The sequence below is a fragment of the Mauremys reevesii genome, linkage group 23, assembly GCF_016161935.1.
Source record: "Mauremys reevesii isolate NIE-2019 linkage group 23, ASM1616193v1, whole genome shotgun sequence".
NCBI lineage: Eukaryota > Metazoa > Chordata > Testudines > Geoemydidae > Mauremys > Mauremys reevesii.
Window position 1 is genome coordinate 2,825,119 of NC_052645.1, and position 70,062 is coordinate 2,895,180.

The 70,062-nt window shown below is 51.7% G+C and overlaps 12 non-coding genes and 1 pseudogene across 12 annotated transcripts; 4 read left to right on the forward strand and 9 right to left on the reverse strand.

Annotated features, from left to right (window-relative positions):
- Positions 1–683: 683 nt before the first annotated feature.
- TRNAM-CAU lies at positions 684–756 on the reverse strand. The gene has a single exon. It is a non-coding gene; the product is annotated as a tRNA-Met (tRNA).
- Positions 757–3,178: 2,422 nt separating this feature from the next.
- TRNAA-UGC lies at positions 3,179–3,250 on the reverse strand. The gene has a single exon. It is a non-coding gene; the product is annotated as a tRNA-Ala (tRNA).
- A 1,241-nt stretch (positions 3,251–4,491) lies between these two features.
- TRNAE-CUC lies at positions 4,492–4,563 on the reverse strand. Its single transcript has one exon. It is a non-coding gene; the product is annotated as a tRNA-Glu (tRNA).
- Positions 4,564–10,876: 6,313 nt separating this feature from the next.
- On the forward strand, positions 10,877–10,949 carry TRNAK-UUU. Its single transcript has one exon. It is a non-coding gene; the product is annotated as a tRNA-Lys (tRNA).
- A 4,227-nt stretch (positions 10,950–15,176) lies between these two features.
- On the reverse strand, positions 15,177–15,249 carry TRNAR-UCG. Its single transcript has one exon. It is a non-coding gene; the product is annotated as a tRNA-Arg (tRNA).
- A 5,704-nt stretch (positions 15,250–20,953) lies between these two features.
- LOC120389498 lies at positions 20,954–21,160 on the reverse strand (annotated as a pseudogene).
- Positions 21,161–29,089: 7,929 nt separating this feature from the next.
- Positions 29,090–29,161, reverse strand: TRNAG-UCC. The gene has a single exon. It is a non-coding gene; the product is annotated as a tRNA-Gly (tRNA).
- Positions 29,162–33,543: 4,382 nt separating this feature from the next.
- Positions 33,544–33,617, reverse strand: TRNAT-UGU. Its single transcript has one exon. It is a non-coding gene; the product is annotated as a tRNA-Thr (tRNA).
- A 1,815-nt stretch (positions 33,618–35,432) lies between these two features.
- TRNAS-GCU lies at positions 35,433–35,514 on the reverse strand. The gene has a single exon. It is a non-coding gene; the product is annotated as a tRNA-Ser (tRNA).
- Positions 35,515–38,988: 3,474 nt separating this feature from the next.
- On the forward strand, positions 38,989–39,070 carry TRNAS-CGA. Its single transcript has one exon. It is a non-coding gene; the product is annotated as a tRNA-Ser (tRNA).
- Positions 39,071–40,554: 1,484 nt separating this feature from the next.
- TRNAF-GAA lies at positions 40,555–40,627 on the forward strand. Its single transcript has one exon. It is a non-coding gene; the product is annotated as a tRNA-Phe (tRNA).
- A 15,060-nt stretch (positions 40,628–55,687) lies between these two features.
- On the forward strand, positions 55,688–55,761 carry TRNAT-UGU. The gene has a single exon. It is a non-coding gene; the product is annotated as a tRNA-Thr (tRNA).
- Positions 55,762–56,822: 1,061 nt separating this feature from the next.
- TRNAK-UUU lies at positions 56,823–56,895 on the reverse strand. Its single transcript has one exon. It is a non-coding gene; the product is annotated as a tRNA-Lys (tRNA).
- Positions 56,896–70,062: the final 13,167 nt, after the last annotated feature.

Genomic DNA, 70,062 nt, shown 5'->3' on the forward strand with positions numbered 1-70,062 from the left:
TCATTCCTGTATCTGAAACTAGAAATATGAACTATAACTCTGAGGTCCTGTTGTAATGATGCAAAGTGTGGGCCATTAATAGTGGTTTGGACTCTTGATGGCTCCGATCAACCAGGACAATTGACTGGAGATGGCTCTGTCCTGCACCATCTGTGAGTCAGGCCAGGAAGAATGAAGGCTTGGGGGTCTCACAGGACATGTGACCATGTCACCTGGTACAGGAATCCATCTTAAACCTGGGGCTCTTCCCCAAGAGAGAGACAAGAATTCCTGCCTTGTACCAAAGCTGTATAAGGGGGTGGAACTGAACAAACATGGCTGCAGTCATGAGACATCCCCTAGCTACCACCTGAGCTGGAACACGGACTATACGAGGTGAAAAGATTGGGCCCAGACATAAAATAAGTCTAGTCTGCAAAAGAAGCTTATTGGAAGATCTCTGAGGGTGAGATTTGATCTGTATTGAGTTTCATACTGTATTAGGCTTGGGCTTGCATGTTTTTGTTTTATTTTGCTCTGTGAAAAATACAAGGTCCATAGAGAAGGAAAAGAAAATGCCCTAGAAAAGTCTGTGTGTGTGTGTGTGTGTGTGAGATGGGTGGGAGGGTGTCTAGAAACCACTTTCCTCTAGTTTCTTTTCTCTGATTTCCTGTAGAAAATCTGAAGCAGGGAGCAAAAGCCATTGCCTTCTCTGAGGCTTGAACTCAGGACCTTCAGATTATGAGACTGACACGCTGCCAACTGCGCTAAGAAGGCTTGGAAAAGTTTTAGGCTCAGTGTTTATAGGACCCTCCTACAGCAGTGACTGGGGCAGGGAAGGAGCCAGAGATGTGCTGGAAGAAGCAGGGAGCTCTGGTGACCAGAGACTTTTCATGGCAGCTTTCACAGCAGCAAAGAAATCAATTCAGGCTGCCAGTGAACAATCTACTGGAACTAATGGCAGCACAGGGGGGATGTTTCCAAGCTATGCACCTACTTCCACATTTTAGAACTTACTCTCCTTTTCCTAGTAGGGCACTTTCCATGCAAATTAAGCAAAGCAAGTTGGGGAAACTACACAGGTAATAAAAACCAGTGCTCTAAATAAGGCTTGAATTCATAATCCCAGCAGTAGCCCCCTCTGCGCTAACCAGTTGCACCACTGCAGGTGCCTCTTAGGCAAAGCTGGGAAGCAGGCAGTTATCAGTCTCTGTGATTCAGACCTTTGCCTGGTAATTGAAAGGTTGATGCATCAAACCTAACTCAAGATGCGGCTTTTCAGCCATGAGACTCCAGGACATTTTGACAGAAAGAAAATCTCCTCTGTTTTGGTTTAGCCCCATTTGACTCCTTCTGCTCGTCTTCTCCCCCTCCCTCCAGTCTCTTTCCTTCCCCATTGGGGCCATGCAGAGAGGAGCCCCAGTCAGTCTCTGTCACAGAGTCTGTATCCCATAAAGGGAGGGAGGGAGGGGTTGCTCCAAAACACTGATAATGGGGTGGGGAGGGGTGGGCATGGTTAGGGGGAGAAAGGATGGAGAATTAACAGTGGGGCCCAGAGAGATTCCCCCAGATTGGGGAGATCCCCTGCTGCCCCCCATCAGCCAGCTGTGGGAAGAACAACTTGGGATTGCTTGGGGAAGCCACCTTTAAAAACACAAGTGTAACATTCTAGTTACATTTTAATAACACCAAAGCCTCCTCAATCCCAGGGTCACGATCACTGGAATGATTTTGCCTTGATATTTTACCAGCCGCAGACACAAAGCGAGTCAAATTACAGTTTCCGGTCGGAGTCAGTGCACACACAAGAATCCGGAGGCTTTTAATTCCTTAGGTTCTGCTGCCATTTCATTTCTGTCCTGTTCCAAGATTTATCATTGTGCAAAGCAACGTTAGGCCCTTGGGAGTGTCCCCCTCAGTGCTGCCTGCCACCCCTGGGCAATTTAAAAGGGCCCAGGGACCCCCGCCACCACCGCCAGCAGCACAAGGGGACTAAGGCGGTTTCTTGCCCGCCCTCACTCCATGTGGCTCACCACTCCCGGGAGTGGCTGGCACGTCCCTGGTGTGGGGGAGGTCTCCGTACGCTGCCCCGCCCTGAGTGCCAACTCTGCCAGCTGTGGCAATGGGAGCTGCAAGGGTGAAGTCTGCGGGCAGCCATGCACAGAGACACCCCTGGCCCTCCCGCTTAGGGGCTGCTGCCAGAGGAGGGTGCAGGTTGCTTTTGGGAGATGCCCGAGGTAAATGCTGCACCCCTCACCCTCTCCTGCACCCCCAACCCAGACCCCACACCTGCACCCAAACTCCCTCCAAGAGCTTGCCCCCTGCACACCCTCCTGCAGCACAACCCCCTGACTGAGCCCAGACCCTGCACCCAAACTCTCCCAGAGCCCAGCCCCTCTCCCTCCCTCACCCAAACTCCCTCCCAGAGCCTTAGGCACGTGTGTGTGGGGGGTGGGGCAGGACTTGGTCCCATTCTGGGCACCACCAAAAATTGTACAAACCTGCCGCCCCTGTCCAGCCCAACCTTCTGCTGATGCACCTCAGCCCACACCCCTGCAGGGTTTGAAGCTTCCATTGCTTAAATTCCAGGACACTGAGGGATTTCAGCTCCCCTTTGCCCAGAGGGAACTTCACCCCACTCCCAGCCAGGTTCTTGTCCATGGGATCACTGTAGGGGGGCTGGGTCCCGCTGGGTCTTTTCTCTCTCTGTGACAGGCCAGGGTGCAATAACTGGGGCATCTGAGCACCCAGGACCTTCTGTGGGGCTGCCATTCCCCTTCCCCTTCTGTGGTCTCATCAGTCATTGACTCCAGCCTTTTTTCTATCCATCATCAGCATCATCCCAAGCAAACTGCACTCGCCTCAAAAAGACAGTGTCCCCTGGTGGGTGTAAATCACTGACCTCTCTCCTCTCTGAGCACTGACTGCCCCTGTGTTTCCTTGCCTCTCAGTCTGTGCAGATGGGACCTTTCCCTCCAGTGCTGGAGGATTCGCCCTTCTCATCTACCCTTGTCCCAAGCAGCACAGCAGGTGGGAATCTTAAATGTACCAAGGTGACTTAGGAGCAGAAACCACCCCCCAGACCTTCCATGCAATTGGCACTTGCCCCTCACTGAGCAGGATTGAAACTGGTGCAGGGAGACTGCTGGGCCACATCCCCTCTGGGCATGAGCAAAGCACCAGGGTGAAAAAATGAACTTGGAGATGCTGGGGATTGAACCCAGGGCCTCATACATGCAAAGCATGTGCTCTACCACTGAGCTACATCCCCAGATGGTTTAGGTGGGCTATGGGTTACACTCAGAGCCCTCCTGTTTCCACTGCATCCAGTGACCTATAAGCCTCATGAGAAGCCCATTCCCCTCTCTGAGGGCCAATCCTGCTCTCCTGGAGGTTAATTGTTCATAGGGGTCACTTTGCAGCAGGGCCAGATTCTATGTGTGGGGCAGAGAGAGTTTGTGCCCTGGACTCAGGGTGCAGAGATACGCTCAGCCCTCTCCCCTGCATTGGGTGGGGGGTGCTGCCACCCCGTGCTGCAAGGTCATGGTGGGGGACGCTGTGAGCAGCTCAACACCTACCCTGGCGGCAGAAGCGGGGTGGGGAGCTCCAGATGTTTCCACCTGCCTGTGAAGTCCAGCTTTCCCCAGCACATTCACTGCGGTGCAATTGGGTCACTGTTTCCATGGCTGAACAGCAAAGAATCATTCCCAGTTTCCCTTCTATCGACAGCAGGATTAGCCTGTGTCAGTGGTTAATGAGGTGGATCTTGTGGTAGATTGTTATTCATTCCCACCTTGACAATTCACACAGTCCCTTTCCTACTCAAATCCCCAGCACCTCGGTGATCCTGGTAGCAGGGGTTGGGTCCTGAGATTTTCAGGGTCCTTTTTCCCCTCCACCTGGAGTGAACTCAGCTTTTCCCCCATCCCAGACAATCCATGAAATAACAACAGGGGCATAAAGAAAGAGGGGAGGGAACATCTCACAGCCAGGGCTGGATGTGCCCAGGGCCCCCTGCTTGTCCATTGTTTCCATGGAATTTGGCCCCCTGCTTTGCACAAGGGACAGAGAAAGATCTTGCTGTTCCTGTGTCTGTGCAAGGAAAATTGTGCTTCCCTAGGAAAGAGAGGCGGGAAATGGCCCCATGGTGGGACAATATCCTCAGGATTAAGACCTAAGGACTCAGGCTGAGACCTGATAGAACTGCACGCATCTGGGATTTAACAAATTGTCTTCCCTGGAGCAGGGCCAGATCCAGCGTTTTGCCGCCCCAAGCAGAGGGGAAAAAAAAAAAGCTGCAATCAGCAGCAAGTCCTTCCCTCCAAGAGGGCCAAACTGCTGCTGAAGCCTCCCCTTTCCTTTGGTCGCCCCAGGCACCTGCTTGCTGCTGTGGTGCCTGAAGTCAGCCCTGCCATGGAGACAGTGGGAAGATGGGGGCATCAGGAAAATACCATGGATTCGTTTACATTGCAAGTGAAGAATAACTGAAGCATTTCTGGTTTAAAGTCACTTTTCCCTGACTGGGAATTGAACCCAGGCCTTGGCAGTGAGAGTGCCAAATCCTAACCACTAGACCACCAGGGAGCTGATGTTATTTTTTTTCTCTCTTATGCTACACTTTCTTAGGCTACTTTCTATCCACTTTCTGAAACTGCTCCATTGTCCATTCCCTGAGGGGCTGGGAGCAGAAAGTGCAGGAATCCCTGTACTCAGGGTCACAACCTGAGCCCAACCCAAGCCACTGAAACAAACTCAAATCATGCTTCCTCCAGCAGGATCACAGAGCCACACAAAAACCCCATGAGGAACAATCCTCCTCTGTCTTCATTTACCCCATCACAACCCTCTCAGCAGCCCGCTCTTGCAGGAAGGACACTGATTTGATAGGAGCTCTGGCATAGAGACCAAGGGAGGGGTGTTGCTCCCCCTGGGTGTGAGCTGATCACATTCTGATTCCATGTAACGGGCCTCTGAGCTTTGCCATCTTGTGAGTTCTGAGTGCTGAGACCCCTGGACCCTTCTGCTGGGAGCATGGTGATTGCACAACAGCTGCAAGCCCTTTTCCCGTCTCCTTGTCCTCCTCGGCTTCCCCAGATCTTCCCCACAAATGGTTCTATCAGGCGCTGGAGGGAGCTAAGGACCTGCAGGTTTCCCTCACCTACCTCTTAAGGCAAACAGTGATTCCCTTCTCTGACACTCCTGGGTCAGGCTTCTTTTGAGTTTTTCCTCAGGGGACCTGATTCCCTGTGAAAATGTGTGTGTGGGGAACTGGCTTGTCTACCCCCTCTCTGGGAGCTGAGAAGCTTTTTCAGACTCTCCCCCACTAGATGAGTCCAACAGCACCTCCCACTGGTGGGAGAATCCTAAATGCCACCCTCCCCGCTGGTTACTCTGACCAGCTGATGGTGACAGCATGTTAAATCAACCCCAGCTCTCTGGGCTAGAGAGCAGCATCTAACCAGCCTTGTGACAGCTCCGGTTTGCTCGCTGGAGCCATAATGAACCAGGAAAGAAGGCAAATGTCAGACAGGGAACCTCAGCTCCGCAAATAAATGCCCTCAGGGCTCCTTCTACACTGCGACTGGGCACTTGACTGACTTCAAATCCAGCCAGCCCAGTTGGTAGAGCATGAGACTCTTAATCCTGCCAGCATGAGTTTAAGCCCCATATTGGGCAGCAGCAACAGCTCTTAGGTGTCACTCTTATGCTTATAGTCACAGCCCAAAATGAAATAAATTCTCTGTCCGCTCTACAATCTAAGGCAGATCAGGTTCCTTCCTCTCTGAGCTTCAGTAAAACATGAAGAGAGAACAAATAGAATTTCCTCCTCTTCCATTCTACCCCAGGCAAGAAGAGGGATAATAACCATTTAACAGATGACTGCAGAGAGAAAAGTTTGGTCTTTATAAATAGGATGATGATCAATTGGTCTCCATGTCCACTGACGGTAGGACAAGAAGTAATGGGCTTAATCTGCAGCCAGGGAGATTTACGTTAGATGCTGGGAACAGCTTTCTAACTCTGAGGGTACGTCTACACTACGGGACTATTCCGAATTTGCATAAACCGGTTTTGTAAAACAGATTTTATAAAATCGAGTGCGCCACACTAAACACATTAAATCGGTGTTGTGCGTCCATGGTCCGAGGCTAGCGTCGATTTCTGGAGCGTTGCACTGTGGGTAGCTATCCCGTAGCTATCCCATAGTTCCCGCAGCCTCCCCCGCCCCTTGGCATTTCCGGGTTGAGATCCCAGTGCCTGATGGGGCAAAAATCATTTTCGCGGGTGGTTCTGGGTACAGCCTCACCCCTCCCTCCCTCCCTCCCTCCCTGAAAGCGGCAGACAACCGTTTCGCGCCTTTTTTGCTTGGTGAACCGTGCAGACGCCATAGCACAGCAAGCATGGACCCTGCTCAGCTCCATACCGCAATCGTGAATGTTTTAAACACCTCGCGCACTCTCGTGCAGTATATGCTGAACCAGGACCTTCGAACCGAGGCGAGTAAGAGGCGGATACGGCAGCGCGGCGATGACAGTGATGAGGACGTAGACACAGAATTCTCTCAAACCGCGGGCCCCGGCGCTTTGGAGATCCTGATGGTAATGGGGCAGATTCTATCCATTGAACGCCGATTTTGGGCCCGGGAAACAAGCACTGACTGGTGGGACCGCATTGTGTTGCAGGTGTGGGACGATTCCCAGTGGCTGCGAAACTTTCGCATGCGTAAGGGCACTTTCATGGAACTTTGTGACTTGCTTGCCCCTGCCCTGAAACGCCATAATACCAAGATGAGAGCAGCCCTCACAGTAGAGAAGCGAGTGGCGATAGCCCTGTGGAAGCTTGCAACGCCAGACAGCTACCGGTCAGTCGGGAATCAATTTGGAGTTGGAAAATCTACTGTGGGGGCTGCTGTGATGCAAGTAGCCAAAGCAATCACTAAGCTGCTGCTACGAAAGGTTGTGACTCTGGGAAACGTGCAGGCCATAGTGGATGGCTTTGCTGCAATGGGATTCCCTAACTGTGGGGGGGCGATAGATGGAACCCATATCCCTATCTTGGCACCGCAGCACCAGGGTACCCAGTACGTAAACCGGAAGGGGTACTTTTCAATGGTGCTGCAAGCACTGGTGGATCACAAGGGACGTTTCACAAACATCCACGTGGGATGGCCAGGGAGGGTTCATGACGCTCGCGTATTCAGAAGCACTACTCTGTTTAAACGGCTGCAGCAAGGGAATTACTTCCCAGACCAGAAAATAACAGTTGGGGATGTTGAAATGCCTGTCGTTATCCTGGGGGACCCAGCCTACCCCTTGATGCCATGGCTCATGAAGCCATACACAGGCAGCCTGGACAGTGGTCAGGATCTGTTCAATTACAGGCTGAGCAAGTGCAGAATGGTGGTGGAATGTGCATTTGGCCGTTTAAAGGCTCGCTGGCGCACATTACTGACTCGCTCAGACCTCAGCCAAACCAATGTCCCCTATGTTATTGCTGCTTGCTGTATTCTCCACAATCTCTGTGAGTGTAAGGGGGGAGACCTTTATGGCGGGGTGGGAGGCTGAGGCAAATCACCTGGCCGCTGATTACGCGCAGCCAGACACCAGGGAGATTAGAAGAGCACACCAGGAAGCGGTGCGCATCAGAGAAGCTTTGAAAATGAGCTTCATCAATGGCCAGGGTACAGTGTGACTGCTGTGTTTGTTGATGAACACCCAACCCCCTTGATTGACTCAGTCCCTGTAAGCAACTCCCCCTCCCCTTCGAGTACAGCTTACTTATGCAAATAAAGTCACTCTCATTTAAAAAGCATGAATTCTTTATTAATTCATTATAAAAAGAGGGAGAGAAGTAAGGGTGTGCTTTGGGAGGAGGAAAGGAGGGATGGAGAAGGCCATTAAAAAAAAATTCAGAGTAACGACATCCTTCTGGTTGGGCTGTCCACGGGGGTGGAGTGGGCGGGTGCACGGAGCCTCCCCCCACGCGTTCTTACACGTCTGGGTGAGGAGGCTAAGGAACATGGTGAGGGGGGAGGGTGGTTATACAGGGGCTGCAGCGGCACTCTGTGATCCTGCAGCCGTTCCTGAAGCTCCACAAGACGCCGGAGCATGTCAGTTTGATCACGCAGCAGCCCCAGAGTTGCATCCCGCCACCGCGGATCTTCCTGCCGCAACCGCTGATTTTCCTGCCGGTCTTCCTGCCGCCACCTCTCATCTCGGTTGTCCCTCCTGTCCTCACGTTCACTGGCCTCTTTCCTGTAATTTGAAACCACGTCCTTCCACTCATTCAGATGAGCTCTTTCATTGCGTGTAACTTCCATAATATCCGAGAACATCTCATCTCGCGTCTTCTTTTTCCTCCGCCTTATCTGTGCTAGCCTTTGGGATGGAGGAGGGATGGTTGAAAAATTTGCAGCTGCATGAGGGAGATAAATATTTAGAAAGATACATTTTACAGAACAATGGTTATACTGTTTCACAGTGAACATCACTATTCACCTAGCACATGTGATTTCCCTACAAGGTCGCATTTTTCATCTTAATAGTGACTGCTTGCAGCTCTGGGGTTACAGATCTCACAGACACATCAGGTCCAGGCATCAGAATTCAGCTTGCATGCGGCCATGGTAAGCCACTGTCTCAGTGATTTACCCCTCCCCCCCAACGCATGGCTAATACCACGCTAGCTCCCTGCTAATCAACAACCTTCCCCCTCCCCCCCACCCACTGCTTGTCCGGTAGCTTGGGGAAGATCGCCTCGCTGGTGACCAAACAGAAAAGATCATTGGCATTTCACTCCTCCCCTCCCCCCGCTTCGCTACGTGCAGGAAAGTGTTTTTTTTAAGCTGCTGCATTCCACGAACCCAGTAGAGAAATGGCCACCCCCCTTACTTAAATTCCTGATTTTTAACCAGGTTATCCTGAACGATATCACTTTGCTGAGGATAACAGAACAAGATAAAGAGCGGATGCTTCTTGAATGCCAGCAGTCCCCGGGACCATACACTGCGATGCTTTGCCACGCAATGATCCCTGATTACTTGCTACATGCATGGCATGGTAAAGTGTCCTACCATGGTGGGCGGAACAAGGATGCCTTGCCCAGAAACCTTCTGCAAAGGCTTCTGGAGTACCTACAGGAGCGCTTCATCGAGATGTCCCTGGAGGATTTCCTCTCAATCCCCGGACATGTTAACAAACTTTTCTAAGTAACTATACTGTCTGCGAATGCATCCCAAGTCCTCAGGGCAAATCAATCATTAAAAAAGGCTTGCTTAAAAAACACTGTTTGCTATTTGCAAAGGTACACTCACCAGAGCTCCCTTCCATGGCGTCATTCTCTGGAATAGTTGCTTGTGAGGGCTGGGAGCAGGGTAATTCCGTCAGGGTGATAAAAAGCTCCTGGCTGCTGGGGGTCACGGAGTGCTGTGTGCTCTCTGCTAGGTCTTCCTCTTCTTCTTCCTCTTCATCTCCCCGTCTGCATAATCCTCAGACATGGCAGAGATTACAACCCCCACCTCGGAATCCACGGTCAGGGGTGGGGTACTTGTGGCGCAGCCCCCTAAAATTGCATGCAGCTCAGCATAGAAGCGGCATGTTTATCGACCTGCCCCGGACCTTCCGTTTGCTTCTTTGGTTTTCTGGTAGGCTTGTCTGAGCTCCTTAACTTTCACTCTGCACTGCACTGAGTCCCTGCTGTGGCCTTTATCCGTCATAGCCTTAGAAATTCTTTCAAATACTTTTTCATTTCGTCTTTTGGAACGCAGTTCTGTTAGCACTGAATCCTCTCCCCATATAGCGATCAGATCCAGTACCTCCCGAGCGGTCCATGCTGGGGCTCTTTTTCGATTCTCAGGAGACTGCATTGTTAACTGTGCTGATGAGCTCTCCACGCTGGGGAAGCAGGAAATGAATTTCAAAAGTTCGCGGGGCTTTTCCTGTCTACCTGGCCAGTGCATCCGAGTTGAGAATGCTGTCCAGAGCGGTCAGTGGTGCACTGTGGGATACCGCCCGGAGGCCAATACCGTCGATTGCGGCCACACTAACCCTATTCCGATATGTTAATACCGATATTAGCGCTACTCCTCTCGTCGGGCAGGAGTACAGAAACCGATTTAAAGAGCCATTAAAATCGATATAAGGTGCCTCCTAGTGTGGACGGTTGTGGCGTTAAATTGGTTTTACGCTCCTAAAACCGATTTAAACGCCTAGTGTAGACCAGGCCTCAGCCTCCTACTTCACCAATGTCAGACTCTGAGTGCAGTTAAGCTCTGGAATAGGCTCCCAAAGGCGTCTGTGGTGTCTCTCTCCTCAGAGGTTTTTAAGAACAGGTTGAACAAACCTCTGTCGAGGAGACTCTGCATATACTTGGTCCCATAGACAACCTGCTCTGGCTCTATCTGCTACCTTCATCGTGTTTGGATGTAAAGGTGGGAAATGATGGGGAAATTGGCCCCTCTTTCCAGTTTAAATGTTGTAACTTCTACATCTAGACCGGGGTGGCCAACCTGAGCCAACGTAACTGCCAAACGTGCACCTTTGTATGCAACTGCTGAGTCAGTTGTGAACCTTGCTACCATTATCATTATCCCTTTGAAATGATGATGGTGATGGACACTTGGCTGTATATCCCAGCGTGCCCTGGACGTCTACAGGCTGCATTAGCCAATCCAACCATTCGGCACTTGCAGATGGGCACCTCTGTATTGTGCCTGAGTCTTGTACAGCTATGAATGGCTGGTAGATACCGACACTTTCCCGTCTTTTTAACCAGCACTAATACCCAGCCAGGCCAGGGCTGGGAAGAGAGAGAGAGCAGCAGGTTTCCCCTATTGTTTCCCACTCATTTTTTCTTGACTAGCTTCACTTCTGCACCAACTTGAAGTTTTTTTATGTGAGCCTGGCTAGCTCAGTTGGCAGAGCATCAGACTTTTAATCTGAGGGTCCAGGGTTCAAGTCCCTGGTCAGGTAATAAACTTCTCACTATTTTTGTAAAAATCTGATTTTCTGGAATCTTCTTCGGGTGTTACTCTTTCTCTTCAGGATTTTGCAAATCCTAAGAAGGGCCTTTGTGTGGGGGGGATTGAAGGGGCAACTTCCTGACAGCCCCTCTGACCTTGCAGCCTGGAGGAATAAAGGCCTCTGGGCATAGAGCATGTTCCTTCCCTGCACACGCAAACACACAGAATATCCCTAAGGAATTAGAATCACCTGCTGCCTTCCCCTGTCCTGCTGGATCCCCAAATGAGGACGCTCTTCAGCCCGAACCCATGTCCCCTCTATTCCCAGTGCCCCTCAATCCCAACCCACAGGCCCCCCTCCTCACGCTGCTCCTCAATCCCAACCCACAGCTCCTCCTTCCTCCAGCAGCAGGTGCTTCAGACCCCTCAGGAAGATTTTCTTGCAAGGTTTCGTGTATGAGTCTGCATGTGGATTTCACAGTATGTTGGAAATAGGTTGGGTTGCTTGCCGAAATGATCACTGGTGGCTGGTGTTGGATTCCCAGTCTCCATGTTACAGGGGCAGGAGAAACAAAGGGTTGTTATCCTTGTTGTGTGAATCAAGGACTCAACCCTCGGTGCAAACTAAATGAGCTGCCCACAGATTCTGGCAGCCACAATGAGCATTTGGTGCAAGAGCCCAGACCTGCCCCTGTCCCAGAGGGAGGATCATCCACGAGGGGCTTGGACCACTGACCTATCAGCTCTTAACTCCCAAACTTTGAGTAACTCTATTATCAGTGCCAGTGAGTGTAATTTAAACCATAAGAAAAACCACACTGGGCTGGACCAAAGGTCCACCTAGCTCTGTATTTTGTCTTCTGACAGTAGCCAATACCAGGTGCTCTAAAAGCATCTCAACAAGGCACCACTAGGAGTTGAACCCAGCATCTCCTGTTTACAAAACAGGTACTTTAACCAGCTAAGCCATGGTGCCTGCCTGTGACTAAAGTAAAGTGTCTGCTCACACCTGACTCCCTGCCATCCCCCCCTGGGCCCCACGAAGCAGAGCCGCAGGGTGTGTGTGTGTGTGTGTGTGTGTGTGTGTGTGTGTGTGTGTGTGTGTGTGTGTGTGTGTGTGTGTGTGTGTGTGTGTGTGTGTGTGTGTGTGTGTGTGTGTGTGTGTGTGTGAGAGAGAGAGAGAGAGAGAGAGAGAGAGAGAGAGAGAGAATCTCTGGCCAGGTCTGCACTACACAGTTATTTGAGCCCAATTATATTGCTCAGGTGTTTGAAAACACACAACGACACAACGCTCCCTCCGGCAGCTTGTGGCTGGTGCACACACTGCAATGCCACGTCTGGTGACAAAACTGCCCTGTTTTGCTGACAAAATAAAACCACTTCGATGAGAGGTCTAGAGCTTTTTCCAGCAAACTTGAAGTGACAGAGTGTCAGTGTAGATGCTGCTGTTCATTATATCACCATAACTGGCCTGTGCCAGTATCCCACAATGCCCTCTGTGAACTCGCCTGCCCTGCATTCCTGCTACAGAGCCATGGGGCCCTCCCCTTTCATCGCTCCAGGAAGTTCTGACAGCTGAGCCTGCTGCTCTGCTCCGGCAGCCAGGAGCAAATCACTGCCGTGGATGCTGCTCTCTCCCGCCCTGCGAACACAGAGCAGGTGGTGGGAACTTCCTTACATGGGGGGGGCACCGGCATCCGAACTGTGACACCCCCAGGACACCCCTTCCCTCGAGGAGGCTCTTACCTTCTAAACAGGGACGGCGGGTCTCTAGTAAAATCATTAAAGGGAAGGAGAAAACTCGAAAGAGGTTCCTCCTGGCGCTCACGTCCGTGAACCCGAATACTCTCTCAGTCCTCAAAGAGAGACCTGGAGAAGGAGACTTGCTGAAGCAAAGCCACAGGGTCTCTGAGGTTTCCCTGGCCCCTCGCCCCTGTCCTGCCTGGCTGATGTCAGCATCTCTCTGTGAGGTCACCACCTCCCCACCACCTTTGACCAATAGTCTGAGGTCCTGCAAAAGGCCTTTGTGATGTCACTGCCTGTCACGGACTCACAGATCGTGCCCACTCTTGGCCCCGTGCGGTCCGTGGGGGGTGCCCCTTTCAGTGCGACAGCCCTTCACGGGGGTCCACTCTCTCTCGGGGTCAGGCCCCCCACCTCCTGGAGCCGCACCTCTCTGAGCCTTAGCACGTCTGTCTCTCGCCGTGGGCCCCCTCAGGGAGTCCACGCGCTCTGGACCCCCTGGGCCTCCTCACCCCCGAAGGGGATGATGCCCCCTGTTCGCTAAACCGGAGTGACTCTCAGCCAGCATAAAACAGGAGGGTTTATTGAGAGTTGAACACAGCACAGGAAACTCTCAGGGCCTCAGGCCTGGCCTCTCACAATAACAGCACATCCCAGTCCCCTTGCAGCCAGGTGGGCTCTGCCGGCTTCCCCTCGCCAGCCCCGAGCCCCGCTGCTTCCCAGCTGGGCCTCTGATATCCCCAGCCCCAGGGCCGGCTCCAGACCCCAGCACGCCAAGCACGCGCGTGGGGCGGCCCTATCCCGGGGGGGCGGCAGGCTGGGCCGGCGGATCTGCCGCAGTCATGCCTGCGGGAGGTCCACCGGAGCCCCGGGACGACCGGACCTGCTGCAGGCATGACTGCGGAGGGGGCGCTCGTCCTGCGGCTCCAGTGGACCTCCCGCAGCTACGGACATTCGCTGGTCCCGTGGCTCGGCTGGACCTCCCGCAGGCATGCCTGCGGAAACTCAAGCGGAGCCGCCGGACCTGCGAACCGTCTGCAGCTGCGGGAGGTCCAGCCGAGCCGCGCGACCAGCGGACCCTCCGCAGTCATGCCTGCGGGAGGTCCGCTGCTCCCGGGTCTCCGGGGCACCTCCCGCGCATGACTGCTTGGGGTGGCCAAATAGGTAGAGCCGCCCCTGCCCGGCCCCAAGCTCCACCTATGTGCATTGTCTTTTCTCCAGGTAAACAGGGTTGCCTGGGCCTCCTCTCCTCTCCGGGGTCCTCTCTCTGCAGCCCATTTTATTCCCACTGGCCAGAACCGGCTGTGACTCCTGAGCTGGGTCTCCGGATGACCAGGTCACCAGTCGCTGGGGTCTCCATCCTCCAGGCCATCAGCCGGGGTCCCAAGTCCCTCTCCGATCCTCTGTAACAACAAACTCCCTCTCCCTTCACCTCGTTAAACCAGTAACACCTGGGGACACTGAGTCCCACTCCCTGTGCATGTGAACTACTGGAAAACACAGAAAACCCCAAGAAAATCCTCCACTTCGTCACAGAGCCCAGCACCTCTCCTCCTCTGGGCACCTAGAGCAGAGGCAGCTGGTGCTGACGGCTCCAAGGGAAGGCTTAAAAGCCACAGAGCAGCCGAGGGCAGGGCAAGAGGAGGGCAGGCCCATGCCTATGTGTGGCCTTCAGACAGGCACAAAAACACCCAGCCAGGCTGCTCCCTGCCGTGCCAAATACCAGGGGCGGCTCTAGCAATTTCGCCGCCCCAAGCACGGCAGCACGCCGCAGGGTGCGCTCTGGCGGTCGCCGGTCCCGGTGGACCTCCTGCAGACATGCCTGCGGAGGTTCCGTTGGTCCCATGCCTCCGGAGGAGCATCCGCAGGGACGCCTGTGGGAGGTCCACCGGTGCCACCTGCCACCCTCCCAGCGACAGGCAGAGTGCCCCCCGCGGCATGCCGCCCCAAGCACGTGCTTGGCGTGCTGGGGTCTGGAGCCGGCCCTGCCAAACCCCCACTGAAGGCCACCCACAGACCAGCATGCAGGGCAGCTGCTGATGCTCTGTGGCCATTATCGAAGACGGTAGGAAAGCAGGGCCAGCCCCCTTGGTGGCGCCTCTTACCGTTCCCACTCCAGGTGCTCACTTTGGCAGTGGGGCAGGAGATTTTACCCAAGAGGCTTTTCCCCAGCTGGCGAGAAGCAGAGAAACACCCAGGCTCCCAAGGTGCTATGTAGCAACCCCCGTCCAGCACAGGGACAGGCACACACTTGGAAGAGGGAAACTGCTCCACACGCTAGCCCGGGCAGCCGCCCATTTTCTTTGGCAAGTCAGGAAGGGCAAAGGCGAGACTGGAAGCACCTGGGGCTCATGCCCCAGCCTTTGTGACACCCAACCCCCAACTCCTTCCCGGGGCTCTAGCTGAAGCCAGAGCATTGGCCTGAGCGGCCAAGAAGAGGTTCCAGCCCTGAAGGGAGCAGGACTTTCAGCCCAAAGGTAAAACTGCACAAGCACAACCACGAAGGGACTCGAACCCTCAATCGCCTGATCCGAAGTCAGGCGCCTTATCCATTAGGCCACGTGGTCACACAGAAAAAAAGCCCTCCAGGCACTTCTTTGGAAAAGGCAGACACTGATGCATCCAATGAAGTGGGGATTCACCCACGAAAGCTCATGCTCCAATACGTCTGTTAGTCTATAAGGTGCCACACGACTCTTTGCTGCTTTTGCAGACACTGTGTTTCTCAGGTCAGCTACTGAGGGGGACCAAGACTCTCTGGGCACAAAAAGTCAAGTTCCCAGTGAGATGTGAGACTTAATTCTCTGGAGCCAGGTGCAGGGCTTTGGCAGGGAGGCTCAGGCATGGGGGATTGAGGTGCAGCGGACGGACCGGCTGTCTAGGTGCAGAGATTTAGTCTCCCTGAGGAGGAGGAGGGGGAATCCTGCTGACAGGCAGTGGCCAGGGCCGGTGCAACCACTAGGCGAACTAGTCGGCCGCCCAGGGTGCCAAGTGGTTGGGGGCACCAAAAAGCACACTCAGGGGGGGCAGTGGAGTGGAGATGAGCTGGGGCAGGGGCTGGGAGGTGCGGGGAGGGCTGCCCGCAGCAAGTAACGGGGAGGGGCGTGCAGGGGAACCGCTCCCTGTCCCAGCTCACTTCTGCCCCGTCTTCTCCCCTGAGCACGCCGCCCCACTCTAATTCTCCTCCTCCCAGGCTTGCCGCTCTAAACAGCTGATTGGCTCGGCTAGCCTGGGAGGGGGAGAAGTGGAGCGGTGGTGAGCTGGGTGGGGAGCTGCTGCAGGGGGCTGCCCGGCTCGGCCCCATGGCCCCTGCCCCTGCACTCACTGCATGGTAAGTGGAGTGACCCAGCCCCAGCCTGGTCCACTCCCCTGGCTCCCAGCCACGCCGCCGGCGAGTGCTGTGGGGCAGTTCCCCCTCCCCCAAGCTTGGGAGCCAGGGGAGCAGAGCAGGCTGGGGCCCCAGGCCTCCATGGGGAAGCAGAAGGGGCTGGCCCCAGGCCATCGTGGGACATGGGGCTGGCTAATTCCTGCGGGAAGTGGAGTGACCCAGCCCCAGCCTGCTCTGCTCCCATGGCTCCCAGGCTTGTGTTGGTGTTGGCTGGATTTGTGCGGGTGTTTGTGTGTGTGTGGCTGGATTCATGCATGTGTTCATGTATGTTTGCAATTGTGTGTGTGTGTGTGTGCTCTGCTGCCTTCTGCCGGCACGACAACCGTTTCTCCGTTTGTCACAGCCCCCATACCGTCGACCCCAATGGTGATTTCCCCATCTTACAATGGCTGGCTGGCCTGACCTTTCTCCCCTCTGTGGAGTGTGGCAGGGGCTGCAGCTCACCCCCTATGGGGCAGGAGTGCCAAGGTGCGGGGTGCTGGGCTCCAATGCACCTGGAGAGCAGCTCAGGTGAGGAAGGGCAGGGCCTGTGGTGTTCGTTGTGCGTTGCCTGGTGCTGGGCCATTGCACAATCCCCAGCCACGCCGCACAGTGCACCCCGAGAGGGAGTGGGGGGCCAAGCAGATGATCCAACACGAGGGGATCATTCTCATGGGTAGCTGTCCAGTGGCAGTGAGTTCCACAGGCCTCGGCACATGCTGTGTGGGGCAGGAGGTCCTTGTATTTGGAGCAGTGGGAGTGAACTGTGTGCAGTTGTGTCTCTGAGCACGATTGTGAATATTGTGGTGTGGGGGGAGTGATTGTGAGTGTGGCTGGGGGTGTGATTGTTTCTCTCTTTGGGGTTGGGCTAGCATGTCCCTGTGGGTGTGTTGTGTGTGAGTGTTCTTGGGATTGTGTGAGTCCCTTTGTGTGTGTGTGTGTGTGTGTGTGTGTGTGTGTGTGTGTGTGTGTGTGTGTGTGTGTCACTTGCTGCAGGATACAAAATCCTGCAAAGCCACCACACACACAGAGTGGGGCTCAGCCCCACCAGCAGGAGGCAGCAGGGACACACACGTCTCTCCTGGGCCAGCGTGGACAATTTCCCATCACGACCCGGCACAGTGCTGGTGCCCCCACACGGCGGTGGGCAGTGACCGAGGGGGGGGGGGGGGGGGGGGCTGGGGGTATGGGGGGCGGGGTAAGGCTTTGGGGAAGGGGCGGAGCAGGGCTTTAGGGGCAGGCACAACGGCGGGGGGGGGGGGGGGGGGGGCACAGCGGGGGCTGGGGAAGGAGCAGGCGGGGCGGGTCTGTCCGGGGGTGTCGCTGTCCCTGCAGCGGGGGTTTAGAGCCGGGCTCCCCCGGGGCAGGGGGCGGGGGCCGCGGGGGGTGCAGGGGGCGGGGCTTTGGGGGCGGGCACAGCGGGGGGCGGGGCTTTGGGGCGGGCACAGCGGGGGTCCAGGGCAGGGCTTTGGGGGCGGGCACAGCGGGGTGCAGGGGCGGGGCTTTGGGGGCGGGCACAGCGAGGGGCGGGGCTTTGGGGCGGGCACAGCGGGGGCTGGGGAAGGACTCATTCCGGCCGGGGCGGGTCTGTCCGGGGTGTCGCTGTCCCTGCAGCGGGTGTTTAGAGCCAGGCCCCGGGGCAGGGGCGGGGGCAGCGGGGGCAGGGGCGGGGCTTTGGGGCGGGCACAGCGGGGGCGGGGCTTTGGGGCGGGCGGGGGGGCAGGGGCGGGGCTTTGGGGCGGGCACAGCGCAGGGGCGGGGCTTTGGGGCGGGCACAGCGAGGGGGCGGGGCTGTGGGGCGGGCACAGGCGGGGGGCGGGGCGGGGGGGGCGGGCCCAGCGGGGGCAGGGGCGGGGCTTTGGGGCGGGCAGGGGCGGGGCTTTGGGGCGGGCACAGCGGGGGCGGGGCTTTGGGGCGGGCACAGCGGGGCAGGGGCGGGGCTTTGGGGCGGGCACAGCGGGGCGGGGCTTTGGGGGCGGGCACAGCGGGGCGGGGCTTGGGGCGGGCACAGCGAGGGGCGGGGCTTTGGGGCGGGCACAGCGGGGCGGGGCTTTGGGGCACAGCGGGGCAGGGGCGGGGCTTTGGGGCGGGCACAGCGAGGGGCGGGGCTTTGGGGCGGGCACAGCGGGGTGCAGGGGCGGGGCTTTGGGGCGGGCACAGCGGGGGGCAGGGGGCGGGGCTTTGGGGGCGGGCACAGCGGGGCTGGGGGGGGCTGGGGGAAGGACTCATTCCGGCCGGGGGCGGGTCTGTCCGGGGGTGTCGCTGTCCCTGCAGCGGGTGTTTAGAGCCGGGCTCCCCCGGGGCAGGGGGCGGGGCGGGGGCAGCGGGAGTCGGGGGGTGACTCGCGGCCGGTGCCTGGGCCCGGCGGACCCACCCGGGCGCGCGCACACCCCGCCGGGGTTACAAGGGGCGCCGGGAACATCCCGCGGGGCGGACACGGGGATCCAGCCCCCGGGCAGAGCCAGACCCGGCCCCGCCCCCACCAGCCGCTTTGTGCGGGGGGGGGAAGGGGCGAAGCGGCGCAGCACGTTCCTGCGCGGGGCAGCGTCACACCCTGCACCGGGGGGCGGGGCTCTCTGGGGGCGGGGCGGGGATGAGGAGTTGCGCTGGGGGGAGGTGTCAGGTTGACCCAGGGACCCGCCCTCACCTGGGCTGGAGAGGACGGAGGCGCCCCGGGGCAGGCTGGGAGTTGAAGTTCCTGGCTCGTCTCAGAGCGGAGGTGACGGCAGGTTGCTCAGGCAACGCGCCCCCTCCCGGTGCACTCTGGGAAGCGTAGTTCTCTCTCTCTCTCTTACACGCGACCTTCTATTGGAGGAGGGGCCGTAACTCGTCACTTCGCCGCGCCCCTCCCCGCTCCCTGATTGGCGGAGAGAGCGCGGGACAGAGACTCGGCGCGTGGTGGGAGGCGCCGGTTCCTCGGCCCCAGGCTTCGCTGCCCCCGCTCCCGGGCGCGCTGCGATCGTTGGGATTCGAATCCCGCTCGCGGCCAGGGGCGGTCCCGGAGCGGGGGAGGGGGCTGGGCTGCTGCGCTCTGTCCTCTCCTTATGCCGCCCAGGTGGTGGGGAAGGTGACCTGGAGGCAGGGAGCCCCGATGTCGCTCCTTGCTCCCCCCTCACAGCCCCCTAGGGGGGCACAGCCCAACATTGGGGGGAGCAGTAGCTACATATGCGAGTTGCACTTTAATGATACAGAGATTGCCCTAAAGCACTTTATATTTCACAGTGTAAATATTTGTAATAAAACTATATATAGTGAGCACTGCACACGTCGTATTCTGTGTTGTAACTGAAATCAATATATTGAAAATGTAGAAAAACAAAATATAATCCCGTAATTTTAAATTGGTATTCTATTGTTTAACGGTGCGATTAAAACAGATTAATCATGATTTTTTTTAAGTTAATAGCGTAAGTTAACGGCAATTAATTGCCAGCCCTAGATTTGAATGTTTCTGTCACATGCAGGACAAGCTGGAATATCCGTGTGCAGGGAAAGAGCCTGGGGGGAATTGTGCTGTGAAATTATTTCCTGTTCTGACATGTCCCCAGTTGCCTTTTTTGCCCTAACAGGCTGCAGTGCAACATCCATGTTTTGCTCCAGCTCATTCCGTCCTCCCAGGGGCCGGGGAAGGGAAATGGCTGCAGTGGAGCCAGTTGAGGGAGGGATGATCAGGGAGTTGCTGGCGGGTTCCCTTGGCGGGGAGAAAGGGCAGTAAATACATAGGGGGTGGGAACTTCCAGGAAGGTTGGTCTGGGTGGGAGAGGGCAGGAAATTCCCAGGGTGGGGGACAGGGAGTGACTAACCTGCTGGGATTTGTTTACTGTGAGGCTCCAGCATTTCTCAAGTGTGGCCACCAGGGGCTTTTATTGTGGCCACAGGCTCCTGGGCTGTAATTGAGGGGGAGTCAGGGGCAGCAAAGCAGCGGCTCTTTCCCCCGGGCTGCCTGCAGGGGCTGGTCCCTACCCCCTTCCGGAGTCATAAACACTGCAGGAGCAGGCAACCAGTGGGAGTTCCCCACCTCCCCACGTGCGGTGGGGCTCAGGCTTCAGGCTTCTGCTCTGGGATGGTGGGCGACAGGCCCAGTCAAGATACATGGAACATAGGCTGGGTGGGGAGAAGTCTGTGTAACTCATCCAGTTATTGATATACATGTGACCTCGAATATTGCCAATCTGTGTGTGTCCCCCCCACACACACAGAACCCCCCCCCGCCCCCAACCAACCATCTCCCAAACAGACCCTCAGTCTGGAAAGCATTCATCCCTCATATTGTTGAAAAGACTCACAGCAAACAGAAGAATCTCAGCTTTTAAAACAATCCTCCAGCAAGCAGGGCCGGCTCCAGACCCCAGCGCGCCAAGCAGGCGCGTGGGGCGGCGTTGTTGGGGCAGGGCGGTATTTGGCTCCGGCGGACCTTCCGCAGTCATGCCTGCGGGAGGTCCACCGGAGCCCGGGACAACAGACCTGCCGCAGGCAAGACTGCGGCGGGTCCCCTCTTCCCGCGGCTCCACTTGAGCTCCCACAGGCATGCCTGCGGCGGGTGCGCTGGTCCCGCGGCTCGGACGGAGCTCCCGCAGGCATGCCTGCGGATGCTCCACCAGAGCCGGGATCAGCGCACCCGCCGCAGACACTTCTGCCCCGGCCACGGGACGGGGAAGGGCGGCGCGGCGCACCGCCCTGCTTGGGGCGGTGTAATTTCTAGAGCCGCCCCTGCCAGCAAGACAAAGAAACTCACATCTGTAGACTCAGAAAACACTCCCAAGAAATTTTAACAATATGTTGTTATGAAGAAACCAAAGTGCTAAAGAGGCCTGATTTTTCAACTACTTTAAATTTTTTTTCTCAAATCAGCATCTTTAGAGTGAAACTTTTTCTGCTTTTCTAACCAGACAATTCTCCCCAAAAGAAGAGAGACTGGTCCTGGAGACACTGCAATACCAGGTCAATGCATGGGGTGGACAGAGCAAGCTCCTATTCCATCCCCTTGTTTCAAAAATAAATTTAACATACAGTCCTCCAACAAAGGACCTATCAGATATTAAACTGATAAGAACAGATATAACTTAGATAATATTTTTTACCTCAAGGTTCCCCAGACACAGATAAGGTTTTCATCTCGAGGCCAAAAGACCAAAACATCAAGACATTTGATCACAGCCTTGAAGAGACCAAGAGACTACTCACCCCCTCTGAGCTCAAAAAGCCAAGAAGCAAATTTAAAGTTTATTAGAGCATATTTAAAAATAAACGATACAAAATGTTTGAAGAGTCAGTTATTGTGTCATTGGGGGTAGGATACAGGCTGTAGGGGGATATTAGCGTTTGGGTATTGGACGGCACATACATATACACAGTCTGTCATGTCCCCAATGCGGGGTATATGGTGGGTGAGTTCAAGGTACAGCCAACAAGCAGTGAGGGTACATCACTCATACAAACAGGTTATGGATAGTCATGAGCATAAATAAATGAACCAAATGGGTAATGATGATAGGATGATCCTCACAGGGCAGAGTTCAGTGTGGTTGGTTTAAGGCTCAAAAAATAAAGTCTAACAGGGGAAGTTTACAGGTCATTTCAGCCTTATGGGTGCGTGAAATCATGCCGGCTTACTCTTTGCATTGATGGTGGGCCGTGACGTACTCTGTGTAAATATCTCTGAACCAGATCTTAGCTCCTACATTTGATCTTAGCTCCAAGGAGCCGAGAAACAATGCTAAGAGTCTCAAATGCTAGGCAGCCGCTCTTCCCCCACTGCTTTCTACTTCAGCACGAGGAGCTCCCAGACACACACCAAACACCATTCACAAAACTTTGATAACTAGGTAACTCAGTGATGATCACTTCCCCGAAATGACTCCACTGGAAGAATTCAAAGCAAGAGCCCTTAACACACAATTCTGTTCAAAGACAGAGAAGTCTTTCACCCTCCTTCCTCTTGCTGGTTTCCCTGTACACTCCTAATTTGCATAAACCCACCCACTGACCTGTGACTAACAATCTCTCACTTTTACTCTTACAGCAAAACAGGCCAAAGAAAGCCTATGCAAGCGCTATCCCGCAGCCCCAATGCTCTTTTCTGCTCCTTCTCAAACGTACAGTTATCAGGCACACATAAGATAGTTTTGCTCCATACCAGTCCAGTTCCTTGCTGTTTCTTGTCTAACCACTGCACACACATGGTATAACCCTACCCTGAGCTGATTCCCGACTTTTGTGCTCAATACAGGAAAACGAGAATTGAGAGAGAAGCTGTGCAGGAAGTCTTCCTCAACTTGCACTCCACTCCCCAAGGGCCTTTCGGGGTCTTCTATGGACTTCAGGTTCCATTTGATTGCCAAGGTTTGTGGTCTTATTAATTAGCCATCTCCTAATGCAAGGATGCTGCATGTCAGACTAAAGATCGATTTTCCAAAAGAGCTGAGAAACAGAACTAAAGCTGAGCACGAGGTGTTACATTTCCATGAGCATCCAGAATCTGACTGTGCCCTGGCAAGTTCAATGCTTCCGAAAGAAACCAGAAAATAAGGAGCCCATCAGGTCCCCCTGCTAGCACCCAGATCTAGTCAATCTGCTGGGAAATAAGGAAAAGGTGATGAATAAAGAAGTCAGGAAATAACAAGGAAATGAAGAGGTTTGTCGAACGGGTTTCTGTCCAATTTACCATCTTCTCAGCTACCAATCAAAGTTAAAGACCTAAAGTCGACCTATCGGCATAAGTACAGATGGTTGGATGGAAGTTAAAAGGAGCTGCTGTGGCAAGTGTTAGGAGCCTGCAAGCAACATGCAGACCGTTTAAAAACACTGCAATTAGAGGCTGTGACAAAGTTCCTCCTCTACCTTGGTGTGTCCTGCGCTTATTAGCAGATTTGCTCACCTCAGTGATCTTCCCCTCTGGTGGAACCCACAGTCTGGGTCACCTCCTCCTGTGTCTGATCAGGAGTTGGGAGGTTTGGGGGGAACCCAGGCCCACCCTCTACTCCGGGTTCCAGCCCCAGGGCCCTGTGGATTGCAGCTGTCTATAGTGCCTCCTGTACCAGCTGCATGACAGCTACAGCTCCTTGGGCTACTTCCCCCTGGCCTCCTCCAAACACCTTCTTTATCCTCACCACAGGACCTTCCTCCTGGTGTCTGATAACACTTGTACTCCTCAGTCCTCCAGCAGCTACACCCTCACCCTCTCCCTCTCAGCTCCTTGCGCCTCTGTCTCCCAGCTCCTCACACGCACACCACAAACTCCTTTTTAAATCCAAGTGCCCTGAGTAGCTCTGTCTTGATTGGCTGCAGGTGTCTAATCCTCCTGTCAGGGGTGCGGAAAGCCCCGGGACGGGTGCAAAGAAGTTTTGGGCCCTAGGTGAAACTTCCACCTTGCACCCTCCCACCCAGCTAACCGCATCTGTCCGTTTCCCCCCTGCCCCGCCCCGCAGCTAACTCAGCCCCCCACCCGGGGAGCCCCCCTGCAGCAACTACTCCCCCATCCCCCCGTGGCAGCTAATCCTGCCTGGGGAGACTTCCTCCCCACCCCACCCCCTGCCACGGCAGCTAACCCTGCCTGGGGAGACCTCCTGCGGACATGGGTGGCAAGTTTGTAAAAATTTTGGTGGTGCCCAGAACCCGCCCCCCAACTCTGCCCCCCCCAACTCTGCTCCCACCTGCCTAATGCTCTGGGAGGGGGCTCGGGAGGGGGAGGTCTGGGGTGCAGATCCTGGGCTGGGGATTAGGGTGCAGGAGGGGTGCAGGCTTTGGGATGGAGTTTGGATGCTGGGTGCCGGCTCGGGGCTGGGGCAGGGGTGGGTGTGCAGGAAGGGGTGAAGGGTGCAGGCTTTGGGACTTAGTTTGGGGTTGTGATTGGGTGTGTGGGTTGGGGGATGTGTGCACCTTGTGGGGTGGGAGTTTGGGGATAGGAGGGAGTACAGGGGTGAGGGCTGTGGGGCTGAGGATGAGGGATTCATGATGCAGGAGGGGACTCAGGGCTGGGGCAGAGGATTAGGGTGCAGGGGGATGAGGGGTTCATCCTGAGGGGGGGGGGCTGTGCTCACCAGGTAAGAACACCAAGCGAGGCCGAGACAGCAGCAGCCATGAGCCAAGCAGCAGAGGACACACCGAGGATGAGAGCATGCAGCAGCTGCGGTATGTACCTGGTCCTAGCAGGGGACCCAGAACAGTACTATATATGCATGAAGTGTCGCCTAATAGAGCTGCTGGAGGAAAAGATCCAGGGCCTAGAGCTGCAGGTGGAAACCCTGATAGAGAATAGACGGGGGTTTGAGAGGCTGATGGAGCAATGGCAAGCAGTAACTGAAGGGGAACGCCCAGGGGCACAGGGGGGAGCAGGGGCTGAGGCCAAGGAAGGGGGACCACCAGAGGAGGAAGATGGGCGGTGGAAGCATGTGACCGTGAGAAGCAGGCCAAGGAAAGGAGAGCCAGTGAGGGGAAATTGAGCTAAGGAACAGGTTTGAAGGTTTGGAGAATGAGGAAGGGGTACAGCAAGTGGTAGCTGACAGTGGGAGGCCTAAGAAAAAGAGGCGAGCGGCCAGTCCCATAGAAAAAGGGGAGGAGTCAATGGAAGTAGCACCAAGTTTGGGCCCAGGGAGGATACAGGATGGCTTAAGGGGAACCACAAGGGATGATAGGAATGGAAGGAGCTTGCAACCAGGGGGAACGGAGGATAGGTTAGAGGACCGTGCTGTCCCCAGGCGAAGGCAGGTCTACGTGATTGGGGATTCCATACTGCGAAGGTTGGACAGGCCTGTGACCAGGGCCGATCCTGAGAACAGAAGGGTGTGCTGTCTACCGGGTGCTAAAATACGGGATGTGGACCTGAGGTTGAAAAGGATCCTAAGAGGAGCGGGTAAGAACCCTTTGATCATCCTTCATGTAGGAACGAATGACACAGCTAGATTCTCGCTAGAGAGGATCAAGGGAGACTATGCCAGGTTGGGTAAGACGCTCAAGGAAATTGAGGCTCAGGTGATCTTCAGTGGGATTCTACCTGTCCCTAGGGAAGGGCGGCAAAGGGGTGAGAGGATCGTGACGATTAATAGTTGGCTGAGGGAGTGGTGTTACAAGGAGGGCTTTGGGATGTATGGGCACTGGGAGGCTTTTGGGGACAGACAACTGTTCTCAAGGGATGGGCTCCACCTAAGTAGGGAAGGAAGTAGACTTCTAGGAGGGAGGCTGGCTCATCTGATTAAAAGAGCTTTAAACTAGACACTGGGGGGAGACGGTCGGGAGAGGTCCTAGTGCTCTCCACGCCAAATTTTCACATTGGGAGTGAGGACAACAAGATAACAACAGATATAGCCAGAGGGGGGCGGTTACGTGTAAGGAAGAGGGGGGGGACAGATACTAGATCTACAAGTCATACTGGTAGTACTGTGTCCCTACCGAGTTGGGTGAAAAGAGTGAGAGGAGCCCAACAGGAAAAATTAGGATGTTTGTTCACCAATGCGAGAAGCTTAGGTAACAAAATGGAGGAACTGGAGCTCCTGGTCCGGGAATTGAAACCGGATATCGTAGGAATAACAGAAACATGGTGGAACGGTAGCCATGACTGGAGTACAGGTATGGAAGGTTATGTGCTGTTTAGGAAAGACCGATGCAAAGGTAAAGGTGGGGGAGTAGCACTGTATATCAATAATGAGGTGAAATGTAATGAGATAACTAGCACTGCAATGGACAATACAGAGTCTGTTTGGGCAATGGTCACATTGGGGAAGAAAACTACCAGAGCCTCACCCGGGATAGTGATTGGGGTGTGCTATAGACCGCCAGGATCTAGCTTAGAGATGGATAGAGAGCTCTTTAATGTTTTTAAGGAGGTAAACACTAATAGGAACTGCTTGATCATGGGGGACTTTAACTTCCCGGATATAGATTGGGAAACAAATGCTAGTAATAATAATAGGGCTCAGCTTTTCCTAGACGTGATAGCTAATGAATTCCTTCATCAAGTGGTTGCTGAACCGACGAGGGGGGATGCCATTTTAGATTTGATTTTGGTGAGTAACGAGGACCTTGTTGAGGACATTGTTGTAGGGGACAACCTTGGCTCGAGTGATCATGAGCTAATTCGTTTCCAAATAAATGGGAGGATAATCAATAGTGCATCTGAGACTAGGGTGTATGATTTCAAAAGGGCTAATTTTACTAAATTAAGGCGACTAGTTAGGGAAGTGGACTGGGCTAACATATTTAGGGATCTAAGGGCAGATGACGCCTGGGGTTACTTCAGGTTGAAGTTGCAGGAGTTGTCAGAGGCATGTATCCCGAGAAGGGGGAAACGGCTCGTAGGTAGCAGTTTTAGACCGAGCTGGATGAGCAAGCGTCTTAGAGGGGTCATTAAGAAAAAACAGACAGCGTACCAGGAGTGTAAATTGGGTGGGATCAGCAAGGAAACCTACCTTTTTGAGGTCAGAGGTGCAGGAAGCTGTGAGAAAGGCAAAGCGATGAGTGGAGATGGACCTAGCGAAGGGATTAAAACCAATAGCAAACGGTTTTTAGCCATATAAATAGGAAGAAAACCAAGAAAGAAGAAGTGGGACCGCTTAAAACTTTAAACGGAGTGGAGATTAGGGATAATCTTGGAATGGCACAATATCTGAACGAATACTTTGCCTCGGTCTTTAATGAGGCTAATGAAGGGCTAAGGAATAGTGATAGAGGGACCGATGGGAATGAAGATATGGGGGTAGACATTACGGTATCTGAGGTAGAAGCCAAACTTGAACAGCTTAACGGAAGCAAATCAGGGGGCCCGGATAATCTTCATCCTAGAATATTAAGGGAATTGGCGAGGGATATTGCTAGCCCGTTAGCGATAATCTTTAATAAATCCTAAATTCGGGATTGTACCGACTGACTGGAGATTAGCTAATGTAGTTCCTATATTCAAGAAGGAAAAAAGTGACCCGGGAATTATAGGCCTGTTAGTCTAACATCTGTAGTATGCAAAATCATGGAAAAAATCTTAAAAGAGAGAGTGGTTCCGGAGCATGAGGCCGATGGCACTGGGATAGATTACAGCATGGATTTACAAAAGGTAGATCGTGCCAAACCAACTTGATCTCCTTCTTTGAGAAAGTAACAGATTTTTTAGACAAGGGAAATGCGGTGGATCTAATATATCTGGATTTCAGTAAGGCGTTTGATACAGTACCGCATGAAGAATTACTGGTTAAATTGGAAAAGATGGGGATCGAAATGAAAATCCAGAGGTGGATAAGGAGCTGGTTAAAGGGAGACTGCAGAGGGTAGTATTGAAGGGTAACTGTCCGGTTGGAGGGGGGTTACCAGTGGAGTTCCTCAAGGCTCGGTTTTGGGTCCGATTTTATTCAATCTATTTATTGCTGACCTGGGAACCAAGAGTAGGAGTGGGCTGATAAAGTTTGCGGATGACACCAAGTTGGGGGGTATTGTCAATTCGGAAGAGGATCGGGATATTCTCCAGGGAGATTTAGATGACCTTGTAAACTGGAGTATTAGTAACAGGATGAAATTCAATAGTGAGAAGTGTAAGGTTATGCATTTAGGGATGTCTAACAAGAACTTTAGTTATAAGCTGGGGACACACCAGTTGGAAGTAACGGAGGAGGAGAAGGACCTAGGAGTCCTGGTTGATCGCAGGATGACTATGAGTAGGCAATGTGATGTGGCCGTTAAAAAGCTAATGCGGTCTTGGGTTGCATTAGGCGAGGTATTTCTAGTAGGGATAAGGAGGTGCTAGTCCCGTTATATAAGGCGTTGGTGAGACCTCATTTGGAGTATTGTGTGCAGTTTTGGTCTCCCATGTTTAAGAAGGATGAATTCAAACTAGAACGGGTACAAAGAAGGGCCACTAGAATGATCCGAGGAATGGAAGGCCTTTCGTATGAAAGGAGACTTGAGGAGCTCGGTTTGTTTTCCTTAACCAAAAGAAGGATAAGAGGAGATATGATTACACTCTTTAAATATATCAGAGGGATAAATACCAGGGAAGGAGAAGAATTATTTCAGCTCAGTGCTAATGTGGACACGAGGACAAACGGATATAAACTGTCAGTCAGGAAATTCAGGCTTGAAATTAGACGAAGGTTTCTAACCATCAGCAATACTGGAACAGCCTACCGAGGGAAACAGTGGGGGCGAAGGACCTCCATGACTTTAAGATTAAGCTAGATAAGTTTATGGAGGGGATGGTATGATAGGATAACGGGCTTAGTCAATAGGTCAATTAAGTGCCACACTGGTAAATAGTACAATGGGTCAATGGTATGATATAACCTTTTCCAGAGGGTTTGGCTGGAGAGTCTTGCCCGCATGCTCGGGGTTCAGCTGACCGCCATATTTGGGGTCGGGAAGGAATTTTCCTCCAGGGAAGATTGGCAATGGCCCTGGAGGTTTTTCGCCTTCCTCCGAAGCATGGGGCAGGGGTCGCTTGCTAAGGAGTGGGTGGATCGGCTTATGTGGCCTGCATCTTGCAGGAGGTCAGACTAGATGATCATAATGGTCCCTTCTGATCTTGAATTCTATGATTCTATGAATGGAGACACTCCCCCCCACCCCAGGGGATGCTGGGACATGCCGGCCATTTCTGGGAGTGGCACGGAGGGACGGAGGCAGAGTGGGCAGGGAGCCACCTCAGTGCTGCTGGCACATCTCTGCACACCCATGGGGGGAGGGGAGCAGAGGGCCTCCATGTGCTGCCTGGGGTAGGGGCAATGAACAGAGCTGCCTCCCCTCCCGGGTCTATTACAGGAGTGGGTGGGTGGTGTCTTTTGGCCTGCAAGGTGCAGCAGGTCGGACTAGATGATCACATTGTTCCCTTCTGACCTTAAAGGCTTTGAGTCTAAAAGGGAGAGGGAAGTAAAGATATTTTTTTTTAAATAAACCAAACATTGTAATACCAGATAACTCCAACAGCTCATTGTACAGTCCCACCCCTTTCTTCCTCCACTGTGTGTTGAATGACCTGCAGGACATTGATTCTCTCATTTCATTGATAAACTGATACAACGTGACTGAAATAAAACCAATTCCCAGTAGAGAAAATGTCACTTCCCTGCATTGGCTGGGAATCGAACCCAGGTCAACTGCTTGGAAGGCAGCTATGCTCACCACTATACCACCAATGCATCTGGCAAAAGTGCCACTTATGCTTGCCCAATGAGGCTAGAGCAGCATTGAGGCACTTTTCTGCCTGTTAAAATGTACTGGATTCTCATCACTAAAAACACCTCCATCTTCACTTGGGTTTGAACCATCAGCCTTTCAATTAGCCAGCAAAGCCTTTCAATTAGCCAGCAAAGTTGTTAATCACAGGGTATGTCTACACTATGGGATTATTCCAATTTTACAGAAATTGTTTTTTGGAAACAGATTGTATAAAGTCGAGTGCACGCGGCCACACTAAGCACATTAATTAAGTGGTGTGCGTCCATGTACGAGGCTAGTGTCAATTTCCAGAGTGTTGCATTGTGGGTAGCTATCCCATAGCTATCCCATAGTTCCCGAGTCTCCCCGCCCATTGGAATTCGCGTTGAGATCCCAATGCCTGATGGGGCAAAAACAGTGTCATGGGTGATTCTGGGTAAATGTTGTCACTCAATCCTCCCTCCGTGAAAGAAACGGCAGACAATCATTTCGTGCCCTTTTCCCTGGATTGCCCGGGCAGACGCCATAGCACGGCAACCATGGAGCCCGTTCAGCCTTTTTTCACTGTCACCGTATGTCTACTGGATGGTGCTGACAGACGCGTACTGCAGCGCTACGGCAGCATCCCCTTGCCTTTTGCAAGTTAGCAAAGATAGTTACTAGCCATCCCATCCCATCTGCTGCTTTGCAAGTTGACAATGACAGTGACCAGTCATAATGTACTGTCTGCTGCTGTCATGGGTGCTCCCCCGGTCATTCCCTTCTTTACGTTTTGTCTAAAGGGAGAGTCAGTCCTGTCTAGACTATCAGACAAGCCTACTAAAGAACCAGAGAGGCAAACAGCCACTCCGGGTCAGAGCCCCAGACATCCCGCAGAAATGATGAGCTGCATGCCATTCTAGGGGGTGCCCCTGCAACAACCACACCCATTGCTTCCCTCCTCCCCCACCCCTCCTGGGCTACTGTTGCAGTTATCCCCCCATTTGTGTGATGAAGTAATAAAGAATGCAGGAATTTGAAACAACACTGACTTTATTGCCTCTGCAAGTAGAGCTCAAAGGAGGAGGGGGGGCAGCCTCCAGCTGCTATGATATTCCAGGCAGGACTGAATCTCCATTAGACAAAGCTTAAAGAAGAGAATGACCTGGGAGTCATTCACATTTTTGCCCAGGTGCCCCTGGGCGACCTCACCGAGGTCAGCCAGGAGCACTCACGGGATGACGATGACTGATACCAGTCCTACTGTACCGTCTGCCATCTGGAAGGGAAGGGAAGGGAAGGGGATGCTGCTGTGTAGTGCTGCAGCACAACATGTGCCAGCAGAATCCGGTAGACATACGGTGACATTGAAAAAAAGCGAGAAATTATTTTTTCCCTTTGCTTTCACGGGGGAGGGGGGGCAATGACATATACCCTGAACCACCCGTGACAATGTTTTTGACCCTTCAGGCTTTGGGAACTCAGCCAAGAATTCAAATGGTTTTGGGAGAGTGCGGGAACTGTGGGATAGCTACAGTCATCAGCCGCCCCTCCCTCCATGAGCGTCCATTTCATTCTTTGGCTTTCTGGTACGCTTGTCTCAGCTCCTTAAGTTTCAGCACTGTGTTGAGTCCCTGATGTGGCCTCTCTCCATCATAGCCTGGGAGATTTTTTTCAAATGTTTTGGCATTTCGTCTTTTGGAATGGAGTTCTGATAGAACAGATTCATCTCCCCATACAAAGATCAGCTTCAGTATCTCCCCTACAGTCAATGCTGGAGCTCTTTTTGGATTCTGGGACTGCATGGTCACCTGTGTTGATCGGCGCCCACGCTGGGCAAGCAGGAAATGAAATTCAAAAGTTCATGGGGCTTTTTCTGTTTACCTGGCCAGTGCATCCGAGTTCAGATTGCTGTGCAGAGCGGTCACAATGGTGCACTGTGGGATAGCACCCGGAGGCCAATACCGTTGAATTGTGGCCACATTAACCCTAATCCGACATGGCAATGCCGATTTCAGCGCTACTCCCCTCTTCGGAGAGGAGTACAGATACCGGTATTAAGAGACCTTTATATCGATATAAAGGGCTTCGTTGTGTGGATGGGTGCAGGGTTAATGCGATTTAACGCTGCTAAATTCGATATAAACTCGTAGTGTTGACCAGGCCAGAGAGAGCAGCAGGTTTCCCATATTGTTTCCCGCTCTTGTTTTCTTGACTAGTTTCTCCTCTGCACCAACTTGCTATTTTTCTTTATGAGCCTGGCTAGCTCAGTGGGCAGAGCATCAAATTTTTAATCTGAGGGTCCAGGGTTCAAGTCCCTGGTCAGGTGATAAACTACTCCCCAAGATCTTACACTGTCTTGCTGGAGTCCTCTTTGATGTTACTTTTTCTCTTCAGGATTTTCCCTTTCCTCAGAAGGGCCTTTTTGTGTGTGGTTTGAAGGGGCAACTTCCTGACAGCCCCTCTGTCCTTGCAGCCTGGAGGAATAAAGGCCTCTGGGCATAGAGCATGTTCCTCCCCTGCACGCGCGCGCACACACACACACACACACACACACACACACACACACACACAGAATATCCCTAAGGAATTAGAATCACCTGCTGCCTTCCTCTGTCCTGCTGGATCCCCAAATGAAGATGCTCTTCAGCCTAAACCCATGTCGCCTCTTTTCCCAGTGCCCCTCAGACCCAACCCTCAGTCCCTCCTATGCTCACTGCTCCTCACTCCCAACCCGAGCCTGCTCCTCTTCACCCTTCTCCTCTGTCCCAACCCACAGGCCCCTTCTCCTCATGCTGCTCCTCAATCCCAATCCACGGCTCCCTCCTTCCCTCCAGCAGCAGGTGCTTCAGACCCGCTCAGGAAGATTTTATTGCAAGGTTTTGTGTATGAGTCTGCATGTGGATTTTACAGTGTGTTGGAAATAGGTTGGGTTGCTTGCCGAAATGATCACTTGTGGTTGGTGCTGGACTCCCAGTCTCCATGTTATTGGGGGCAGGAGAAATAAAGGGTTGTTATCCTTGTTGTGTGAATCGAGGGCAGCACAACTGTGCTTGGCAGACCCCGATTGAGGGACTCACCCTCAATTCAATAGCACTTGCTAGGCAGGGGACAGGGGTTCCAAAGCTGAGTGGGCTGGGGTCTGGGTCCCAATGCTAAAATTTAGGTGTCAGACCAACTTTAGGACAGGGTGGCTGTAGAGGGATGAGTGAGTCCCTAGACAACATAGTGAGTATGGAGCCTTCTTATATTCCCCCCTTTTCCACCCAGGATGGCAGGTGAACTGTACAGAGGCACCTCTGGGCTTGCTCTGACTAAGGACAACAGCTGTGAGTGGGGTGCAGAGCGGGGATGGCTCATGTTAAAGGACTTTGGTTGCTGGACTTACGAACCGTAGGGAGAAGGACACTGCCCAGCTTATCTGGGGGGTGGGTCTTTCCCTTGTGGTTTATGTTTATGTGTTGGGGCTGCTGACATGACTTCTACTAACCTTGGGCTTACATTGCAGTGTAGACATACCCTGAGAGGGCATCTAGACTGTGATAAAATCCCACTGGCCCGGCTGGCCTGGATGATCTGATTTGGGCTCCTGGGGCTCAGGTTGTGGAGCTAAAAACTACAGCGTAGACATCTGGGCTCAGACTGGAGCCCAGGCTCGGAGACCCTCACCCCTCATGGGGTCTTGGAGGCTGGGCTGAAGCCCAAGTGTCTACGCTGAATCAACTGACCCAGGGTTTGAGAATAGTGACTTGGGTGTGTTAATGGCAGTGTAGACATAATGCTGGGCTATGTCCACACTGCAATGAAACACCCAGCGCTGTCCCGTGCCAGTGCAGGCTCCCAGGCTAGCCATGGGGTGGTAAATTTGCAGCGTAGACCTCTCGGCTCAGGGTCAATACCGGGCTCTGGGAGCCCTCAAGGTTGGGAGGGAGTTTAGCAAGCAAACAAGGTAAAATGGCAGTGGAGTATTAGCCTGGACTCAATGGCATTTCTCCATTGGTCTGTCTGCTTTGGGGCAGAGACAATAACACGTCCTGCTGCATTCGTTATTTCAAAGGGCAGTTTAGGATTTTCATTCTCACACACGGTGCACAAAGCAGGACTCAACCCTCGGTGCAAACTAAACAAGCTGCCCACAGGTTCTGCCAGCCACAATGAGCCATTCAGTGTGAGAGCCCAGACCTGCCCCTGTCCCAGAGGAAGCAGGATCATCTGTGACAGGCTGGAACACTGACCTATCAGCTCTTAACTCCCAAATTTTCAGTAAGTCTGTTATCAGTGCCTGTGAGTATAATTTAAACAACTATACTGGGCTGGACCAAAGAGCTCTGTGTTTTGTCTTCCCACAGTAGCCAATACCAGGTTGCCCAAGAGTTAGTCAATAAGGCACCACTGGGAATTGAACCCAGGATCTCCTGTTTACAAGGCAGGTGCTTTAGCCAGCTAAGCCATGGTGCCTGCCTGTGGCAACAGCACAGTGTCTGCCCACACCTGACTCCCTGCCATCCCCACTGGGGCCTGACAAGCTTTGCTTGTGTTTGGATTCTGCAAAGCAGAGGAGCAGGTGAGGTTTTCCTTGCTAGCTGTGTGTGTGTGTGTGTGTGTGTGTGTGTGTGTGAGAGAGAGAGAGAGAGAGAGAGAATCTTTGGCCAGGTCTGCACTACAAGGTTACTTCAGCATCATTATATTGCTCAGATGCGTGAAAAACACACAACGCTCCCTCGGTCAGCAGCTTGTGGCTGGTGCACACACTGCAATACCACGTCTGGCGACAAAATTGCCCTGTTCTGGTGACAAAATAAAACCACCTCGACGAGAGGCCTAGTGCTTTTTGCAGCAAACTTAAAGTGACAAATGTCAGTGTAAATGCTGCTGGTCATTATATCACCATAACTGGCCTCCACCAGTATCCCTCCATGCCTGCCGTGAACTCACCTGCCCTGCATTCCTGCTACAGAGGCTGGGTACCTCCCCTTTCATAGCTCCAGAAAGTTCTGACAGCTGAGCCGCTATCTACACCGGGATTAGCTTGATAGAACTGCATTGCCAGCCTAAGTCATGTAATTACACCAACCTAATTTTGTAGTGTAGACCTGTCCAAAGAATCACACACACACCTTGGGAGCAAAACTTCATCTGCTCCTCTGCTTTATAGAATCCAAACACGAACAACACTTCTCAGGGCCCAGTGGGGATTGGCAGAGAGTCAGGTGTGGGCCATCTTTATCCCAGGAGAGATGGACTCTAAGGGTACGTCTCCATTACAATGTAAGCCCAGGTGTGGCACGCTGTGCTCAGAGCAGCACCCTGCAAGCCCCATATTCACCACTCTCATATAATGATGAGATGGTTCGTACAAAGTCTGCCTGGTGAGGTGTCATTTCAAAAGTCTTGATCTGTTGAACATTAATATCGTGTTGGATTGTGTGTGCTCGCATTGGTTGGGAAGTTATGAAGTTTTGCTCTGTGTGCGTTACTGAGATATGTTATGAGGTTGGGAAATGCCCCCCACCAGACTTTCAGGTGCGACAAGGGAGGAGCCAGACTCGCTGCTGGCCCATTGAAGGGATCCACACTCCCAAGGACCATCCCAGGAACCGTGTACAATGCAGGCTTCTCCGAGATAGCACAGCGACAATGGACACTGATTGACTCACATCGTAGCAAAGGAGCTTCCTAGCAAGTCAGAGGAAACTATGAAAGAGGGGAAGAGACATCATGACCTGGCCTCTCTCCCCCACAACTCAGCAGCTGGAAACACACCTGGAGGAAAAAGACTGAACTGAACTGACTCAGAAATCAGAAGAGAATAATAACAATAATACTTTCAAACCAAAGTCCCCAAACAGACTAGTATTAGTTTTTCAGCAGAAAATTTTCAGTTTGGGGAATTTTGTTTTCTCAGTCAGACTTGGCCAAGGGAAGCAGGGAGAAAATGTTTGAGCTGCCTCCTTCAGAACAGCTTGGCCTAGATACTAGCTCTGGTTCACTGTTGTGGCCTTGCTCGAGTTGAGGGTATTTTAATAATTTGGGCAGGTCCCAGGGTGTTTTGGGGAGAAGATGAGGATGTTACCTCTTGAGATAAAAACTAAGAAATACAGCACTAGAGAATTTCTTTTTTAAAGAAATCTGGGATTTAGACATTTTATTTAAAGCAAGGGAGTTCTGAGTTTCTGAGAAGGTTTTTGTTTGCAAGAAGCAAGATCGTTTGAGCTGTCATTGTACCAAAGGGGAGATGGTTGTCTACAAAGGAGGGTGAAAACTAAATGCATCCGATGAGAATGGGATTTGAACCCATGCATGCAAAGCACAATGGATTAGCAGTCCATCACCTTAACCACTCGGCCACCTCATCTGAGCTGTTAAAAGGGACAGGAGGAGAAATCTAAGGCCAGCAGAGCTAGGGCCAATAAGGAGTTTTTAAATACTACGCAGAAGCAGGGGCTGAATGAGCTCCCCCTCACATCTAGTGAGGAGCTGGGGGAAAGACTTCAGGAACAGAGCGTGTTTGCACAGACACACCTACTCTGCCTAGGTATGCAGCATGATGGGGCCGCTTTCCCAAAATGACCAGTTTCGGCTGGTGGTGGGTTACAAATCACTTTAGGATTCAATGGAATGAAATGTTATTATCCTTCCTGCATGATTGAAGGGCAGCAGAACATACCTAGACTGTCCTGATGGAGGGTGGGTGGGTGGGTGAGGAATAGCTTTTATTGGACTTCATAGAAGTGATTGAGAACATCACCCTAAACCAGTGGTCCCCAAACATTTCACTCTGTGCCCTCTTAGCCATGGCTGTGGCCCCTTGGAAGCCGCAGTCAAGAACTGAGGCTGGGAGTGGGGCTGTTGCTTGCTGGGGAGAGGGGTGCAGACAGGGGTAAGGGGATCGAGGCTGAGCTGGGAGCCAGAGCCCCAGGCTGACGTTGGGGTTGGGGAAGAGCTGGGGCAGAGTGGGGCTGAGTGCTGCTCCCTCCATGGGGGCTGGCTCAGGCCCTGAGGTGCCCCCATGCATGTTCCTCTGTGTCCCCCTAGGAGTCATGCCCCACATTTTGGGAACCACTGAACCCTACTCGCTAAGCAGGGGCTAGTGATGCCAAAGCCCAGGGAAAGGGAGAACAAGTGCGGGCCCCCAGCACTGGAGCCATGTGAAGGGGCTGCAGGAGAGGGGCAATGGCTGGTGGCCCAGGGAGTTAAGGGCAAAGGGGGCACAGGAGGGGGCAGGAGTTAGGGGTGAAGGAGGTGCAAGGGGTGGGAGTGCAGGAGCTAGCGGTAAAGGGGAGTGGGGACCGTCCAGGGCAATGGGGAAGTGCCAAAGTACAAGCTTTGCCCAGGGCACCATTTTCCCTAATGCTGGTCTGAGCAAACAATTGGAAATGACCCTTCAGTGAGACCAGAACCATCGTGTAGAAAAGCCCCTTTGTTAAGTGTTGGTGGCTGAGGGCTTAGGGAGATGGGTTAGAAAGCAACAGGCGTCTTTCTGTGGAGGTTTGATTCTTGCCTGTTAGGCAAGGCTGGTGTGTGGTGTCTCCATGGCTGTACTTTCCGTGTCTGATCTGCCACATGGAGCCAAGTCTAGACATATTCAGAGGCTCTATGCCAGCGTTTCTCAAATTTCCTTTCACTGCAACCCCCTTCTGCCCAAAAAAAACTTACTCCATGGCCCTGGAAAGAGGGACTAGGCCCCTCCCCACTGAGCAGAGGCAGGGAAGACAAAGCCTGAGCCCTGCCCCAGTTAGGGGAGGTCAAAACCAGAGCTTGAAGGATTCAGCCCTGGGTGGTGGGGCTCAGAAATTTGGCTTCAGCCCCAGGCCCCAACAAGTCTAACGCCAGCCCTGGCAACCCCATTAAAACACGGTTATGACCCACTTTGGGGTCTTGCCCCACAGTTTGAGAACCACTGCTCTAGGCTGATGGGAGAGAGTTTTCCTGGGGGTGTAGTTAATCCACTTCCCAAGAGGTGGCAGCTATGTCAGTGGGAGAAGCTATATCGGTGGGTGTGCAAGCTGTGGTGTTTGCCACATTTAAGAAGTTTAATCAAACCCCATTTTTAAAACCACCTGTGGTCTGGGAATGGCAAAGGAGCTCGATGAATCAGGGTTTGTCCTTCAAAGTCCTGAAAATCACGATTCCCTACTCAGGTCATTGTGGGGGTATAGCTCAGCGGTAGAGTGCTTGACTGCAGCTCAAGTGATCCTCAAGTGGTCAGATTAGATGCTCTAATCGTCTCTTCTGGCCATAAAGGCGACTAATTTCTGAAAAGCTGAGTGTAGCATTGGGAGCAGCATCTGATGTTTTCCTGTCTAGCCGGCTTGCTGCCTAGAACGAATGCTCCTTGAGTGGGGTGATCCACAGGGAGTAGCTCAAACCTCCAAAGTGCCTGGCCAGGGGCAGGACATTAGCACAGCAAGGGAGGGGTGTGGCAGTGACATCACAAAGGCCTTTTGCAGGACCTCAGACTATTGGTCCAAGGTGGTGGGGAGGTGGTGACCTCACAGAGAGATGCTGACATCAGCCAGGCAGGACAGGGCGAGGGGCCAGGGAAACCTCAGAGACCCTGTGGCTTTGCTTCAGCAAGTCTCCTTCTCCAGGTCTCTCTTTGAGGACTGAGAGAGTATTCGGGTTCAGGCACGTGAGCGCCAGGAGGAACCTCTTTTGAGTTTTCTCCTTCCCTTTTCATGATTTTACTAGAAAACAGCCATCCCTGTTTAGAAGGTAAGAGCCTCCTTGAGGTTTGAAACCTGTTCGGTCTGATCCATCTGGTGACAGTTGAATTCTAGGCATGGAAAACACAAACTTAAGGAGGCAGAATTTTATTCCGCACCTGGGATTTTGTCCCATAGAATCAGTGGGGACATTAGGGTTTGTCCTTTTTGTTTCACCTTTTCCTCCATCCATCCCTTCCTCCTTTCTCTTTGTCTCTTGCTTCTTTTGTCCTTTCACCTGTTCCCCTCCCAACACCAGGAGCGGTGTGTGTGTGTGTGTGTGTGTGTGTGTGTGTGTGTTGCGGGGGAGTGCTCTGCAGCTCCCACTGTGGGAGGTCCACCCAAAAATGTGGGGCTGAAATAGTGCTCGGGCAGTGATCCCCACCAGTGACCTGGGCCATCCTTTGGGCTCTCTGGTGAGAACCCTCAGCCTCCCGTCCTCAGTCTCTACCCTGATTGGCTGAGCAGAGGGTTATTGACAGGGTGGAGATTCAGGTCCTTGTTGTTCTCTTTTAAGACCAAGGAAATAAGTCATACCCTGTTATATGTTGACAAATTTTGCTGCTTTGCTGCATTAATGGTCTCTGAGCAGTTCATGATTCTCTCTAACATTGCAGTTCTCCTCAAATACTTGTTTAATAATTACTGTGAACTGTTGTTGGTCTGGAGCTCATCTGAGAGCACTTTATTCAGGTCATTCAGTGTTTGAAATTGACGATCTGATGGTTAGTTTCAAAATCAGGGCTCTTGGGTCCTATTCCCAACTCTGCCACTGGCTGGCTGTGTGACCTAAGACAAGTCAATTCTCCTTTCTCAGCCTTAGCTTCTCCCTCTCTCAAGTAGGGATAATGATGATCCGCTCCTACCTAGCTCAAGGTGGGTGGAGGATGGGGATCCATTGGAGAGTGTCACTAGGAGTATCAGAGGGGCCGTGTTAGTCTGGATTTGTAAAAGCAGCAAAGACTCCTGTGGCACCTGGCTAAGCAAACAGAACAAACCCCAAATCCCCCCTGTGCTTTGGGAGCCAGGTTTGCTGTGGGAATCCTGTAGTTCAGATGACTTCACGCCTGGGCATTGTGATTCTTTACCAGTTTCTCTGGCATTGGGGCAGTTTTGTGCTCACAGCTGTGATGGCCGAGTGGTTAAGGCGTTGGAGTCGAAATCCAATAGGGTTCCCCTGCGCAGGTTCAAATCCTGCTCACAGCGAGGCCTGTGTTTTAGCCAGTCTCTCACCCGGGCAATACCTCTGTACAACCCCCTGAGACACTCTCAATTCTCTCCCCACCCCAAGTAAATTCTGTTCTGCTCCTTTCATCGAGATGCCTGGGACACTCCCGCACACTGTGTACCTGAGGGTCGGGCAAACTCTCAGCACCTGAAGCCTCTGCCACTCACCTAGTGCCCCATAGATCAGCCATAGCCCTGGTTCTGCTCCTCTCTCTAGCATGTGAGTCAGCGACTCCATGGGAGCTACGGGGCTGCAGAACCAACAGAGAGAAAAAAAGGTGCTCAGCACCCACTGGCAGCCAGCTCCCCACCCACTACAGGCCTTGCTGACAAGCTCCTCACACTTGCCAGTGATCAGCTGTTCAGTGGGGTGCAGGAGGCGCTGGGGAGGAGCAGGGAGAGTGGGAGAGGGAGAGGAATGGGGCAGGAAGGTGCAGGGCGGGAAGAGATGGGACAGGGTGGGGGCTTGGGGAAGGGGTGGAGTGGGGCAGGGCCTGGGGAGGAAAGGGGATTTGTCCCATACCCGGATCCCTCTAGGGCCGGCCCTGAAGGAAGCACCGACTATCACAGTGACAATAAAACTGACCAGCCTTGTGGGGGCTGAGGAGATCCGCACTCACCAGGTCTCTTGTCTCCCCAAGGTGAGCCAGACACTGCTCTCTCCTGGCTCTCACTCTAGCAGCTGGACGCCAGGAGCCATTTCCCCTCAGGAAGTGCATCGAGTGCCCCTGTGGTGCTGGGGGGCTGGCGCTGCTGCTGCCTGTGGGGCTGGCAGGGGGGCTGATGTCTGCACAGACTCTCAGCTGCCAGGCCGGAGGGGGCACTTGGGACCTTACCAGACTGGCTCAGTGAAGACGGGGGGTTGACAGAGCAATACAGACGCTCTCCAGAGCACGGAGCAGCAGCCGCCCATGCAGCCAGGCAATGAGCATTTCCCACAGCCTGGAGCCGAGGGGGAGGCGGCAGCTGCTGTTCCAGCTCCTCGGGGACAGGCCCTGTCAGCCAACAGCCACTTCTTACTCCCCACAGCTAAGGGCGCCGGGTTCCTCCGGTGGGGGTGTGGAGCAGCCGTTCGTTTTCCTGTCCTCACTCCTCTGCGGTGTGAAAATCGGGGAGGGGAGGCAGAAGCCCCACTTCCCTCCCGAAATGACGCCCAGTGGGGGAAGCCAGGACAACAGGGTGGGGCGGCAAGTGGTGGCCAGACTCTCACTGCCAGGGTCTAGTCTAGCTCAGGGTCCAGCTCAACTTCCTCCCCACACCACTGGCCCCCCGTCCCCTTCCACCACCAGGTCAACCCGGGCACTAGGGCAGGAACGGGGTGAGGCAGCAAGTCAAGCTGAGCAAGGCAGGCAAAAGCGAGTCTTGTCTTCATGGGCCGCTCCCAATGACGTCCTGTTTGTGTGCAACTGCTGCAAAAACATCCCGGGCAGAGAAGCAACAGGCCAAAATACTGCTCCATGGCTGCCAAAGTAGCTTAGTTGGGAGAGCGTTAGACTGAAGATCTAAAGGTTCCTGGTTCAATCCCAGGCTTTGACAGGTTCTTTTATTCTCTTTGTACAGGGGGGCAGCTTGTTCTCTGGCAGCCCAGTGGTACTTGCACCCAAGGTGAGCAGAGCTGCTGTGGGGCAAAGCAATTTTGGGGGCCCCTTCCATTAAAAAAAGTTGCAACATTGTATTCTCATGGGGCCCCTGTGGGGCCTGGAACAAACTTCCCCACTTGCCTCCCCTGTGGGTGGCACTGATGGTGAGTCTCTGATCTTGGGCTCTGCAGTAGGAAAACATAGAATGGGCTTCTGCCCCTACTTGGCCCACCTGACTTTTAACAAGGAGAGATGAGAGCTGTCTTTCCCAACATGGCAGGAAGACAGCAAGGCAGGGTGACCCTCAGGAATGGTGCCAGAGGGCTGCTGGGCAGTGACAGGCAGGGATTGGGGATGGAAGCTCATCTGTGCAGCTGAGCAAGGGCAGTACCAGGGAAGGGGAATCTGTAAAAATGGCCCTGTGGAAGGTGGCAGGGATTTGGGGGCCCAGGAGGAGGTACTTGATGTTCAGTGCCTTGGAGCAGCTGGACTTGGCCATGGTGGGTGTTCAGGAAATGCACATTAACAACTCTAGGGTAGCTCAATAGGCAGAGGGTGATTGGAGGAAGGGCCTCCTGGCCAGGGAAGAACGATGGGGCTGGAGTCTTGTTTTTCACATTCGCGGTGCTAGTACAGAAGGTGGTGGAGCTCCAACCAGGGAGGGCATTACTGGTGGGCTTTGTGCTCTGTGGCACTGGTTACTGCTATATTAGTGTGTATGGTCCCCAGTTAAGGCATGAGAGGGAAGATCAAAGGCTCCCTTCCTCTGGGCTGCATGATGTTTGTTGTTGGGGGGGGCGGATTTTAATTATGTCAGCCGGCCTGAGCACCGCTGGTCCCGTTTTCCCAACCTTCAGAGGAAACGTTTTTACAATGAGCACTACCTGGCGCAGGTCTGTAGTGAGGTCGGCTTAGAGGAGCTCACTCCAGCCACAGAGGGGGTTCACCTTTCTGCGGGGACAGGCCAGGACTCGCATTGACCGGATTTATGCTTAGCTTTTGTGTCTTTAGCACGTTGCTTCTCAGATTCCTTCTTGGCCCGACTTGTTACACTTTGACACTTAACAGGCTAGAGTTTGTGCACCTTCCTACTATCCTCACTAGGATCTGATTTCCAAATTTTGAGGAATGACTTTTTGCCTCTAACGGCCTCCATTACTCTGCCATGTACCTAGAGTGGCGTTCTGCTGGTCGTCCTATTGTCGCTTCTGATTTAGGGCAAACGTTTCATCTGAGCCTCTAATTGCGGTGTTTTTAAACGCTCTGCATGCTGCTTGCAGGCACCTAACACTTGTGACAGCAGCTCCTTTTAATTCCCATCCAACCATCTGTACTTATGCCGATAGGTCGACTCTAGGTCTTTAACTCTGAGCGGTAGCTGAGAAGATGGTAAATGGGGCAGAAACCCGTTCGACAAACCTCTTCATTTCCTTGTATCAGAGGGGAGCCGTGTTAGTCTGGATCTGTAAAAGCAACAAAGACTCCTGTGGCACCTTATAGACTAACAGACGTTTTGCAGCATGAGCTTTCGTGGGTGAATACTCACTTCTTCGGATACCGCTCAGAGTTATTCTTGCATCCGAAGAAGTGGGTATTCACCCACGAAAGCTCATACTGCAAAACGTCTGTTAGTCTATAAGGTGCCACAGGATTCTTTGTTGCTTCACTTCCTTGTTATTTCCTGACTTCTTTATTCATCCCCTTTGCCTTATTTCCTGGGTGAGGCGGAGGCCTGCCAGGGAGCTCCCCGGCACCTCTGGCTGCCTGGGTTGAAGGCAAGAGGCAGGCCTAGGCGTGGCGAGGGCCTCCTGTCCTGGCCTGAGGCTGCAGTGCTTCCTGGTCCCCTTTTCCCACCACCCCGGCAGGCGGCTGCTGCGGGAGAACACGAGGGAGGCTCTGGGGGCGCTAGGCAGCGCTGTGTGTGTGGCTGTCAGGGGAAAGAGCCGAGGCTCCGGACTCGACCTGCCATTGACTCGCGTGGCTCTGCGCGCCGTCAGCCGGGGCGGGCCAGGCCGCGGACGTGACTCAGGCTTGGGCCGCATGGCCGCGCTTTCCTGATGAGGTATAACCCTGGGTGTCAGGTCGCTGTGCAGCTTTGATCTAAACTGACCAGCAGCCCACAGCCTCCCCCTGGGTCAGCCCCACCTGGTTACTCCTTACAGGCCGACCTCACCCCCCTTCCAGTCCCGGATTCACCCCCTAATCATCCTACTACCACTCAGAGCCACAGCCGTGGAGGTGCTGAAGGAGGGAGGGGTGACTCCAGGGTGGGGTTCTTCTCTAACGATGGCTGGCAGAAAGGTGGTGCTCAGCTCTGTCAGCGACCTGCCCAGTTGCCTCGCTGCCAGGGGATACAGACATTTCTGTAAGGCGATTAAATGGGGTATTTGGCTTCTGAGTGAATGTGAGAAATGTGCAATTATGAGAGGAATTTCCATCTACGTTTCTACTGCTCTTCAGTGGCCTAATGGCGAAAACATTAGCTTCCTAAACCAGATATTGTGGGTTCAAGTCCCATCCGGGGTGAAAAACTCCTCTCTTCTTGTATAAAGTACTGGATCTTCAGAACAGTCCTCCAGGAACAGAATCTTCCATTTGACAAATGCTTTCTAAACCCATCAGTAGCAAACAGTTAATACTAGTGTTTGTCTGAGAATAGAGTGAAGGAGTGTTTACTCCGACACAGACAGAAAGAGCAAGGCTGTTCTGAAAGAGAATGGATCTGTCTGGAGACAAAGCAGCCCATGAGACTGAGCAACCGTGTGAAAAGAAGAGGTTCAAATATGTTAGGTGTTATGTAGGTTGGCCTGGCAAATTTAGCGCTTGGCTACACTTGCAGATGTAGAGCGCTGGGAGTTAAACCAGCCCTCGGAGACCACAGCAGGAAAATGCTGCTGTGTGTTTACTCTGACAGCTGCAAGTGCACTGGAATGGCCACACTAGCAGCTCTTGCAAATGCCACAGAGAGCAGTGCACTGTGGTAGCTATCCCAGTGTGCAAGTGGCTGCAATGTGCTTTTCAAATGGGGGGCGGGGGTGGAGTGTGTATGTGGGGGGAGAGACAGTGTGTTTTGGGGGTCTGAGAGTGTGTCAGCATGCTGTCTTGTGTGTTCGGACAGCAGCAGACCACCCTCCCCACCTCTCTCTCTCACACACACCCTGCATCATCGGCAGCAGCATTCCCCAGTAATGGTTGCTTTGTCCCGGAGCAGATAAGCAGCCGGCTGTCGGAAACAGAGCTTTGAAAGGGAATATCCGCATGCCGATTTCAAAACAATGACCACAGTGGGCACTTGACTTCAGGGGATTATGGGACGTTTTCAGAGGCCAGTCACAGTGCAGTAATATAACACGTCGTCACACTCACACCTGGGCATTTCAGCCGAGGCAAAGTGAACTTTATGCTTCTCATGGAGGTGGATTACCAGGAGCGCTCCAGCTGCAGAGCCCAGGTGCTCCATGTGCCTTGCGAGTGTGGACACCTCAGGAGTTAGGGCACCCGGGGCTGCTTTAATGCGCTCAAACTTGCAAGTGTAGCCAAGCCCCTAGACTTGCGACCTGACACCCAGGGTTATAAGACAGACATAGTGACCCCCTTACTGGCCTTGGGGAACCCCAAACCCTTGTTACTAAGGGCACTGAGGAGTCTCTGTCCCTTAATAACTTCTGGGAGCTCCCCAGCAGGCTGCGGGCGTCAGCCACCTCCTGCCACACAGGTTAGACTCTTGGTGCTGTGCCAGCCGCCCCCTCGCTTGCAGGCCCAGTGTGAGAAGCAGGAGGCCTGGTGCTGGCAGAAGAGGGTTTTGATTGATCCACCTCTGTGTGCTGGGCACAGGACGCTTCCACTGTGTCACTCTGCTGGCTTTTCTTCAGCAGCACCTAGCGGCCCTGGCTCCAGGCTAGCGCCTGGTGAGCTCTGGCACTGGCAGGAAGCGCTGCAGGGTGCTGGGCAGCGGCCCTGGCAAACCAGCTGCTGGTAGGTGTCTCTGTGGTATCATGGGTCAGTGAGTGCAGCTGTTAATGGAAAGGAGGGGGGGTTATGCTCCCCCAGGGATGCCACTGAAGGCTCCTCATGGGCTCCTCAAGGTCTGCTGGGAGCTGTGATGTCCCCCTTTTGCCGCCTCGAAGGCTCCCTCCTGGACACAGTGGATTCACCTGCTGCCTACAAGAGTGTCGGGGCCGCGCTGCAAAAGCGCATCTCCCAGCAGCCGTGCCGGAGGCTCAGGTTTAATCCTCAAGGCCGAGTGCAAAACCTTCAGCCGGGAACATTTCGCTCCCTTCCCGCCTCCGCCCAAGCGGCAAGGGAGAAGCGGAGGAGACAGGCCGGCTCAAAGACGCCTCCCTCCCACTTCCCTGTACGCTGTGCAAAGCTCTTGGCCTGCCTCACGCCTCGTCAGGAAAGCGCGGCCATGCGGCCCAAGCCTGAGTCACGTCCCGGCTGACGGCCGCGCAGAGCCACGCGAGTCAATAGCAGGTCGAGTCGGGAGCCTCGGCTCTTTCCCCTGACAGCCACACACACAGCGCTGCCTAGCGCCCCTAGAGCCTCCCTCGTGTTCTCCCGCAGCAGCCGCCTGCCGGGGTGGTGGGAAAAGGGGACCAGGAAGCACTGCAGCCTCAGGCCAGGACAGGAGGCCCTCGCCATGCCCAGGCCTGCCTCTTGCCTTCAGCCCAGGCAGCCAGAGGTGCCAGGGAGCTCTCTGGCAGGCCGCCGCTTCGCCTCAGCCACCTCTTGCCTCATGGCCTAGGCTCTTGGTGCTCTGCTGGTCACCGGCTCGCTTGAAGGCCCAGAGGGAAAAGAAACAAGAGCTCACCTAGCAGAGGATGGTTTCGATCCAGCGACCTCTGGGTTATGGGCCCAGCACGCTCCCGCTGCACCACTCTGCTGGTTTTTACACCCTCCCCCTGCCACCCAGCTGCCACTATCCAGATTAGTGCCCTACGTGCTCTCGCGCTGGCAGACAGATGTGCAGGCTGCTAGGCTGCTGCCCTGGTCACAGGATTTTACAGCTTCTACAGGGCAAAAGGGATCTATTTGGGGTTTGGACCCCATTGGGAGCTGGGTAGCTGAGTGCCGGAGACGGGAGCACTTCTTAAACTGTTTTCAGTTAAGCCTTCAGCTTGTGGGGGACGAGGTTCAGCCTTGGATCCGTGTCTGCAGCAGGCGAGCGCATCTGGCTATATCCTCCCCCCCTCTCGCTGTATTAGCAGACTATAACCCGGAGCGAACGCACACGCCTTGCAAAGGAACAGGAGCCGGGATCTCAAACAAAAGTCAACATTTTATTAAGATGACGTTCAAAGAAAAAAATGTGTACGGTACAGAGTTTAGACGTAGAAGTTTCTGGTGCTCAGGGAACAACGTACAGCTTATCCAAGGGGTGCGAAGTTCTGTTTAAGATCGGGTGGCGTAAGGAATACATAATCTGCAATAGCCCCAACTGGGGGTAAAAGGTTAACGTACAGACTCTGAATTAGGAGGGTATGTTGTCCATAGGAGGGCTACTGTTCAGGTGTGGAGTATAACAAGCAGATTTGACGATGAGGATGGATTGACCCATGTTTGGTGAGGTTTAATGTTTGGTGTTTTGGAATCTTTGCCACAATCTAGTTGAGGCAGGGTCAGTATGAATTCTACCCTGCCATCTGTTGGTGATGTGTTGTCAAGGCCTTTTGGGGCTGATGTCATTTGCATGGTTACACCCACCTCAGGTTGCATGATGGGAGTGCTTGTCCAAACAGTCATTTCAGGTGTTGTGGGATCCCCAGTCTCTTTCTTATTGGGGCAGGAGTAATCCAGTGTATTTTCCTGTTGATTTCGGATCAAGGACAGAGTAACTGTACCTGGCATTTGAGGCCTGAGAGCGTCACCCTGTCCTGGAAAGTACTCACCATTAAGGGGCATGGGTTCCAAAGGACAAAATGGGGTGGGAGGTAGGAATGGATGTTTGGTGGTCTCTTGCAGGTGCTGGTCCTTTCTGTTGTCCCTGGTGTGGAAAGACAGAGGTGGTTTTGAATCCTTAAAATTGTTGTTTGTGCTCCAGTTGCTTGTTGTAAGCTTGTGCTGTTAGATCTCTTTCACGGTGTCTTTTGGTCCTGAGAGGTAAAGGGCTGCTCTGTGTGTGGTGTTATGGAGTGAAGTAGCAAGCATTAGTTTCAGAGATGGTGCGTGCCCCCGCCCCTCCTCTGGTCCATGAATCTAGTATTTGCATAAACCCACCCACTGACTATTGACTAACAATTCTGCTCTGCTTTTTCTTCCAGCTAAACTATTCTGCCAGGTTTGGCTTTTATGTGAAATAAGAGACAACCCACTAAATTGTATCTAAAATGTACACTTAAGCATCAAAGTTTTTAAATGTTCTCTTTCATAAATAATTATATTTTTTTAACTAAAGCAAGAAAAAAAATCATAAAATCTGCATTTAGAAATTTTAAAAGAAACCTAGTATTAAGTGCAAATATTGATTTTCAATCTCTTTTAATTCACTCTGCTTTGGAACCCATGTCCCTTGTATACTGAGTTTCATGTGGGTTCTGGTGAGTCCAGAAATCAAGAACTGCTAAATTCCGTTCTACTGTCCTTGATTCATATCACCAGGTTCACTACACTTTGTTATTCTTGCCCTAATAAGAAAGAGATTGGGGATCCCACAGCAGCCAAAATCACCATTTGGACAAGCACCCCCATCATGCAATGCGGGGTGGGTGTGACCATGCACATCAGCAACTAAATGCCTTTACAACACAACACCAACAGATGGCAGGGTAGAGTTCATTCTGACCCTGCTTACACCCTCCCCCCAGCCAAGAATTGGTGGTCCTGATAAATCACTCTCCTGTTATACCAACTCATTGGTATTGAATGCTGAAGTTATGGCTAGCAAAAGTAGCCACCCATCTCTGCCCTGTAGCATCCAGCTTAGCCCTTGTTAACACATAAGTCAGTGGATTGTTCTCTGTTCATACCTGAAACTGAGCAGCAGACAAGTAGTCTCAAAATTTCTCAGTGATGGCCCATTTCAAGGCCAAGAACTGCAGCTGGTGGATGGGATAGAGAGTTTCGCTGTCTGACAGTTCTCAGCTGGCAAAGGCCACAGATTTACATTTGCCTTCCACTTCCTGGTACGAGAGTGCTCATAGGCCCTCCAAACTGGCATCAGCATGCAGGATAAACGGTTTGTTTGGGTCAGCAAGGACTAGGACTGGCACATGATCAGGAAATAATGATTTCCCATCAAGCCCTGTCACATCTCTCATCCCGCCATGTCCCCAATGGAGAGGAGAGGAGCCCTCCCCTGTCCCAGGCCAGACACACCAGATTTGTGGGAATGAGATGTTCATGGTCCATTCCAGACCAAACCAAACTGCTGGCAAGTGGTGATTCTTCCTCAGTCAGCTCCTGTTAGAGTTGTTGGTGCAGCGGGGGAGAGGTATTTCTCATTTAGTTCTTAAATGCTCTGGGGTAGGGGGGTTTTTTCTTACTTGTATCTCAAACTTTTCAACCCCACCATTTTTTGTTCTAGTCTGATCTTTTCTTTCTCATGTTTAAATTCTCATTTTACTGGCTTTGTTCCAGAGCTTTCACAGCCCAATTCTCTGCCCTAAGCTTGAGCTCTCTACTGCCCTCTGAACCTATCATTCCAACCCAACCCTAAAGCCTGCACCCCAGAGCCAGTGCCCTCATCCCCCTGCACTCCAATTCTCTGTCCCATGTAGCCTGATTTAGGGTGTACTAATAATATTAATTTGGAAAATATGATGAAAATTTAATTTATTAGCTTACATTTTATTTAATATAATTGAGTTACAAAGTTACAGTTGCATTACTGCTATTCAAAAGATACATATGGCATTATATGCAACAAAGGTTTGGTTAATATACTCACACCTTTCCTTGATAACCTGGTGGTAAGAGACACAGGACCAGCCTTGCAGTTTAGGTTTTTCAATTCTTGAGTGAAAGATGCAGTGCTTAGAAAAAGCTAATGTTACTTAGGTTCACTTGACTATGTTAAACTTATAATCAAAACCTAATAAACAAATAAAAACTTAGGGAAACTGAGCTTAGCCGAGTTACTTTGAAACTTAAAGTTTAAGAACAAGTACAGGCGCCTACTGATAGTAGATAGACAGAGAGTGGAGGAAGTAAGTTAGAATGATAGAGCGACGTGCTCTAGCGAGGTGGGTTACCTCTTTCATAGGGCACAAGCGCCGGAAATCCTTCCTCCTATGCCCAAATTTCATTCCCCATCCACAAAACGTTAGGGTACGCTTACTTCATAGGCTAGTATGTTTGTGCGTGTTGATGACATGTACATATGCACATAAGTTCCCTCTTGGTGTACCTGTTAATTCTGTGGGTACAACACTGAAAATCCCCTTATGCCATTCTCCATTGTCGATTGGTCTAGACAGGCGTGGGTACTTCTCTATTTAAGTAACAAGATAAAGGTCAAGTTTCCTTTCTGAGTAAAAGGTCACAATATAGATATGCTCACTTTGCCTTAGCTTAACATACAGGATATGGCCTGTAGGTCATTGTAAGTCATGTGCCCCAGCCCCCTAATCATTTTTATTGCCCTCTGCTGGACTTTCTCCAGTTTGTGCACATCCCTTCTCATGTGGGTCCCAACCCCAAAAGTACTCACATTTCACCCCAATGGCCCCAAAATGTACATAGGGTGCTGCCATGGTCAAGTCACCCCCAGCTCTCCAGTGGAGCCTGCTGGCAGAGAACAAGGTGAAAATTAGCCAGGTCATCTATAATTCAATTCCCTCTGCTCCCAGCAGGGGGTATCGGAAAGCTCCAAGATCGCTCACTTCCCTTTCTCTCATCAGCTTCAGGCCCCAAGGTTACAAATGCACAAACCAGTTGGGAGTCTCCCCTGAGCTCAGGGGATGGGGCTACTCTGAGGAGATGGACTTGCACACTTGGGATACTAGTGCAAAGATACAATTTCAATTTCTCATAGAGAAAACTGAGGGCAAATTATATTTGGTAAAAATCTTATTTAGTGAAAGGAAAGCTGCAGTGACAGCCTGGTTACTGGGATGCAAAACACTTTCCTCCTGGGAGAAACAAGAAGTTAGAATTAGACATTTACATTGTTTGTTCCAGTGTTGGCAAAGGTTTAATTTTGCTTCTGTGTAGGTTTGTTTCAGGCTGTGACCGTTTTGGTTTATTGGGTTGTTTTGTCTTTTTTAGTTGGAATGGAGCTTTTAATTGACATTTGCTGGCTTCGAATGGCTGACCTGCAACACCAGTTTTGACATAATTCTACATATTTTATACAGATTTGGCCAGTATTCAAGGATTCAATTCCTTTATAGGAGGCTTTAGTGGTCAGGCTTATTTATTTTATGTTATTTTCTCATCCTGCAGTAGCACACCTTTTTGATAAAATGTTGAAATTATTAATTTATGGCATTTGTTAGTTTTTGTTTTTAAAAACAAAGTTTTTCTTAATGTTTGGGTTTTAAATTAAACATTGTTTATTTCAATTTTTCATTTAGGTTTTGGTTATTGATGGGATCTTTAAGAACTTTGGATTTAATACTAAAATTAGGACAGATTTAGATTATTTAAAGTAAACCCTGTTTACTATTTTATTTTAATAAAGGTTGTATTGCTCTAAACCCTGGCCGAGGGGAGGGAGTGGACAGCTGGAGTAGTTCATGGGAGGGCTGGTGGAGCGGAGCAGAGCTGTTCATGGTGACGGCTGCAGCAGATCTCCATGGAGAGGCAGGGCAGTTAGCCTCAGCCCACATAAAATGCCCCTTTACACCCTGTGTGCCCCCCCCCCATTTCCACCCAGGCTGGGGGGGGTAAAACTGCAAATGAACTTTTGAACTCTAGGGTGGCACTGACCAGGGACAGAGACTTTTGGGGTTGTTGGACTTTGGGGTGATTTGGACTTAAGACCCTGAGGGGAAAAGGACATTGCCAAATGTACTTGGAGATGGGTCTTTTGCTCATGATTTGTGTTATAATCCTGTTTGTGGTGTTTCCCCCACATGATGCCACATTGTTTCCCTCCTTTATTAAAAGGATTTTGCTACACTCAGACTCTGTGCTTGCGAGTGGGGAAGTATTGCCTCCTAGAGGCGCCCGGGGGGGGGGTAGATAATTGTCCCAGGTCACTGGGTGGGGGCTCGAGCCGGTTTTGCATTGTTATTGAAACAGAACCCCTGGATAGTGAACCCGGCCCTTGTTGCTGCCAACTCGGAGGGGCAGAAGGGTTCCACCAGCAAACTATTAGCAGACATTTAACAGCTATTTTCTTCACCAGTTTAGCCTTTTTTTCTGCTTTGTTTCTACATCAAATACATTACTCACAAAACCCCATGCTTACAGTGCTTAGATATCTTGCTGTTCTTTAGCTGTTCTAAACCTCCTCCATGTTCCTGAATGTATTTTCTGGCAAGGTTTTCTAAAGCCATGCTATGGGCAATTCCAACGGACTCTACTCTTGCCCTTACTCCACTCACCTTAACCCAACATAGAACTCATTTGAATTCTAACACTTCACTAGCTTATGTAATAAACTAGAATGAACGTTCTGTTGCTTTATTCTGTAACTGAAGGCATCCTTTCACAGAAGGAGGAAACAATACCCCAAACTGGTTTTCTACCTAGTTCAATAAGTCCCAAGTAAAAGATGGGGGGGGGCATGTTCCCCTCTTCCCTTGATGGCTCATAGCTGATTGAAAGGTCTTTTCCCCTCTGTCGGGACCTGCCAAACAACTGGGGATACTGAGGCAGATGGATCAGAGGTGCACCCTGGGAGAGTTGTGGGGACTGAAGAACTATACAAGTTCTGAGTTATTGCAGTCTCTTGGTGGCAATTAATAAATCCATGTATTAACTGCCCCACCACCACTCAGTGTGGGTCAGCGGCCCGGTGCTACTGCTTATATTTTTAATCGGTACCATTCGTTACAACTTCAACCTCCAGCAAAGCCCCTTAAACACATTTAACAACATCACTACTACTTTATCTTGCAAGATAAGGTTCAAAACTGATACATCAAAACTAAGTTAAACCACAAAACAATGGAAATACTGGTCTTGCTGCCAAGCTGCAGCCACAGGAAATCAGGTTCCTGTGTTCTTAACAGTGAGTTAGCAAGACACACAACTCTTGCTCTCTAACTCCTTGTAACTTTAACTCTTTACTTATGTCTCAGGTGAGATTTTCAGGGGGTCTAAGGATGCCTGGAATCCCTGTCACACACTCCTTGAGACTCCTGGCTGGCTCACCAGCCTGTAGCCGGATTTAAGGTGTACTAATATATAGTTGGATAATATGGGAATTTAGTTTATTAATGTAATTTTATTTGATCTTAATAATTAAGTATGGGTGTAGGCTCACCAATCTGTTTGATCAGAAGATCAAAGTTTTGTCCTGAATCAGTCTGCACAGAATTTATAAAGGACCCTCAGGGGTATGACAGGAAACTCACACTGAGACAGATATAGCTTTAAAGACTTTTTATTAAAATCAATATTAGTAAGTAAATGGTAAAATACTCAAAAGTTACAAAGTTACAATTGCATTACTGCTATTTAAAAAGTTACATATGAGAATATAGTATTATATGCAACAAAGTTTTGGTTAATGTACTCACACCCTTCCTTGATAACCTGGTGGTTAGAGACACAGGACCAGCCTTGCAGTTCAGGTTTCTCAATTCTTAAGTGAGGGATGCAGTGCTTAGAAAATGCTAAGAGCTGTTAAAGCTGACTAGGGTTTTACTTGGCTAACTTAAATCAAAACCTAATACACAAAATAAGAATAAAACTTAAGGAAACCAAGTTTAGCCTAATTCCCTTGAAACTTAAAGTTTAAGATTCCATTCCTCACCCACAGAAATATTAGAGTACAGTTAATCCATAGGTGCATGTGTGTGTACACACTGATGACAGGTATGTACGCATATCACTCTCTTGTGGTGTACTTAGTCTGTGGGAAGACCCCTATGCCATTCGTTATTGTGCATCAGGCTACATAAAAGTTCGTAGACATAGGTGTGGGACACACACACCCCCACCCCCCTCTAATAAAGTGCAATCGTGTTCACCTTCCCATCCCTGTGCACATGTTCAAGGATTTAGAATGCCTAAAATGCCCAGAAACAATTTATATAGCAGCTCAAATGGAGTTTTCTTCAACTGCTTCGATGCTAAGAAATAGCTGTTGTCAGCAGGGGTGGCTTTAGACATTTTGCCACCCCAAGCACAGCGGCATGCCTGCGGGAGGTCCACTGAAGCCGCGGGACCCACGGGCCCTCTGCCGGCACGCCTGTAGGAGGTCCATGGAACCGCGGGACCAGCGGCAGAGTGCCCCCCACACCCGCTTGGTGTGCTGGGGCCTGGAGCCGCCCCTGGGTGTCAGACTCGCCCACGTCCCAGTCCAAACCTGGGGTGGGTGGGACACAGACTGGTTCACATCCTGGTTGCCACAAATGGGATGGTTTCGTAAAGGCTTTTTGCTTTTTATGCTTGTTATAGTTACCCTTATAACCTTCGCTTGCTTCACCCCCTGCTTGGTCGCTATAGTTCGACGACTGGCTACCCATGTTACCTATCAGCAAATAATGACTTTATATCGGCCAGAGGATCGGCCAAAGGAAGCAGAGGAGTGGGGAAGTTTAAGCTCTTAAAATGCTTTAAGGGGGGAAAGCTGTTAGAAAAATAGGCCAATACAAGCCTGTTAGCAAGACTAGGCCCTTAGCATAGGTAGACTCAAGGCCCTTAGCATAAGTAAAATTAAGGCCTTAAAATGCAAGCAGAGAGAAAAGCCTGTGTCAGCTATTATCAGCTTAATGCTTGGTTTGTCCTAGTTCATGCTTATCAGCAAGGCCCACGCTTGGCGTAACATATGTGCAGCTGTCTTTTTCTGCTTATGGCCAAAAGCAGTTAGCCTAATGGGTCATCTTCTCATGCATGAAGCCAAGAGTAGTTAGTATGATAGTATAAGGGGTTAAAGGGGATATCTTATGTCTTCCTTACAATGATAAATGTATCCGTGCAGCTGCACTGTTATCATGATGGATGTATCCGTGACAGTTATGCATATCTTGTTCCTTTTTGATTGATATATGTATTCTATGTACTTTAATATTCCCTATAGATACATTTACAGGACCTATAGGGTCAGCCAAGTAACGCAAATAAGACGTCAACAAAGTTGTTTGTTTCGGGGTATAAAGGTAAGCCCATCCGGCCATGTAAGGTGTGTCTCTCTCGGGCATTAGCCGGGATGAGAACACCCGCTCAGCTGATCGATCAATAAAGCTAATGGTACTCGTCTTCCTGTTTCCGTGCTTCCTTGGCGTAATTGGGTAAGCTCCAGGGAGAATCGGGCCCTTTTGGCTAACAAGGGGAGAGGGAGTTTGTTGTTACAGAGGATCGGAGAGGGACTTGGGACCCTGGCTGATGGCCTGGAGGATGGAGACCCCAGCGACTGGTGACTTGGTGACCCGGACACCCAGCTCAGGAGTCACAGCCAGTTCTGGCCAGTGAGAGGACAATGGGCTGCGGGGAGAGGACCCCGTGACCAACCTGTTCCAGCCAGAGGGGGGCAGAGAGGGGAGGAGGCCCAGGCAACCCTGTTTACCTGGAGAAAAGACAATGGACAGAGGTGGGGCCTGGGGCCCGGGATATCGGAGGCCCAGCTGGGAAGCAGGGGGGCTCTGGGCTGGTGAGGGGAAGCAGGCAGAGCCCACCTGGCTGCAAGGGGACTGGGATGTGCTGTTACTGTGAGAGGCCAGGCCTGAGGCCCTGAGAGTTTCCTGTGCTGTGTTCAACTCTCAATAAACCCTCCTGTTTTATGCTGGCTGAGGGTCACTCCGGGCTAGAGAACAGGGGGCATCAACCCCTTCGGGGGTGAGGAGGCCCAGGGGGTCCAGAGCGCGTGGACTCCCTGAGGGGGCCCACGGCGAGAGACAGACGTGCTAAGGCTCAGAGAGGTGCGGCTCCAGGAGGTGGAGGGGCCTGACCCCGAGAGAGAGTGGACCCCCGAGAAGGGCTGTCGCACTGAAAGGGGCACCCCCCACGGACCGCACGGGGCCAAGAGTGGGCACGATCTGTGAGTCCGTGACAGGCAGTGACATCACAAAGGCCTTTTGCAGGACCTCAGACTATTGGTCAAAGGTGGTGGGGAGGTGGTGACCTCACAGACAGATGCTGACATCAGCCAGGCAGGACAGGGGCGAGGGGCCAGGGAAACCTCAGAGACCCCTGTGGCTTTGCTTCAGCAAGTCTCCTTCTCCAGGTCTCTCTTTGAGGACTGAGAGAGTATTCGGGTTCACGGACATGAGTGCCAGGAGGAACCTCTTTCGAGTTTTCTCCTTCCCTTTTCCTGATTTTACTAGAAAACAGCCGTCCCTGTTTAGAAGGTAAGAGCCTACTCTAGGGAAGGGGTGTCCTGGGGGTGTCACAGTTCGGATGCCGGTGCCCCCCCCCATGTAAGGAAGTTCCCGCTACCCTGCTCTGTGTTCGCAGTGTGGGAGAGCAGCATCCACGGCAGTGATTTGCTCCTGGCTGCTGGAGCAGAGCAGCAGGCTCAGCTGTCAGAACTTCCCGGAGTGATGAAAGGGGAGGGCCCCATGGCTCTGTAGCAGGAATGCAGGGCAGGCGAGTTCACAGAGGGCATAGTGGGATACTGGAGGAGGCCAGTTATGGTGATATAATGAACAGCAGCGTCTACACTGACACTCTGTCACTTTAAGTTTGCTGCAAAAAGCTCATCAAAGTGGTTTTATTTGGTCACCAAAACAGGGCAGTTTTGTCACCAGATGTGGCATTGCAGTGCCAACCGAGGGAGCATAGTGTGTTTTTCACACACCTGAGCAATATAATTCTGCTGAAATAACTTTGTAGTGCAGACCTGGCCAAAGATTCATACACACACAGAGCTTGCAAGAAAAACCTCACCTGCTGCTCTGCTTTGTGGGGCCCAGGTGGGGATGCAGGGAGTCAGGTGTGAGCAGACACTCTACTTTAGCCACAGGCAGGCACCATGGCTTAGCTGGTTAAAGTACCTGTTTTGTAAACAGGAGATGCTGGGTTCAACTCCCAGTGGTGCCTTGTTGAGATGCTTTTAGAGCACCTGGTATTGGCTACTGTCAGAAGATAAAATACAGAGCTAGGTGGACCTTTGGTCTAGCCCAGTGTGGTTTTTCTTATGGTTTAAATTACACTCACTGGCACTGATAATAGAGTTACTGAAAGTTTGGGAGTTAAGAGCTGATAGGTCAGTGGTCCAAGCCCCTTGCAGGTGGTCCCCTCCCTCTGGGACAGGGGCAGGTCTGAGCTATCGCACCAAATGCTCATTGTGGCTGCCAGAATCTGTGGGCAGCTCATTTAGTTTGCACCGAGGGTTGAGTCCTTGATTCACACAACAAGGATAACAACCCTTTGTTTCTCCTGCCCCAATAACATGGAGACTGGGAATCCAACACCAGCCACCAGTGATCATTTCGGCAAGCAACCCAACCTATTTCCAACATACTGTGAAATCCACATGCAGACTCATACACGAAACCTTGCAAGAAAATCTTCCTGAGGGGGTCTGAAGCACCTGCTGCTGGAGGGAAGGAGGGAGCCGTGGGTTGGGATTGAGGAGCAGCATGAGGAGGGGGGTCTGTGGGTTGGGATTGAGGGGCACTGGGAATAGGAGGGGGCTGTGGGTTGGGATTGAGGGGCACTGGGAATAGGAGGGGGCTGTGGGTTGGGACAGAGGAGAAGGGTGAAGAGGAGCAGGCTCCAGTTGGGAGTGAGGAGCAGTGAGCATAGGAGGGACTGAGGGTTGGGTCTGAGGGGCACTGGGAAAAGAGGGGACATGGGTTTGGGCTGAAGGGCATCTTCATTTGGGGATCCAGCAGGACAGGGGAAGGCAGCAGGTGATTCTAATTCCTTAGGGATATTCTGTGTGTTTGTCTGTGTGTGTGTGCAGGGGAGGAACATGCTCTATGCCCAGAGGCCTTTATTCCTCCAGGCTGCAAGGACAGAGGGGATGTCAAGGAGTTGTTCCTTCAATCCCCCCCACACAAAGGCCCTTCTTAGGAAAGGAAAATCCTGAAGAGAAAGAGTAACACCAAAGAAGAATCCAGAAAGTCAGATTTTTACAATCATACTGAGAAGTTTATCACCTGACCAGGGACTTGAACCCTGGACCCTCAGATTAAAAGTCTGATGCTCTGCCAACTGAGCTAGCCAGGCTCACATAGGAAAAGTGCAAGTTGGTGCAGAGGTGAAGCTAGTCAAGAAAAATCAAGCAGGAAACTATTGGGGAAACCTGCTGCTCTCTCTCTCTTCCCAGCCCTGGCCTGGCCTGGTATTAGTGCTGGTTAAAAAGAGGGGAAAATATCGGCATCTACCAGCCTCTCATAGCTGTACAAGACTCAGGCACAATACAGAGGTGCCCATCTGCAAGTGCCGAATGGTTGGATTGGCTAATGCAACCTGTAGACGTCCAGGGCACACTGGGATATCGAGCCGAGTGTCCATCACCATCATCATTTCGAAGGGATAATGATAATGGTAGCAAGGTTCACAACTGACTCAGCAGTTGCATACAAAGGTGCATGTTTGGCAGTTACATTGGGAAATTCTGGCTCCTTCTCAGGCTCAGGTTGGCCACCAGGTCAAGATGTAGAAGTTACAACATTTAAACTTGAAAGAGGGGCCAATTTCCCCATCATTTCCCACCTTTACATCCAAACACAATGACTTTCTGAATGAACCTTCCTCGTTCAGCCAGAAGATCTTGGGGTGGTTGTAGGAGTCACTGGATAAAATTCTCTGGACTCTGTTCTGAATCAGGTCAGAGCAGAGGTCCCTAGTGATCTAGTCTGCCTGTAAAATCTATATATCAACACCAAATATGGTGTGAAATTAATCCTCAGAAATGGCTGTTCCCCACCCAGACCCCAGCAAAGGGCTCTCCAAGGAAGGGGGCTGTTGAGGAAGGAAAGATGAAAGATGTCCTCTCCCTGGAGGGACTGGGCTCTGCGCTTTGGACAGAAAGGAGGGGAAGGAAATGGTCACACGATGGCAGCAGAACCTAAGAAATGAAACACAACAGGCTTCTGAGCACGTTGCTTCTGAACAGTGAATGAACCTGACTCCGGGATCATGAAAAGCCAAAAAGCCGTTTCTTTCTATGCCCGGGAGAAAAGAGTTCCAATCATTCCTGCCCGTTTACTTTTGAATTATTTTACATTATAAAGAAAATTGTAACAAAATTAGTCTGAACTTGAGCTGCCTGTTATTAAAAGCTGGTTCCCCAATTCAGTTGCAACTGCCCTGCTAGAAACACCCCCAGGTCCCTGCTCACCCCAGGAACAGGAAAAAGAGAAACCCCCACTGGGCACTGTCCTTGGCTCCAGGCTGCTGTCCCGGGGTGCGGGTGGGGACTGATTGTTTGCTGCTGGGGAGGGAGCCAGTAGAGGCCTCTGGTGCTCTGCTCCTAGCATCTGCCTGGCCCAGGCTGTCCTCTGCCTCAGCTGCTGCTCCCGGCCTGCTCTAGAGTCAAACACGCAGGGCCCCCAGGGGAACAGAGGCTGGGACAGGGCAGCAGCCTGGGCTGGGCTGGGCTGGGAAGATGCTGGGAGTTCTCGTTCCCTGAGAACTGGCCTGGCTCCCTTCTCAACAGCAAACAAATCAATTCCACGTCCCCTCCCCAGAAAAACCAGCCTGGAGCCAAGGGCAGCAGGGGACGATTCCCTCCAGTTCCCACTGAGGCAGGAGAGAACCCAGGGTGTTTCTAGCAGAGCTTATGGAACTGACGTGGGGAAACCAGCCTTTAACAACAGGCAGTTCCAGTTTAAGCTAAGTGTTTTTAACAATTTTTACAACATTAAATAACCCTTCAATCATAGTGTCACCATCCGTAACATTGCTTCAGCCTTACAGGTTCCCAAGTGCAAAACTAAACATCTCTTCAAAGACAAGGGAGTGGAGCTCAGTCAGTGTTCAGAGTCATCCCACATAAAAGAACCATGTTGTGGTACATACTGGCCCCATCATGTGGCCATCGCCTTTCCCTCCTCTCTGTTAAAAGTTTTAGTATTTTGCACAGAAACCTTCTTCCCTCAGGAGAGACTTGGGAACCAGGGCTGCCAGCCAGACAAAAACTTTTAAGAGGAGGCGTAACCTGTCAAAAAATGATCTCCCTTCTTCAGTTCAGTGACACCTTGAAATGTTACTTGTCCCGGCAGAGCTGGAGGATTGAAAGCCGCTACATCAAACCCCTGTGTAGCTCACAGGAATGGACATAAACACTCCCTGGTATCTGAAGAGATGTTTAGTTTTACCCTTGGTAAACTACAAGACTAAAGGGAAAGGCAGTGGTGCCAAATATATAGAGTGAAACACGAAACAATCGTCATAGTTATGCCCATAGTGACTGCAAAATTTTTCTATATACTTCTTATTATTTTCTCTGGTATCTAGACATTGACTAGACCTTGACCAAGAAATTTGGCTCTTGATAAAATAATCAACTATCCCTGGTTAATGGAATGGACGAGAAATCCTTTGTGGTCTCTCCACGCAGGTTCAAATCCTGCCAGCTACAGCTGCAGTATATTGTCATTACTGTTGTCTTAGTGCCTGAGCATCCACAGAGCCAAACTGGGGCCAGATCTAGGGTACGTCTACACTACGGGATTATTCCGAATTTGCATAAACCGGTTTTGTAAAACAGAATTTATAAAATCGGGTGGAGCGCGGCCATACTAAGCACATTAAATCGGTGGTGTGCGTCCATGGTCCGTGGCTAGCGTCGATTTCTGGAGCGTTGCACTGTGGGTAGCTATTCCCTAGCTATCCCATAGTTCCCGCAGCCTCCCCCGCCCCTTGGAACTTCCGGGTTGAGATCCCAGTGCCTGATGGGGCAAAAATCATTGTCGCGGGTGGTTCTGGGTAAATGTCGTCAGTCACTCCTTCGTCTGGGAAAGCAACGGCAGACAAGCATTTTGTGCCTTTTTCCCCTGGATTGCCCTGGCAGATGCCATAGCATGGCAATCATGGAGCTTGTTTTGCCGTTTGTGACTCTCACCGTATGTGTACTAGATGCCGCTCACAGAGGCGATTCAGCAGCGCTACACAGAAGCATGCTTTTGCTTTTGCATGACAGCAGAGATGGTTACTAGCCATATTGCACCATCCAAACCCTTCCATAAATTGGAACTGAGGATGATCATGGCTACCAGTCCTTTTGTACCATTTGCTGCTAGTGCCCCTGGTCAATCAGCCAGGGGCGCAAAAGCCAAGATTGGTTACTAGCCATATTGCACCTTCCATCATTTTGTACCATTAGCTGCTGTCATAAGTGCCCCTGGCCGATCAGCCAGGGGCGCAAAAGCAAAAATTGGGAATGACTCCCTGAGTCAATCCCTCCTTTTTGGTATCTAAAAATAGAATCAGTGCTGCCTAATATAGGCAAGTGTACTAGAGAACCACCGTATCATAGAACCAGAGAGCACAGCTGCTCTGTGTCAGAGCCTGCAGAAATTATGATCTGTATGCTATTCACAGGGGGTGCTCCTGTAACAACCCCACCTGTTGATTCCGTTCTTCCCCCAGCCTTTCTTGGCTACCGTAGCATTGTCCCCCCACTTGTGTGATGAATTAATAAAGAATGCAGGAATAAGACACACTGACTTGTTAGTGAGAAATGAGTGGAAGGCAGCCTCCAGCTGCTATGATAGTCCAGACAGGACATTAAGCAGTGTATAGGAGAGAAGCCCAGCATCCCACTGCTAGTCCAGGGGCAACTGAATCTTTTCTTTACACATGAAGGGTGGGGGCTGATGGAGCTCAGCCCCCTGTTGCTATGATGAGGATGGTTACCAGCCATATTGCACCATCCATCCACCAGAAAAAAAATTAGGGCCAATAGGCTGATGATGAGGATGGATTTCCAGCTTTTTGCACGATCAGCTGATGATGAGGATGGATTTCCAGCTTTTTGCACGATCAGCCGCCCATGGCGGGGGGGGGGGGGAGCAAGGATGCTGGTGTTGAGTGCTGCACTATCGCGTCTATCTGCAGCATTCAGTAAAGATAGGGTGACATGTAAAAGAGTCAGAGGATTGTTTTACCTTTCGCTTCTGGGGGTGGGTGGGTGAGTAGATTGCCAAGCTATGCCCTGACCCGCGGACACTGTGTTTGACCCTAGAAGCATTTGGAGCTCAGCCAAGAATGCAAATACTTTTCGGAGGCTGCAGGAACTGTGGGATAGCTTCAGTCCTCCAGTCCATGAGCATCCATTTGATTCTTTGGCTTTCCGTTACGCTTGTCACGCTGCAGTGCGCTGAGTCCCTGCTATGGCGTCTGTCTGGAGATTTTTAAAAAAGGATTCTGAATTTCATCTTCTGTAACGGAGCGCTGATAGAACGGATTTGCCTGCCCTTACAGCGATCACATCCGCATGGTCCATGCGGGAGCTCTTTTTTTAGTTTGATTTCGGACTGCATCACCACCCGTGCTGATCGGAGCTCCACGCTGGGCAAACAGGAAATATTCAAAAGTTCGCGGGGCTTTTCCTGTTTACCTGACCACTGCATCCGAGTTCAGATTGCGGTCCAGAGCGGTCACTGGTGCACTGTGGGATAGCTCCCGGAGGCCAATACCGTCGATCAGCGTCCACACTAACCCTAATCCGATATGTTAATACCGATACTAGCGTTACTCCTCTCGTTAGGGAGGAGTACAGAAACCGGTTTAAAGGGCCATTAAAATCGATATAAGGTGCCTCCTAGTGTGGACGGTTTTGGCGTTAAATCGGTTTTACGCTCCTAAAACCGATTTAAACGCCTAGTGTAGACCAGGCCCTAGTCTCACTCTGAGGCTGGCTACACTTAAAATACTGCTGTAGCACTTTGGAGAAGACAGTTGCTACAGTGAGGGGAGTGGTTTTGCATCCCTGTAATAGCTACATTGACAGAACAATCTTTCCTTTCATTTAGCACTAGCTAACCATGGCTTAGGTCAGCTTAATTATACTGGTTCTGGGGTTTTTCACATCCTAAAAGACATACTTGTTAGAGGGTTTATCCCAACACCCTCCCATTCCCTGGTCCTTCTTGCGTGACCAGAGAGCAGCAATACACGAAGTTCAAAGGTGCAAACAATTCAATGTTTATTGGGGTAAACTTCCAATGAGTAATGATTCCAATTTCCTTCCTCAGTGTCCCCCTTCCCAGCTCTGACACCACAGAGCCTTGCCCGTGTCCCTGTTCCCTTCCCTGTTCCTATTCCCCTTAGCAAAACATAATTCCAATTCCCTACCCCCCATTCCCATTCCCCCCCTTACTTCCTGATTGACTGCAGACTATATAGTAAAACTGGAGTTCTGCTTAGCTATACCTTAACCAAGCATTTTACTGAAATGTAACTAACCAATCCTAACATAGTGTAACATGATTATCTAACCAATTATACCCCACCACCTTAATTGGTTTACACTCAACAAATTAATTATACAGCAGACAGAAAGAATCACAGCACCAGACAGAGATTATACAGACAAGCAATAGGAAAATGGGGACTACAGTGATAGAACAACACAGAAATGAGGATTTCACACCCCAGCTATTGATCAGTGAGTTGTTCCCAGACAGGATTCTATCATGGTAGAGGTTGTTTGTGCTGGTTGATTATATGTCTGTCCCCAAGGGCAGTATTTTGAGGTTCACCATTACTGTCTCAGAATGCCAGCACCCATCTTTTGTTCACTTAAAACATGAGCGGGAGATTACAACACCGCAGAACTCATGGAACTCCAGGAAACGTGTAACTTTAGGTCTGGGTGAGTGGGTCTAAAATTCAGCTGTGCTGTAGAAGGTCTCCAGGAGTTCCTATTTGGTATGATGGGATGTTAGAGAAATAATTCCATTGAAGCATTCTGATTGCATCATAGCCAAGGAGAACAAAGGGGTGGGGAGGTGTGTGTGTGAGAGAAAGACCATGTATCTATTGGGTTTCAGGAAACGGGCGGGCAAAGCCCGCCCCATGCTAACGGATCCCCATCCTAAGGAGGTTCCACAGGGCCTCAGAAACCCACTAATTGCGGGGACAACTAATAAAAGAACAGGGACAGAAGTGCGGTCAAAGGGTCATAAGAAGGAGCCTGACGGGGACACCGAGCAGAGAACCCCGGACAGCGCCCACCGCTCCTCAAAGGCGTCAATGGAGCCAGCGGACGCCGCCCAGAGGAACTCCGCCCAGAGACGTGAATGGACTAAGGATCGAAAACAAGCCCCACAGTCGCAGGAGTCTCCATTGGCCAACCGCCTCTCCCTGGTCACGTAGATGGCCATTTTTGAAAGAGATGTGCCAACTCGACCGCCCTAAAGAGTTCATCAATTATTAACAAAAACTAGGGTTCATAAGTCAGAGTCTTTGTAGCAGCAGGATGGTGGACTGGTCGAAAGTGCTAGTTTCAAGACACTTTTTTCCTATCTCTCGGGTGTTCTGGTCTCTGCATAGAGACGTGGTTTCAAATCCCACTGCTGACATGACCATCTGGAGAAAATGGCCTCACTTCAATCTCCTGTGCAACAATAGAACCCCATTTGCTTAGCTTTGCTATTCCAGTAGTTGTGAGAGAAGCTCCAAACCAGGGGGAAACAGGGCCTGTTCTCTCGACCCATCAATTTTTGTCTTCCTTCATTCCAAGCCATTTTCTCAGATACATCTGTATTTCCCACACTATTTTGTTTAATGTTCTTTGCTTTTATGAAACTTTAGAGTCATCATTTAATTGCCACACAACTGTACTTATGAAGTGAAGTGAAACACAATATTTTTTGGATATTCTTGCAGAAGAGTTTTGCTTTCTGACCTGGAATTGAACAGGGCCTACCCGAGGGGGACAATGCTACTCCCTTTTCTTGGCTCATCCAAAAAACATAAGTTCTTGGTGCCCTTTGTTTCCCTGTTCTTCAAAGGCAAATCAACTGGTGTAGCAGCTACTGAGAAAGCCTTAGAAAAGGGCCCCAAAATTGACAGCAGCTGGTTTCTGTAGTCTAGTGGTTATCACATTTGCCTAACTTGCAAAAGATCCCTGGTTTAAAACCAGGCAGAAACATTGATACTTTCCTTCCTTTGGTCCTTTATCTCTCCAGCTCCTTTCTTAAGTACATCCATAGCATCTATGCTTTCTTCCTCATTATTTTTTTCCTTTCATGGAGCTTTAAATTGAAAAGGTGAGGGTTAGCCGGCATTTTGAGGAAGGAACAGACCATCATTTGGGAGACTGCCAGCTCCATAACAAATCTGAGCGGAGAAGAATCCCAACCCTTTGTCCTGCCTATTCAGCTCCCAGCCAGCAGTTTTTCCCGGGCGTTTTTTTTTTTTGAGCTAACCTTGAGTCCAGGGCGCGCACACTCTCTCCGCCCCACACATCGAATCTGGCCCTGCTGCAAAGTGACCCCTAAGAACCAGCAACCTGCACGAGAGCATGACTGGGGGGAAAGGGTTTCCCGTGAAGCTTATAAGCCACTGGATGCGTTGGAAAGAGGCAGGCTCTGAGTGTAACAGTCAGCAAAGAAGGCCTGTTTGGGGATGTGGCTCAGTGGTACAGTGCCTGATTCACATGTATAAGGCCCTGGGTTCACTCCCCACGTTTGCCTTTCACCCCTGCTGCTTTGCTCATGCCCAGCTGGCATATGGCCCAGCCAGTCTCCCTGCACAGGTTACAGTCCTGAGCAGTGATGGCAAAGTGCCAATTGCATGGAAGCTCTGTGGGGGTTTCTGCTCCTAAAGCACCAGGGTGACTCTAAGATTCCCATCCACTGAGCTGCTTGAGGAGCAGGGGCGGCTCTAGACATTTAGCTGCCCCAAGCACGGCGACATGACGCGGGGGGAGCTCTGCCGGTTGCCGGTCCCGTGGCTCTGGTGGACCTCCGCATACATGCCTGCGGTGGGTCCGCTGGTCCTCCAGCTCCACCTAAGCCGCGGGGTACCCGCGTACCCGCCGCCGCCACGCCTGTGGGAGGTCCACCGGAGCCGCCTGTCGCCGTCCTGGCGACCGGCAGAGCGCCCCCCGCGGCATGCCGCCCCAAGCACATGCTTGGCGTCCTGGGGTCTGGAGCCGCCCCTGGTAATCGGGGTACAGTTGTGTAAAAAGAGTAATCACAGTGCAAGGGATGTTAGACCAAATAGAATTGTGTGCGCACAGGAAAAGGAAAAGGGGAGCAATGATTGGCACACTGAGGGTACGTCTACACTACGGGACTATTCCGAATTTGCATAAACCGGTTTTGTAAAACAGATTTTATAAAATCGAGTGCGCGCGGCCACACTAAACACATTAAATCGGTGGTGTGCGTCCATGGTCCGAGGCTAGCGTCGATTTCTGGAGCGTTGCACTGTGGGTAGCTATTCCCTAGCTATCCCATAGTTCCCGCAGCCTCCCCCGCCCCTTGGAACTTCCGGGTTGAGATCCCAGTGCCTGATGGGGCAAAAATCATTGTCGCGGGTGGTTCTGGGTAAATGTCGTCAGTCACTCCTTCGTCTGGGAAAGCAACGGCAGACAAGCATTTCGCGCCTTTTTTCCCTGGATTGCCCTGGCAGATGCCATAGCATGGCAACCATGGAGCTTGTTTTGCCGTTTGTGACTCTCACCGTATGTGTACTAGATGCCGCTCACAGAGGCGATTCAGCAGCGCTACACAGAAGCATGCTTTTGCTTTTGCATGACAGCAGAGATGGTTACTAGCCATATTGCACCATCCAAACCCTTCCATAAATTGGAACTGAGGATGATCATGGCTACCAGTCCTTTTGTACCATTTGCTGCTAGTGCCCCTGGTCAATCAGCCAGGGGTGCAAAAGCCAAGAGTGGTTACTAGCCATATTGCACCTTCCATCGTTTTGTACCATTGGCTGCTGTCATAAGTGCCCCTGGCCGATCAGCCAGGGGCGCAAAAGCAAAAATTGGGAATGACTCCCTGAGTCAATCCCTCCTTTTTGGTATCTAAAAATAGAATCTGTGCTGCCTAATATAGGCAAGTGTGCTAGAGAACCACCTGCTCTGTGTCAGAGCCCGCAGAAATTATCTGTATGCTATTCACAGGGGGTGCTCCTGTAACAACCCCACCTGTTGATTCCGTTCTTCCCCCAGCCTTTCTTGGCTACCGTAGCATTGTCCCCCCACTTGTGTGATGAATTAATAAAGAATGCAGGAATAAGACACACTGACTTGTTAGTGAGAAATGAGTGGAAGGCAGCCTCCAGCTGCTATGATAGTCCAGACAGGACATTAAGCAGTGTGTAGGAGAGAAGCCCAGCATCCCACTGCTAGTCCAGGGGCAACTGAATCTTTTCTTTACACATGAAAGGTGGGGGCTGATGGAGCTCAGCCCCCTGTTGCTATGATGAGGATGGTTACCAGCCATATTGCACCATCCATCCACCAGAAAAAATTAGGGCCAATAGGCTGATGACGAGGACGGTTACCAGTCCTTTTGTCCCATCAGCTGAAGCTGATCATGAGGATGGATTTCCAGCTTTTTGCATGATCAGCTGATGCTGATGATGAGGATGGATTTCCATCATATTGTACCATCAGCCGCCCATGGCGGGGGGGGGGAGCAAGGATGTTGGTGTTGAGTGCTGCACTATCGCGTCTCTCTGCAGCATTCAGTAAAGATAGGGTGACATGTAAAAGAGTCAGAGGATTGTTTTACCTTTCGCTTCTGGGGGTGGGTGGGGGGTGGGTGAGTAGATTGCCAAGCTATGCCATGACCCGCGGACACTGTGTTTGACCCTAGAAGCATTTGGAGCTCAGCCAAGAATGCAAATAATTTTCAGAGGCTGCAGGAACTGTGGGATAGCTTCAGTCCTCCAGTCCATGAGCGTCCATTTGATTCTTTGGCTTTCCGTTACACTTGTCACGCTGCAGTGCGCTGAGTCCCTGCTATGGCGTCTGTCTGGAGATTTTTAAAAAAGGATTCTGAATTTCATCTTCTGTAACGGAGCGCTGATAGAACGGATTTGCCTGCCCTTACAGCGATCACATCCGCATGGTCCATGCGGGAGCTCTTTTTTTAGTTTGATTTCGGACTGCATCGCCACCCGTGCTGATCGGAGCTCCACGCTGGGCAAACAGGAAATATTCAAAAGTTCGCGGGGCTTTTCCTGTTTACCTGACCACTGCATCCGAGTTCAGATTGCGGTCCAGAGCGGTCACTGGTGCACTGTGGGATAGCTCCCGGAGGCCAATACCGTCGATCAGCGTCCACACTAACCCTAATCCGATATGTTAATACCGATACTAGCGTTACTCCTCTCGTTAGGGAGGAGTACAGAAACCGGTTTAAAGAGCCATTAAAATCGATATAAGGTGCCTCCTAGTGTGGACGGTTTTGGCGTTAAATCGGTTTTAAGCTCCTAAAACCGATTTAAACGCCTAGTGTAGACCAGGCCTGAGCCTTGGGGTGGCTCTGGGGGATCTGACTGTCACTTTGGGGGTGCATGAAAACTCTGTGGGCATGGGGAGGCAGTCACAGCTTGTGTAAAATTAATATGGCTGATATAATGGAGGTTAAATGATTTCCCAGGACATGTGCAGTGTATATTGGAGAAGGGGTAAAAGAAATGCAAACAAAACATGGTACTTCATTAAAATCCTGTTAGGGCTCCAACAGGAGCCAGAATAGATTGTGCTTTCTTTTTCAGATCTCTGTGTGTTTCGGAGCAGGAGATGAAAGTGAAAAGTAATCGGAACTCTGGAGGAAGTGGAACCTGTCCCTTTTAAAACAGTCTCTGAGCTGCTGATAGCATTGGATCCAGAGGCAAGCCAAGAAAGCCTCTGTGTGAATGCAAATTACCTAGCTGATGGGGGAGGGAAGGAGGAAACTGCCCATAAGTAGCAGCACAAAGAACCTGCAAATAATAAATACATCTGGTCAGCAAACAAGCTACTAGAATACTGAGATTTTGGTCCTCCAAAAAAGGGCCCTGACATCCCCCTCAACCCCCCAACATGCCCTGTCCCTGGGTCCCTTCAAGCCCCCATCCACCTCCCCAGCCCTGCCCTGCCCCTGGGAACCCCTCAGTCCTGCTACCCAAACTCCCGTAGTTCACCCCAGCCTCCCCTCATCCCCAGCGCACCCTCCCCCACCCTGTCTTCTCTCTGTGGCCTTTTCCTTTGCCCTGTCAATGTGCTGCCTCCCAGTGTCGTCCTCCCACCCCGCCCCATCAACTCCAACCCATTTCTCCAGGGTTGGGTCCCATGTCCCTGTCACCCCACGGCCCCCTCCATCCCCAGTGTGTGAGTCCCTCATCTCCACTCTCTGCTCCCCCCAACCTGCCAGGGTCCCCTTTTCAGCCCCCGTGGGGCCCTTCAACCCACCCCACCCATCCTCTCTGGGGTCTCTAAATCCCCCATTCCCACAGTGCACCTTGGTAACCCTACCCTCCTCTACCCCTAATCCCCCTAGTCCCTTCCCTTGGGTCCTCCTGGACTCCCAACCCCACACTCCGGCCCCCCTCATATATACCAGTCACTCATTCACACACTGAGCCAGGCCCTCGGGGCCCCACTACCCACCAAACTTCTCCATCCGTGAGCCCAGGGAAGCGGGGGCAAGCTCCCAGTTTGGCTGGGCTTGGTGTGGGTGTGTGTGCTGGGCTCACAAAGGCATTTTGCTCCCTTGGAGTGGGGTGTGGTTTTTGGCCAAAGGTGACACGGTTTGGTAGCCCTGTGGATGCCATGTGGTGTCTGGAATGGGGCGTGTGTGTTCCCACGATGCCCCTTCCCCTCTGCCTGCAGAGCTGAGGACAGACAGTGTTATATCCTTGGGGCAGCCGGTGTAGGAAGCAATCACTTGAGGCCAGAGAGCAGGCAGCTAACCAAAACCTCCATTTTATTTACAGATATACAGAGAGCTCACTCAGCCGGTTGAAACCGGCTGAGCTATCCCTTAATAGTCTAACTCAGTTGCCATAGTAACAAAACCCATGACAACCAAATACACAACATATTCCTCCCCCCCTAATAAGAACATCCCCTAAATAAAACACACACTAAACTAGAGAAGGAAGGTAGACTGCCTCCATTCCCGGCTAAACCCTGGGGATTATTTTGCCCCATAACCGTGGGTTCGCCCTAACTAAAGATCCAGCCGATGAGGAGGCCTTCTGTCTCTAGGTGGATTACGGCGAACTTCTGGTGTTGTTGCACCCGAAAGTACTAGGGGCTCAGGGTCCGCAGCACGAATAGGTGAGGAGGTGGTATCAGCTCGTGCTGGGCAAAGGGGTATCTCCGCTGCAGGCAGTAATGGAGGAGAACAGTCAGGAACAGGTGACTCATGATTCGGTGTCTCACCAGGAGGGGTGAAGTCAGACCCCTCAACTGCAGATGGGTCCTGAAGACTGGCATGACCTGGCAACAGCTGATCTACATGTTGCCGCCAGGTAAGATTCTCTGCAGTCCAGACTGTATAGGAAACAGGTCCTGTTTGAGTGATGACTGTGGCGGGACCCATTTAGCTCTGGAAGTATAATTCCGAAGGGTAGGCGACAGTATCGATAAAGCCCCTTATGAGTCACAATAGTCAACAGCTCTTGGGACTTTTCATCGACGTGCATCTGTAAATATGCTTGACTCAGATCAATCTTACTGAACTTTTGTCCCCCAGCCAGGCCTGCGAAGAGGTCATCGATGCGGGGAAGCGGTATTGCTCTGCACACAACACTGGGTTGACAGTGACTTTAAAATCACCGCAAATCCGGAGAGAGCCATCTTTCTTCACTATTGGAACGATAGGAGTGGCCCATGAGCTATGGGTAACTGGTATTAGGACTCCATTGGTGACCAGGCGCTCCAGGTCTGCTTCAACTTTTGGCCTGATGGCATATGGCACAGTTCGGGCTTTCAGATATTTTGGTGGACTGCCAGGTTTAATGTTCAATGTCACAGTGATTCCTTCATACTTCCCAAATCATCTCCAAAAACAGCAGCATGTTTCCTTAGTATAGGGGTTAGACTGGTTTCTTCTTTAGTCATCCGGTGCACTTCTGCCCAGTTCAGCTGAATCTTCCCAAGCCAAGACCTACCCATTAAGGCTGGGTAGTCACCTCTCACCACAAACAGTGGCAATTTAGCCGCCTGTCCATTGAGCTCCACCTTAACATCAATAGTGCCCAACATGGGCACAGCTTCACCTGTATACGTCTTCAGAACAGTTTTGTTGCCTTAAGCGGAAGATGCTGTAGCTTTTCCTTATACACAGTCTCAGGAACCAGCAAGACAGCCGCACCGGTGTCTAGTTCCATGCATATAGGTTTGCCCTCCAATAAGGGGGTTACCCAGTATTAATGTGAGCCCGCTGCCAAAGACAAAACATGCAGTGGCACTTCCTCTTGTGAGGA